This window comes from Crinia signifera, chromosome 2 (genome assembly GCF_055691185.1).
Source record: "Crinia signifera chromosome 2, ASM5569118v1, whole genome shotgun sequence".
NCBI classification, from domain to species: domain Eukaryota; kingdom Metazoa; phylum Chordata; class Amphibia; order Anura; family Myobatrachidae; genus Crinia; species Crinia signifera.
The window spans coordinates 389,708,150-389,780,238 of NC_139218.1; the positions used below are offsets into that span (position 1 = coordinate 389,708,150).

General features: G+C 45.7%; 2 protein-coding genes across 4 annotated transcripts; one reads left to right on the forward strand and one right to left on the reverse strand.

Annotated features, from left to right (window-relative positions):
• Window positions 1-9,129: 9,129 nt before the first annotated feature.
• LOC146058204 (kelch-like protein 35) lies at window positions 9,130-35,982 on the forward strand. Of its 3 annotated transcripts, XM_083170329.1 has the most exons (6): window positions 17,730-18,268; window positions 24,566-24,750; window positions 25,001-25,119; window positions 25,225-25,413; window positions 28,066-28,251; window positions 32,608-35,982. In XM_083170329.1, the coding sequence occupies exons 1-6, from the start codon at window positions 17,754-17,756 to the stop codon at window positions 32,794-32,796; spliced, it is 1,383 nt and encodes a 460-aa protein (XP_083026455.1). In that variant the 5' UTR covers window positions 17,730-17,753; the 3' UTR covers window positions 32,797-35,982. The 3 variants fall into 3 exon arrangements, with proteins under 3 accessions (XP_083026453.1, XP_083026452.1, XP_083026455.1); XM_083170327.1 differs by lacking the exons at window positions 17,730-18,268; window positions 25,001-25,119; window positions 25,225-25,413; window positions 28,066-28,251; window positions 32,608-35,982 and adding an exon at window positions 9,130-10,928 and having other exon boundaries at window positions 24,566-24,693; XM_083170326.1 differs by lacking the exons at window positions 24,566-24,750; window positions 25,001-25,119; window positions 25,225-25,413; window positions 28,066-28,251; window positions 32,608-35,982 and adding an exon at window positions 9,130-10,928 and having other exon boundaries at window positions 17,591-17,882.
• A 20,974-nt stretch (window positions 35,983-56,956) lies between these two features.
• Window positions 56,957-58,015, reverse strand: LOC146058574 (C-X-C chemokine receptor GPR25-like). The gene has a single exon (XM_083170854.1). It carries the CDS (start codon window positions 58,013-58,015, stop codon window positions 56,957-56,959), a length of 1,059 nt encoding a protein of 352 aa, XP_083026980.1.
• Between the last annotated feature and the right edge of the window lie 14,074 nt (window positions 58,016-72,089).

Sequence of the window (72,089 nt, forward strand, 5' to 3'; positions counted from 1 at the left end):
GCTATATAAGACACTGTAATGGAATCTGCTGTGCTATATAAGACACTGTAACGGAATCTGCTGCGCTATATAAGACACTGTAACGGAATCTGCTGCGCTATATAAGACGCTGTAACGGAATCTGCTGCGCTATATAAGAACCTGTAACGGAATCTGCTGCACTATATAAGCCGCTGTAACGGAATCTGCTGCGCTATATAAGACGCTGTAATGGAATCTGCTGCGCTATATAAGACACTGTAACGGAATCTGCTGCGCTATATAAGACGCTGTAACGGAATCTGCTGCGCTATATAAGACACTGTAACGGAATCTGCTGCGCTATATAAGACACTGTAACGGAATCTGCTGCGCTTTATAAGATACTGTAACGGAATCTGCTGCACTATGTAAGACATTGTAATGGAATCTGCTGCGCTATATAAGACACTGTAACGCAATATGCTGCGCTATATAAGACACTGTAACGGAATCTGCTGCACTATATAAGACACTGTAACGGAATCTGCTGCGCTATATAAGACACTGTAACGGAATCTGCTGCGCTATATAAGATGCTGTAACGGAATCTGCTGCGCTATATAAGACACTGAAATGGAATCTGCAGCGCTATATAAGACGCTGTAACGGAATCTGCTGCGCTATATAAGACGCTGTAACGGAATCTGCTGCGCTAGATAAGACACTGTAACGGAATCTGCTGCGCTATATAAGACACGGTAACGGAATCTGCTGCGCTATATAAGACACTGTAACGGAATCTGCTGCGCTATATAAGACACTGTAACAGAATCTGCTGCGCTATATAAGCCGCTGTAACGGAATCTGCTGCGCTATATAAGACGCTGTAATGGAATCTGCTGCGCTATATAAGACGCTGTAACGGAATCTGCTGTGCTATATAAGACACTGTAACGGAATCTGCTGCACTATATAAGACACTGTAACGGAATCTGCTGCGCTATATAAGAAACTGTAACGGAATCTGCTGCACTATATAAGACGCTGTAACGGAATCTGCTGCGCTATATAAGACGCTGTAACGGAATCTGCTGCGCTATATAAGACGCTGTAACAGAATCTGCTGCGCTATATAAGACGCTGTAACGGAATCTGCTGTGCTATATAAGACGCTGTAACGGAATCTGCTGCGCTATATAAGACACTGTAACGGAATCTGCTGCGCTATATAAGACGCTGTAAATAAATAATAATAGTTTGATATTCAGAAAAGGTCGACACCTTTTTTCTTTTTTTACGTTTTCATACTTTAATATCTACAGATGGAGCCACTGTTATCTCTGCGGCTGGCGCGAACAGTGTGCGGAGATGAACACGCCATGTCCCCGGTGCCCCTGGGCTGTGGGCACTGGGCTGATGGTTCGCGCCCTAATCGTTTTTACACTGGACAGCATTGCAAGGATCGTCACACTGATCCGTGCCATGCTGCCACTCCGTACGTATTTGGTGGCCGTTTATACGGCTGGCAAATACATATACAGGGGGAAATTTACTAAAGGAAATTTGTAAAAAATAGGTGTATTTGTATCCAGAAATATACTTATTTTTGACATTTACTATCCCAAAAATACGGCCATTCGCATTCGTATTGATAGCACATCAATACGACTACGAATTGCCATATTTTCGGCATAGTGAATGTCAAAAATAAGTGTATTTCTGGATACAAATACACCTATTTTTTTACAAATTTCCTTTAGTAAATTTCCCCCACAACCTTTTAAGAAATACAAATGGATATGACATCAGAAAATATGAATGAGAAAAATACGACCGCTTCATAAATTTGACGCAGTTTTCATTCGTATTTTCAGGTCGTATACAGCTGATCCCGTTCCTGCAGGGATCGGCCATATTCGTCCGGCTTAGTAAATTTCTGCCTTAAGTAGGTGTTATGATCCGCCTCCAGCGGATCGGTGTAATGTGCTATTCACATTTTCTGTGTGTAGTTTGTCTGTTTTCCCTGGATTCTGCTCCCTGGGTTTATTCCAGCCTGTGTGTCTGTGTTTACTCGCTGGTGGCCTCCAGTGGTCAGCCTGGGCCATTGCAGCTCACTCTCAGTGGTGTGTCATTAGGACTCAGGTGTGTCTTAATTAGGCTGCTAGCTTGCAGAGCTCACCTGCAGGCAATGTGTGATTATCACTTCCTTGTGCTCACTATATAAACCCTCTGGTCACTCACTCCCTTGCCAGTTATACTGTTCAGTTCCATACTGTCTTGTTAGCCTCATGTTTCAGTCTGGACTCCAGGCTTGCTGTGTTCCTGCCAGTCTGTCATAGCCTCTTGTATCCAGAGTGTTCCCGGTGGTTAAACCCTCGCCTGTCCAGCCTGTTTGGCGTGCCGTGTACCCAGAGTGTCATCCCTGCGAGCCAGTGTACCCGTTCTGGGTTTTCCTGCCAGTCTATGCTGTGGTGTCCCTACTTCCCTGCTGTGTACATCTTACAGATAAGTTGGGGATTACCCACCAGATCTTTGTTTGGCATTGTTTCAGTTGCTTATTATACCTCAGTGTATTGTTACACCAACACCCTGTATTGGCACTATAGGTACCGGTGCATTCATTTTTATACTGTGTCATCTCCTGAGCATTGTTGCTCCCCTGGGGTTTCTGGGAGTTCCCCGTTTCTTGTAGGAATTAGTTAGCTTGTCCCCTTGCTCTCTCCTGGCCTTGGCGGACGTGTTGTTTGTACATAAGACCTGCCTGTAACGGAGTCTGGGCGGACCTAATTCGCCCTTACGGCCGGACGCGTACAGGCGAAGCCTAGCCCTGCACACGTCCGTCGACTCCAGTGAGAGGCAACGGAGTTAGGTTTGGCGGGGACACTCCCAGAACCCTTACATTAGGATACACACCGGAACATCCATGATCGTGAAATAACTTCCTTGAAATGGGACGATGGTCGCACGATTGGATTGAAGTACACGATCTTCACATGATCGGTACCCAATTCAATGTAGATGACGAATCTTTAGTGCAGCAGGTAATATCACCACAATCGTCCTGGTGTGTACCCAGCATTTGTGCCAGACGAGCTCACTATTTACAGGGAAAGAGGGACAAGTCAGAATATTACAGCGCCAGGAGTTAAATCTCCGCCTACACCTACAGTTTGTGCCATAAATGCTTGAGAATGGTACAGTATACAGTATAACCTGTTCAGTCTGTTAAATAATATGCACTCTAAAGAACAGACCACAGAATGGGAGACAAAAGAGTCTTCTGGTGACAATTGGCAACACACACAGTGACCCTTATTTTGACCAATACAGAGAGCGTTCTAGCAATAAATATACAATAAAGTGACCCTTATAATGACCAATATACAATGCAGATAGCATCCTAACAACCATTATACAATACAGTGATCCATCTAGTGATAATTATACAATACAGAGAGCATTCTTCCAAACAATTTACAATAAAGTCACCCCTATAGTGACAAATATACAATACAGAGAGCATTCTTCCAAACAATTTACAATAAAGTCACCCCTATAGTGACAAATATACAATACAGAGAGCATTTTAACAACCAGTATACAGCACAATGACCCTTATAGAGATCCGTTATACAATACAGCAAGCATTCTAGCACGCAATATACAATACAGTGATACACAAAAAATTGGGGATTTCCAACCACGGGCGCGAGCTGGAATCTTATGGATCCTCCTAGATTCTCCTTAGCGGTGTCTCGACCATGTAAGGGAAATTCAGAAGGAAAGGTCGTGGTTACTACTACCCAGAATATAGTTTCACTGTAGTAAAAAGTGACTTGTTTCTTGTAAATCAAGGAAAAGAAGCGTACCCTACTTACAGTGAGCAGGGCAGCGTAAATACACGTAGCGGTTTCTTTTTTTCTTTTTTTCTTCTTCTTCTTCTATTCTTTTTTTTCTCTTGTCTTATTTCTTAAATTATTCTTCCTTTTTCCTGTTTTCTCTCTTTCTGCGGACCACTTCTCACGGTATATACCTCGGTATTGTGGGAAAAGTACACAATATGTGTGGTTAGTGATTTGTTCTCAGTGTGATGAAAGATTAGAGAGAGACACCCAGTGGTCGAATGAAGTGCAGAGGTGGTGATTGGATCGTACCTTACTCACCGAAGGTAAAGGTAAGGTACATATATATAGGTTTCTTTATCCTGGAGAGGTTCTAACAGACTTTTTTTAAAAAAAGATGGCGTACCCCTACTCACGTCAGTAGAGATTTCTTTACACCTGTAGCGTGTTCTTTAGAGAGGCTTCTGACCTTGGCCGGAAAACAGCAATTGTTCTCTCCCGGATGTATAGTGGTGTGTATATAAATATAATAAAAATATATTAGATCTTAGTGGGTCTCTGAATTCTATGTAAAAACACCCAGTGATCACATGAGGTGAAGTGGTGATAATCAGATCGTACCTTACTCACCAAAACAGAGGGTAAGGTACATATATAAAGGTTTCTTTCAAACGGGGAGATTCTATTTCCTCTATAAACCCAAGAGGTGATTGCGTACCCCAACTCACGTCAAGGGAGATTTCTTTATACCCGTAGCGTGTTCTTTATGGGGGGAGGGGGGCTTGACCTTGGCCCGAAGATGATAATTTTTCTCTCCGGATGATATAATACAAAAAACAATATAATGTGGAAAAATTATTAACAATATTCAGTGGGTCTCTATATTATAGATATATAGAAGTTGCTCCTATTAGAGGGTGTATAGTATAGCCGAAGGGTACTAGTATCGTACCATAACTCACACGTGATAGTGCAATTCAACACCTGTAAAGGTATCTTTATCTGGAAGTGAAGGTTTTCCACAGTGAAGGTGCTTCTATTTTAAATGGTGCAAGATAGGGGGATCCCAACAAAGGATTATTTTGGCGTACCCGGACTCACAGTTATACAGCGTTACCACCACATATAGCGGTTTCTTTGATCCCGGGTCTGGGGAAACTTGGTAATTGATAAAGGTGAATCCAAACCGGTGATTTCAAAAAAAGGGGGAGATGGTCTCTTCAGAAAGATTATTTATTTATAAAAACAATGGCAAGAGGTATCCTTCATCCCAACGATGAAAGGATGACAAAAAATAATCCCAAAAACTTTCCGTAAACAGTCCCAGAATTTACAAAAAGCATATAAAAATACAAAACATGATAAAAAATCCTAAAAAATTTTCTTTAAAAATACATACAAAGTCCAGAAAAACGAGGTATCCAGGGGGAATGATGGCTGCTCACCTTCCACAGAAATTTGTCAACGCGTCATGTCTTGAAAAAGGTGTGTAGACACCGAAACGCGTTGACAAATTTCTGTGGAAGGTGAGCAGCCATCATTCCCCCTGGATACCTCGTTTTTCTGGACTTTGTATGTATTTTTAAAGAAAATTTTTTAGGATTTTTTATCATGTTTTGTATTTTTATATGCTTTTTGTAAATTCTGGGACTGTTTACGGAAAGTTTTTGGGATTATTTTTTGTCATCCTTTCATCGTTGGGATGAAGGATACCTCTTGCCATTGTTTTTATAAATAAATAATCTTTCTGAAGAGACCATCTCCCCCTTTTTTTGAAATCACCGGTTTGGATTCACCTTTATCAATTACCAAGTTTCCCCAGACCCGGGATCAAAGAAACCGCTATATGTGGTGGTAACGCTGTATAACTGTGAGTCCGGGTACGCCAAAATAATCCTTTGTTGGGATCCCCCTATCTTGCACCATTTAAAATAGAAGCACCTTCACTGTGGAAAACCTTCACTTCCAGATAAAGATACCTTTACAGGTGTTGAATTGCACTATCACGTGTGAGTTATGGTACGATACTAGTACCCTTCGGCTATACTATACACCCTCTAATAGGAGCAACTTCTATATATCTATAATATAGAGACCCACTGAATATTGTTAATAATTTTTCCACATTATATTGTTTTTTGTATTATATCATCCGGAGAGAAAAATTATCATCTTCGGGCCAAGGTCAAGCCCCCCTCCCCCCATAAAGAACACGCTACGGGTATAAAGAAATCTCCCTTGACGTGAGTTGGGGTACGCAATCACCTCTTGGGTTTATAGAGGAAATAGAATCTCCCCGTTTGAAAGAAACCTTTATATATGTACCTTACCCTCTGTTTTGGTGAGTAAGGTACGATCTGATTATCACCACTTCACCTCATGTGATCACTGGGTGTTTTTACATAGAATTCAGAGACCCACTAAGATCTAATATATTTTTATTATATTTATATACACACCACTATACATCCGGGAGAGAACAATTGCTGTTTTCCGGCCAAGGTCAGAAGCCTCTCTAAAGAACACGCTACAGGTGTAAAGAAATCTCTACTGACGTGAGTAGGGGTACGCCATCTTTTTTTAAAAAAAGTCTGTTAGAACCTCTCCAGGATAAAGAAACCTATATATATGTACCTTACCTTTACCTTCGGTGAGTAAGGTACGATCCAATCACCACCTCTGCACTTCATTCGACCACTGGGTGTCTCTCTCTAATCTTTCATCACACTGAGAACAAATCACTAACCACACATATTGTGTACTTTTCCCACAATACCGAGGTATATACCGTGAGAAGTGGTCCGCAGAAAGAGAGAAAACAGGAAAAAGGAAGAATAATTTAAGAAATAAGACAAGAGAAAAAAAAAGAATAGAAGAAGAAGAAGAAAAAAAGAAAAAAAGAAACCGCTACGTGTATTTACGCTGCCCTGCTCACTGTAAGTAGGGTACGCTTCTTTTCCTTGATTTACAAGAAACAAGTCACTTTTTACTACAGTGAAACTATATTCTGGGTAGTAGTAACCACGACCTTTCCTTCTGAATTTCCCTTACATGGTCGAGACACCGCTAAGGAGAATCTAGGAGGATCCATAAGATTCCAGCTCGCGCCCGTGGTTGGAAATCCCCAATTTTTTGTGTATTGTATTGTTTTTTCAGTTATTGGGTGATAACTGGGGGTCTGTACAGTCCATAGGCAGCATAGCGCCATCACAGGTCATTTTCTATACTTTTCGAGATTTATACAATACAGTGAGCCTTTTAAAAACAATATAAAATGCATGTAACAGTGTAACAGAAATGACACAGTGATCCTGATACTGATCAATATACAATACAGAGAGCATTCTAGTGGCCATTTTACATGACAGAGGGGCTTCTACCGAGACTTCTACATCGGCTTTTTGACTGTCAACCTTCCCATTGTTGACCTAATGCTTGTGTCGACCTTCCAACCTTGTCATGCACATGTCATGCACATGTCAACCTATTTCAAGGGACAGCCTAAGCCCTGTCGACCTTCAGCTCCTACCTGCCATGTCACAGACTGTGTTTCAAAAATGTCAGGTAGGAGCTGATTGGCTGGTTGTTTATCACTCTCCATTTTATCACTTTAAAAGCTTAGTGCACCCGGCCCTGAGTGCTTGCTATGGGTTGCAGCACATCTCCTGGTACATACTGTAGGTGTGTGTGCGTGCGTGCGTGCGTGTGTGTGTGTGTGTGTGTGTGTGTGTGCGTGTGTGTGACGGAGGGGGGCTATTCTTACAGTTTGAACGCTATATTACTATACATACATGTTTTGCAGGACAGTCACAATTCCCAGTGTGCATTGCAATATGTATTAGCCATTAATACAGAATATGTGATAACGATTAGTACAGACATCCTGGAAGCGGACAAGACTCGCTGAAGCGGATTGTTTCCATCTCCTGGTGCAATGACCGTTACAGCTGTGTTCCCGAGATCCACTTTCCAAAATATAGTTTTGAAAACCCACCATCCCATAATAAGACAGATGTCCGCTTCTGTAGGATATGCACTCTAGATCTCACAATGGTACATCCCGCCGCCCAGCACACCCTAGATCTCACAATGGTACATCCCGCCGCCCAGCACACCCTAGATCTCACAATGGTACATCCCGCCGCCCAGCACACCTTAGATCTCACAATGGTACATCCTGCCGCCCAGCACGCCCTAGATCTCACAATGGTACATCCCGCCGCCCAGCGCGTCCTAGATCTCACAATGGTACATCCCGCCGCCCAGCACGCCCTAGATCTCACTGGTACATCCCGCCGCCCAGCGCGCCCTAGATCTCACAATGGTACATCCCGCCGCCCAGCACGCCCTAGATCTCACAATGGTACATCCCGCCGCCCAGCGCACCCTAGATCTCACAATGGTACATCCCGCCGCCCAGCGCGCCCTAGATCTCACAATGGTACATCCCGCCACCCGGCGTGCCGATACTATTGGCATACAGTATGTACTAACAATCAGTTCCACATAGAGAAGCACTCACGTGAGGCCTGTATGGTGGTCTCAGGATAGAAGTCTGCTTGGACAACCAGTGAAGACCCCTAAGCGGTGGCTGAGGGGTATGGATCGTAAGGCTGACAAGTTTTAGGTCGACAGTCATTGGTGGGAAAAATGAAAAAGGTCAACGTGTATTAGGTCGATGGTCAAAGGGTCGACAAAAGCAACATGCCGACATGAAAAAGGCTGCAGCAGTTACTAAGGGTAACCGTCTCTCCAATCCTTCCATATCTATGTGTGTAGCGCCCAGCCATAGGCCTTTGCAGCGGGGTCACATGTTACTCTATGGAGGTTTTACCAGATAACCTCTGCATTGTGTCCTTATGGGCGTCCCCATAAAAAACGCTGGGCATTCCCTGGGGGGTGCAGGCGGGACAATGCCTGCTCAGGGTGGGCCGCTGACGTCAAATGACATCAGCGCCCCCCTTTTTGGCGAACAGCGGCGGGAATCAAGGTCAGTTCAGACTGACTTTTATTACCAAAGTCAGGTCGGCCGCATGTGTTAAAGAGGGGATTCGGCAATGGAGGGGGCATTGGGAAGGTAGCAGACAGTTCTTACCTGATCGCTAGGCTGTGAGAACATGCAGCCTAGCAATCAGGTCTGAATCAGGCCCTTTGTCAGAAAGAAAATGATATCATTTTATTGCAATTCACCACGTAGCAATGGGTGATATATATATATATATATATATATATATATATGCTGCAGATGACATACGCAGCCTCCGGCCACAGTCACACCGCCGTGGTTGGGGAAGTACCATCATGTGTGCAGCAGGCTCCCCGGGGAGGGCTGCTGTCTGATGCAGCCTGTCCTTTGTATGGAGCAGACCAGACTCCTCCCTCCCGGCACACACACGTCTCACACACACATTTATCCCACAACACAGGACGAGCACAAGACGTTTCATTCATTTCTCTGGAAGCCTTACCCGACCCACATCCTCCTCACAGACCAGGGAATCAGCACAGATATAACACATGGACCAAACCTGACAGCGGAGATACAGGTGCACAGCACTCACCTGACAGCGGAGATACAGGTGCACAGCACTCACCTGACAGCGGGGTTCCAGGTGCACAGCACTCACCTGACAGCGGAGATACAGGTACGCAGCACTCACCTGACAGCGGAGATACAGGTGCACAGCACTCACCTGACAGCGGAGATACAGGTGCACAGCACTCACCTGACAGCGGAGATACAGGTGCACGGCACTCACCTGACAGCGGAGATACAGGTGTGCAGCACTCACCTGACAGCGGAGATACAGGTGCACAGCATTCACCTGACAGCGGAGATACAGGTGCACAGCATTCACCTGACAGCGGAGATACGGGTGCACGGCACTCACCTGACAGCGGAGATACGGGTGCACGGCACTCACCTGACAGCGGAGATACAGGTGCACAGCATTCACCTGACAGCGGAGATACAGGTGCACAGCACTCACCTGACAGCGGAGATACGGGTGCACGGCACTCACCTGACAGCGGAGATACGGGTGCACGGCACTCACCTGACAGCGGAGATACAGGTGCGCAGCACTCACCTGACAGCGGAGATACAGGTGCGCAGCATTCACCTGACAGCGGAGATACAGGTGCACAGCACTCACCTGACAGCGGAGATACGGGTGCACGGCACTCACCTGACAGCGGAGATACGGGTGCACGGCACTCACCTGACAGCGGAGATACAGGTGCACAGCACTCACCTGACAGCGGAGATACGGGTGCACGGCACTCACCTGACAGCGGAGATACAGGTGTGCAGCACTCACCTGACAGCGGAGATACAGGTGCGCAGCACTCACCTGACAGCGGAGATACAGGTGCACAGCACTCACCTGACAGCGGAGATACGGGTGCACGGCACTCACCTGACAGCGGAGATACGGGTGCACGGCACTCACCTGACAGCGGAGATACGGGTGCACGGCATTCACCTGACAGCGGAGATACAGGTGCACGGCACTCACCTGACAGCGGAGATACAGGTGCACGGCACTCACCTGACAGCGGAGATACAGGTGCACAGCACTCACCTGACAGCGGAGATACAGGTGCACGGCACTCACCTGACAGCAGAGATACTGGTGCACGGCACTCACCTGACAGCGGAGATACAGGTGCACAGCACTCACCTGACAGCGGAGATACAGGTGCACAGCACTCACCTGACAGCGGAGATACAGGTGCACAGCACTCACCTGACAGCAGAGATACTGGTGCACAGCACTCACCTGACAGCGGAGATACAGGTGCACAGCCCTCACCTGACAGCGGAGATACAGGTGCACAGCCCTCACCTGACAGCGGAGATACAGGTGCACAGCATTCACCTGACAGTGGAGATACTGGTGCACAGCACTCACCTGATAGCGGAGATACAGGTGCACAGCATTCACCTGACAGTGGAGATACAGGTGCACAGCACTCACCTGACAGCGGAGATACAGGTGCACAGCACTCACCTGACAGCGGAGATACAGGTGAACACTCACCTGGCGGCGGAGGTACAGGTACAAAGCTGTTACAACACTGGAATATGCAAGAATCAGCACCTGTCCTGTCCACTGGTACCAGGTAATAATGATACATCTTTATGTTGTCTGTCTGTCTATCTATCTATCTACCTAGTAGTGACAGTCACGTTGTGCTGCGAGAATGAGTTATAGGAATGTTGCTGGATGTTGCATTGTACTGTACATGTACTGATAGCTCCTATGGGACTGACTGGGAGAATTATCTACATACTGTATACAGAGGAAAGAAAGGTAATAAGAGCGATATGGAGCAGATCATTATTGCAATGGAGTGGAATTAGTGTGAGACAATGTGGAACCTGTTGTGAAATATTGTAATATATGTGTGTGGAGTCCCCACAGCCCTCTCCTGCTACTCTATCTCTCTCCACTTTATCAACCTCCAAAGTTTAGTACATCTCTCTGTAAAGAGATGGACTGGCAGGATGGATACTTGTACTATCTACCTCTATGGAGACTCTGAGGGAAGAGGACAAAAATAAACTCATGTAAAGGGGGAGATGTATCGAGCCATAGAGAGAGATAAAGCATACCTCCCAACTGTCCTGTTCACTTCGGGAACGTCCCGGTTTTCGGGGCCAGCAGTGTCCCGGGGGGGGGGGGGGGGGTCGGGGAATGAGCAGTTGGGAGTCCCCACTGACCAGTGTCTATTCCCTGCAGGCAGACGGGCAGCAGCGGCAAAACAGGGGCGTGGCCTCGCACGAGTGACTACATTTAAAGGCCACGCCCCCATCATTTCCCGCTGGACCACCAATGAAAGTTGGGAGGTATGAATAAAGTACTAACTCGTCAGCTTCTAACTGCCGTGCTACAGTTTGTGTTTGAAAGATGAGTTATTGTAGGAGCTGATTGGCTGGTACTTTATCTCTCTCCGATGTTACTCTATACAAGCTTTGATAAATCTCCCTCCCAAAACAATGTCCCCAGTTCATCAGGGTTCATCAGGCTACAAGCTGCGTTGTTTTATACTCTGCGTCTGCACTATGGTCAGACCACATCTGTCTAACATGCAAACCAAGCGTCTGACAGAAGCTGCGGCCGCCTGCATGTGTCTGGGGCAGAAGAGGAACATGCCCTAGACATGACCTAGACATGCGGAAGGCTATAACACGTGTGCTAGGATAATGCTGACTGTACTGAGCACTGACAGAACTGCTGCAGATTCAGGATAATGAGTCTACAGATAATAACTGTACACTGTTCTAAAATAGAAAATATGTGCTGTTGCCCATAGCAACCAATCAGAGCATTTCTCTATTGCATCCTGGAAAATGATAGACTGATTCTGATTCGTTACTACGGGCAACGTCACCTCTTAAATTTTTTAGAAGCTTTAGGGGGGTATTCAGTCTGGGATTCCGACAGTTAAAACGTTCCGACAGCCGGAATACAGGATGTTTTCTTCGGATCCAACACTAACTCTTCAGTCGGAAATCTATGTTCCGACTGTCAAGTGTCGGAAAGTCCGTAAATCGTCGGAAATGGCCATGGATTATCGAAAACCGTCCGTGAATTTGACAATCTACAGCCGTTTCCGACAAAATAGATCAGAGGTCGAAAGCCCCCTATTCTTAATAACAATGAGGGCAGGGCCAGCACTGTAAGCTACTGGCCATGCCCTCATCTGCTCTGCTTCACTGAATAGACATACAGCATCTATTCCCCATTGAGCAGAGAAGCAACAGCTCCCCCCACCACCACGGGACACTGCCAGCCCCGGGGCGGGGCGTGGAACAGTCCCCCCACACGAAAAAAACCAACTGTTCCACGAAAATCTGGATAGTTGGGAAGGGTACTTGTGTATTATCACAGCGCCCATCGCATCGCATACCACTAATTAAGGTATGCGATGGGACCCGATTTCAGCCTTTCTCCGGGCTGAGTGTACAATTTTAATATTGCGTTGCATCCCATTATAATGGCATGCGATGCGATGCGATTTGGGATACTTCCCATATTAAATGCCCACCCAGACCCGATTTTTAATTGTATCCCCACCCTGATGGGTAATGACTATGTTAAATGCCCCCCCATTGTTAACGCCACCCCACTATCAACGCCAACCCGAAGCATGGCGAGCGGCGGTGGTACGCGTCCTCCGACCTTTTCATACCCCCACTATCCACGTCAGCGTGGAGTTGATTTTATATAGTGTGGCGAGCCCCTGAGCCCGAAGCGCGGCCAGGGGACGCGCATTACTTCACAACTATTACACGGCCCCTCGCGGGGCTCGCTGCGATCGCCACGCTTCGGGCTCACTGTATAAGATCAACTCCACGCTGACATGGATAATGGGGTTATGTAAAGGTCGGAGGACGCGTACCGCCGCCCCTCGCGGGCTCGCTACGCTTCGGGTTGGCGTTGATAGTGGGGTGGCGTTAACAATGGGGGGCATTTAACATAGTCATTACCCATCAGGGTGGGTGTACAATCTAAAATCGGGTCGGGGGGGCATTTAACATAGGAATCAGGCATCTGGGTGCCTGTACAATTAAAAATCGGGTAGCATCGCATCGCATGAAATCATATCGCATGCGATGCAACGCAATTTTTTTGTTGTATAATGCCCTGCGATGGAAATCGGGGGCGCCATGATAATACACAAGTACCTTGGGAAGTATACAGTCATGCCTGTCATCCTGGTGTGAGGCACTATAAGTGTCAGCAAGGCAGCACCTCTCATTAAATAGCAGGTGCAGTCTTGCGCCCCTCTCTATACATGCACTCTAAAGAACTAAAACATTAATATGCTCAATACTCGTATTCCAGACCAGCAGCAGTCAGATAGGTACAGTAGGCGAATAAGCATCTATATTACAGACCGGCAGCAGCCAGAAAGGTACAGTAGGTGAATACAGAGCTATATTACAGACCAACAGCAGCCAGAAAGGTACAATAAGAGAATAATGATCTTTATTACAGTCCAGCAGCAGTCAGAAAGGTACAATAGGAGAATAATGATCTATATTACAGACCAGCAGCAGTCAGAAAGGTACAGTACAGTAGACGAATAATCATCTATATTACAGGCCAGCAGCAGTCGGAAAGGTACAGTAGGCGAATATTCATCTATATTACAGACCAGCAGCAGTCGGAAAGGTACAGTAGGAGAATAATCATCTATATTACAGACCAGCAGCAGTCAGAAAGGTACAGTAGGAGAATACAGAGCTATATTACAGACCAGCAGCAGTCAGAAAGGTACAGTAGGCGAATAATCATCTACTGTATATAACAGACCAGCAGCAGTCAGATAGGTACAGTAGGGGAATACAACGCTATATTACAGACCAGCAGCAGTCAAAAAGGTACAGTAGGAGAATACAGAGCTATATTACAGATCAGCAGCAGTCAGAAAGGTACAGTAGGAGAATAATCATCTATATTACAGACCAGCAGCAGTCAGAAAAATACAGTAGGAGAATAATCATTTATATTACAGACTAGCAGCAGTCAGAAAGGAACAATAGGAGAATAATGATCTTTATTACAGACCAGCAGCAGTCAGAAAGGTACAATAGGCGAATAATCATCTATATTACAGACCAGCAGCAGTCAGATAGGTACAGTAGGAGAATAATCATCTATATTACAGGCCAGCAGTAGCCAGATAGGTACAGTAGGTGAATACAGAGCTACTGTATATTACAGACCAGCAAAACTCAGATAGGTACAATAGGAGAATAATGATCTTTATTACAGACCAGCAGCAGTCAGAAAGGTACAATAGGAGAATAATGATCTTTATTACAGACCAGCAGCAGTCAGAAAGGTACAATAGGAGAATAATGATCTTTATTACAGACCAGAAGCAGTCAGAAAGGTACAATAGGAGAATAATGATCTATATTACAGGCCAGCAGTAGCCAGATAGGTACAGTAGGTGAATACAGAGCTACTGTATATTACAGACCAGCAAAACTCAGATAGGTACAATAGGAGAATAATGATCTTTATTACAGACCAGCAGCAGTCAGAAAGGTACAATAGGAGAATAATGATCTTTATTACAGACCAGCAGCAGTCAGAAAGGTACAGTAGGCGAATATACATCTATATTACAGACCAGCAGCAGTCAGAAAGGTACAGTAGGAGAATAATCATCTATATGCCAGACCAGCAGCAGTCAGATAGGTACAGTAGGAGAATGATCATCTATATTACAGACCAGCAGCAGTAAGATAGGTACAGTAGGAGAATAATCATCTATATTACAGACCAGCAGCAGTCAGATAGGTACAGTAGGATAATACAGAGCTATATTACAGACCAGCAGCAGTCAGAAAGGTACAGAAGGAGAATACAGAGCTATATTACAGACCAGCAGCAGTCAGAAAGATACAGTAGGCAAATAATCATCTATATAACAGACCAGCAGCAGTCAGATACTGTAGGTACAATAGGAGAATACAGAGCTATATTACAGACCAGCAGCAGTCATATGGGTACAGTAGGAGAATACAGAGCTATATTACAGACCAGCAGCAGTCAGATAGGTACAGTAGGAGAATACAGAGCTATATTACAGACCAGCAGCAGTCAGAAAGGTACAGTAGGAGAACACAGATCTATATAACAGACCAGCAGCAGTCAGATAGGTAGAGTAGGAGAATACAGAACTATAGTACAGACCAGCAGCAGTCAGATAGGTAGAGTAGGAGAATACAGAGCTATAGTACAGACCAGCAGCAGTCAGATAGGTACAGTAGGAGAATACAGATCTATATAACAGACCAGCAGCAGCCAGATAGGTAGAGTAGGAGAATACAGAGCTATATTACAGACCAGTAGCAGTCAGATAGGTAGAGTAGGAGAATACAGAGCTATAGTACAGACCAGCAGCAGTCAGATAGGTACAGTAGGAGAATACAGATCTATATTACAGACTAGTATGGCAGAGACGGGGGATGGAAAAAACACAGACAGAAACAGCCTTGAGATAAAGTAAGAAACCAGCTGGACGTTATGAGGTAAATTTACTATGGGGTGTCCTATTGAAGATGGGATGTTGCCATAGCAACCAATCAGATTCTATCTATTATCGTCTAGAAGGCGCTAAATAGGAAGTCATCTCTGATTGGTTGCTATAGGCAACATCCCACATAGACAACATCTCAATAGAATGCCCATCTTAGTAAATTCCCTCATAATGTGTTATGCTGACTGACTGTTAGTGTTTTCAGTGAAGACATACAATACGTATGTACTAACATAACGCTTCTACATACAGAAGGTGTGCATTTGCATATTTCTAGTCATTAAGATTTATTTGATAAAGCCAGAGACCGTGTCCCAATAACAAGGCTTGCATTTTGCCTGCAGCTGTATTTTCTTATAGGCTGGCCAATGAATTAGAAATGAGCAGCATTGCTTCCCCTCTGTGAACATGGCAGCCCCAGACGGTGCTGCTGTCCTAATTACCACTTACAGGACCCTTTGTCAGGATAATCTGTCAGAGCAGGGGATTGTGGGTACACGGAGCAGGGCCTGAAAGGACACCGCCGCTGTGTTACCTCCACGGGTCATTTCTAAATATCAATGTGTAATCATAGAGAAATCAGTGATAGAAACTGCCATTCTGGTGCTCCAGTACCTGAGACTGGCGCAGTGACTCTCACGCCATAAAACAGCAAAGGCCTAACCGGGATTTAATCGGCGTTCTCATGATGCTAGGAAATGTCAATGTATTGACATTAAAAAAAAAGGTCTCTCTCACTAAGGGGTAGATTTACTAAGATGGGATGTTGCCCGTAGTAACCAATCTGAGTCTATTTATTTATTTAGCTTTTTCTAGCAGGTAATAGACAGAATATGAGTTTCTATGGGCAACTCCCTAGAACTCCCTTCTTATAATTCCCCTAGGTATTATAGACATGAATGAGGTATGAGGCACAAAGCCTCCTGCCTCATTTTCATTGATGCAAGCTGCTTGAGCATTGATATCCTCAATATTAGTTTGGCAGAACGGACGGTGTAATGGTTCACATTACTGCCTCACAGCACTGAGGACATGGGTTCGATTCCCACCACTGCCCTAACTTTATGGAGTTTGTATATTCTCCTTGTGCTTGCGTGAGTTTCCTCCAGGTACTCCTGGTTTTCCTCCGGGCACTCCAAAAATATACTGGTAGGCTAATTGGCTTCCAAAAAAAATTAACCCTAGAATGTCTGTGTGTGCGTGTACATGTGGTAGGGAATATAGATTGTAAGCTCCACTGGGGCAGGGAATGATGTGAATGTTCAAATATTCTCTGTACAGCGCTTCGGAATATTTGTGCGCTTTATAAGAAACTGGTAATAAATAAATATTATTTCTGGTTACTTCTAGGTTATTATACCATAGAGCAGGGGTTTCCATCCATGAGGCTCAAGGCACACCAGCAGCCCAGGTTTTAGTACCTCACCTATTTTGATTTAACCATCTGTGCTCAAGGGTGGAGATAGGTAAAACCTCGACTGGTGGTGGGACTTGAGGGCAGAGGCTGGGAAACACTGCCAGGGTGTCGACATTTTCATGTATGGACAGTTGTGATGTCAACATTATGCTTGTATCGACCTTCAGTCAATGTCAACCAAGTCAATGTCAACTTTTTGTGTACGTCGACCTTTTGGTGCCATCCTATTGATTGTCTATCTAGACCTCGTTGACCTGTCATACGGATACAAAATCTTCTATAACCTTAATCTTGTTTTCTTATCTAGAGTGCAAAAATCCCCTGGAGAGCAAATGGTACATGATGAATTTTTTTGCCTGGAGAATTCCACTCAACAGCCAAGATCAGAAAAACACCAGACTGGGCTCTGTAGTGGGACATGCCACGCAAAGAATATCCTACAGAACTTAAACATCTACAGACAAAGTGGAATGTTTACAGATGTTGTCCTTCAAATAGAAGGCCAAAGCTTCCCTTGCCATCGCGGGGTCTTGTCTGCAACCAGCTCCTACTTCAGAGCTATGTTTGGGGGCAATCTCAAGGAGAGCTACCTCAGCATTGTGAACATTCAAAAAGTATCAGCCCAAACTATGAGCTTTCTGCTGGACTTCATGTATGGGGGAAGTCCTAAGATACAAGAAGACAATGTAGAGGACATCTTGCAGGCCTCAGATCTTCTCCACATCTGCCACTTGCGAGATGACTGTGTGAAGTTTCTCGATGCCCAGCTAGACTCTTCCAACTGCGTCGGCATCATGAAGTTTGCAGACATGCTCTCCATTCCGTCACTGTCGGAGAAAAGCAAGAAGCTGATGCTGGAAGGTTTCGTGGAGGTCTCCTGCCATGAGGAGTTCCTGGAGCTGAGCAAAGAGGAACTTATTGAGTGCTTGAGGAACGATGATCTGGTGGTGGACAAGGAAGAGGTTGTCTTTGAAGCAGTCATGAGGTGGGTGAAGGGGAACAAAAGCATGTAAAGGAAAGACCTGAGGGATGTCCTGGAGCATGTGAGGTTGCCCTTGCTGGACCCTGTTTATTTCCTAGAGAAGGTGGAAATGGACAACAGCATCCAAGACTGCCCTGAGTGCTTCCCTCTGCTGCACGAAGCTCGGATGTACCACATACTTGGGAAATCTCCCAACTCCCAAAGAGTGAGACCAAGAAGGTAATACTGTATGAGCATTTCCTCTACCTCCCCCATGGCAGCCATTACAAATGGGTTCCTCCCCACTGGGTAGTGCTTCAGAAAGGGAAAAAAAGACACCAGCCCCTATAAGAAGGCCCCTCCTCCTGGCCTCAGTGTCTTTTTTTCCCTTTCGGGTAGTGTGTGAGAGGTGGCTTACCCTGGAGGCTGTAGAGGAAAAATTGTGTCCCCCTGCGGCAGCTCCGGCGATCCAGCAGTGAGGGAGGGCAGGCCGAGCCCTTTGTGGAGGTATGTGATCTCCCTGGCCGCATGCGGACCCCTCCGGGGGCAGCTACAGGCGGCGGCGTCTGCAGGCGTGTTGCTAATGGCGGCGCGGGATAGCGTTGCCGCAGCACGCTTGGCCTGCATTAATCCACAGTGAAAGCAGGCAGACGTCAGCGGCGGTGCGCGGCGCCGGCTTGTGAAGCGATCTCCGTCCTATTAAGGGCGGAAGTAAGCCGGCGTCTGGGTCCCTGTGTGTATAGCAGCATGCTTAATGGCGTGGTAGCTGTGCTGAGGAGTAAAACTTATTTTCTACAGTTGGTGAGCCTGATTTTCTTCTTGTTTAAAGTATTACTCTTGTGCTAATTTCAGTTAAAGTGTGGCATGGTTCCAGCCCTGAGTTCCATGCCACACAGAGTTAAATTCCTTGTTTTTATTAAGTTGTTCTTTGTGCAGGGAGTTGGTTTGTAACAAGGAGGCATTCAGGTGTTACTATTATTGCATGCAGGTGTGGTCATTATTGGAGCAGGTATGTGCTGCAATCAATGCTTGTGTGTTGCTGGCTTTTTCTGACTGTGCAGGGGACTTAATTGTTATTTCAATTTAGTGTCAGGGCGCACCGCTGGCTTTAATATGGAAGAAAAAAATCGGCAGGCAGCTAAGAAATCAGGGTAAGCCACAAACTGTGTGATTTTTGGGTGATTTTTATTTTTTTGGTCTTTTGGTTTTGGTTTTTGTTATTGGTCCCTTTGGTTTTGGTTTTTGGTCGTTTTGGTTATGGAATTGTTTTCTTTTGTGGTGTTCAGGTGATGGTGCATTGATTTGGAAAATTTATGAAACATGGTGTTTGGGCTGTTGCAGGTCTGAGACCAGCAAGGAAAAGGAGAGTAAAGCCAAACACAGGAGAATGCACTCACCTAAATGTTTTTCATGCGATAAAACTTTACCTGAAAAGCATGTGGGCAGCCTCTGTGAGGAGTGTAAGGCCCCTCAGCCTCTACCCATGGCTCAAATGACGAACCTAGTGGATATGCTGAAAACAGCATTAGCAGGGACTTTTTGTTACAAAAGAAGACCTGAGTAAAATGTCTGGAAAAAGGAAGCATGTGGTCCTAAGTGACGAGTCGGTTGACTCTGTGGAGGACATATAACCTGTGCGCAGATGCTGGGTCAGGATCCGGATGAGGATCAAGACATACCTCAGGATAAGTCAGAGGACTTTGATCCTGATATGATCAATAATCTGTTAGAGCTTATCCATAAGGCCCTCAATATTGAGGATCAACAAGAGGACCTTAATTTACAAGAACTGTTGTTCGAGGATAAGAAAAGGAAGGGGAAATGTTTTCCCTTGTCTCAGACTTTGAAAGCTATCATTGCTGAGGAGTGGAAACACCCGGATAAGAGGGTGGCTGTTTCCGCCAGAGTAACAAAAATGTACCCATTCGACAAGGATCAGGTGTCGACATGGGAAGAGGCGCCAAAGGTTGACGCAGCTATCTCTAGACTGTCAAAGAAGACTACACTTCCCTTGGAAGAGGTCGATATCTTCAAAGACCCTATGGAGCGTAGGATTGAGCTGGGTCTGAAAAAGCAGTACATTACGGCAGGGGCATCCCTGAAGCCAGCGGCTGCTATGGCTGTTACCTCTCGTGTAATGCGAGGCCGGTGCCAGCAATTAGAGGCGGACATTTTGGACGGAATTAAGAGGTCCGAACTTATTAAAACAGTCCAAGATGTTCAATTGGCTGTAGAGTTTATGTGTGAGGCAACTATGGACTCCATATGCCTATCAGCTAGAGCAGGAGCCACTGCAGCGGCGACACATCGGACCCTTTGGTTGAAACCATGGGCGGCTGACGTGCAGTCGAAAAATAAATTGCTATCCCTACCATTCCAAGGGGAGTATCTGTTTGGAAAACAGCTTGATGAACTAATTACTAAAATCTCGGGGGGCAAATCAGTCTGGTTGCCCCAGGATAAAGCTGTCATAAAGAATGTTCCAGCAAAATTTAATAGATTTCAGCATCAGGAATACAGATATTCCAGGGCTTATAGGCCAGGAAGGGCCTATAGGAGAGGAACATGGATGTCTCGGGCGTCCTTTCATGCCCAAAGAGGGAGAGAAGGGAAGGCTCCTTTCCAAAAGGAGCAACAATGACGCCATCATACAGAGAGTTGGCGCCAGGCTCAAACAGTTTTACCAAGCTTGGCGAGAATCCACCACGGACAGGTGGGTTCTGGAAATAATTCAGTCCGGATATCGAATAGAATTTATGAGACTTCCAGGAAATCTCTTTGTGTAGTCTCCAGTACCCAGCGACATGGGGGAGACAGGCGCTATTTTCAAGTCTGGAAGAAATGCTAAGACAAGGAGTTGTTGAAGTAGTTCCGAAGAAGCAAGTGAAGCAGGGATGGTTTTCTCGCTTCTTCGTGGTAAAAAAGGGCGTCAGGAGGTTTTCGAACCATCCTAGACTTAAGGCGCTTGAACAAGTTTGTGTTAAGCCGAACGTTCAAGATGGAGTCAGTGAGATCGATAATCCCAGATTTAAAACGCGGGGATTACATGACGTCCATAGATCTAAAAGACGCCTATCTACATATACCCATCTACGCAAACCATCACAAGTTTCTCAGGTTCCGTCTGCAAGGGGTCACTTATCAATTCGCGACTCTTCCCTTCGGCCTGTCGACTTCCCCGCAAACTTTCTCAAAGGTGCTGATTGTGATCATAGCAAAGCTGAGACAGGAGGGAGTAAAACTCTGGCCCTATCTCGACGATATTTTAATTGTTGCAGATTCAGAAGATCTGGTAAGGGAACACACAGAGTTAGTGCTCAAATGTCTGGAACATCATGGATGGCTGATCAACGTAAAGAAGAGTCAACTGATGCCAGTTCAAAAGATTACATACTTGGGGGTATCAATAGATACTCAAAACATGAGAGTGTCTCTCACGGAGACCAGAAGAGAGAAATTGGTACACCAAGTAAGATTAATTATGAGGAGATCAGTCGTGTCATCCCAAGACTGCATGGAGATACTGGGATTGATGGCGGCTGCATTAGAGACAGTACCATGGGCAAGGTTCCACACAAGGAAATTCCAAAGTTGCTTCCTGTCACAATGGAACAAGAACAGCAAAGATCTTACTCAGAAGATAATATTAACAAGAGCCGCAAAGTCAGATTTGGCCTGGTGGTCAGACGTGGAACGACTAGAAGCAGGAAAATCATTTGCAGTAGTCAACCAGGTTACGGTAACAACAGATGCCAGCCAAGGAGGCTGGGGATCGACATGCGGTCAGTCCATTGCACAGGGACGGTGGTCTCCAAGGTGGCAAGCCGCACATTCCAATCTCAGGGAAATGAAGGCGGTGGTCATGGCGTGTCAGGAGTTCCAGGATCTGCTGATAGCCAGAGACCTAAAAATAAGGTCAGACAATTGGGCGGTAGTCTCGTACATAAACCGTCAAGGCGGGACGAGAAGTCGACGTCTCATGGAGATAACATCCCAGTTGTTGGAATGGGCAGAGTGTCATGTACACAGCATTTCGGCAGTCTTCCTGGCAGGGAAAGACAATCTGGTTGCGGACTCATTAAGCAGAACAGAGTGCCTACCGGGCGAGTGGGCGCTCAACGACAGCCTGTTCAACATGATCGTAGAGAAATGGGGGTGGCCACAGGTGGATCTTATGGCCACACGTCGCAAAAAAAAAAGTCCCAAGGTACTTCTCAAGGTTCAGAGATCCACAAGCGGAGCAGGTAGATGCCCTGACAGCAGAGTGGAACATGTCCAGAGCGTATGTCTTCCCGCCGATTCCAGTTATTCCGCGCCTACTGAGAAAGATACAGAGAGTGGAGACGGAAGTGATAGCGATACTTCCGTATTGGCCAAGGAGGGCGTGGTTTGCTACAGTGATGCAAATGGCAGTGGACGGACCATGGTTCCTGCCCGAATGGCCCGATCTCCTAGTCCAAGGCCAAGTACGTCAACCGCAGCCACCAGCATGGAAACTGACGGCCTGGCTTCTGAAACCGCTACATTAAAATCTAAAGGTTTCTGTGATTCAGTGATCAACACTTTGCTTAAAGCAAGAAAACAATCGACATCCAAAATATATTATCGAGTGTGGAAGAGATACTTGTCCTGGTGTAGTTCAAACCAACAAATACCGAGTAAAGTTGCTTCAGTACTTGGATTTCTTCAGGCAGGTTTACAACTGGACTTAGCAGTAAGTACTTTGAAGGTACAAATATCAGCATTGGGAGCAATGTTAGATTGGGATCTGGCAGAGAACAGATACATACGCAAGTTTGTCCAGGCTGCGAAAAGGATCAAACCAAGATTTAGGTCGCCAGTGGCACCGTGGGACTTAAATTTAGTTGTAGGAGTTTTGACGGAAGCACCGTTCGAGCCGCTACAAGAGGCTACACTTAAGTTACTTTCCTGGAAAGTCAGTTTTTTTTTAGTGGCAATAACCTCCGCAAGGAGGGTGTCAGAATTGCAGGCACTCTGGGCGGAGGAGCCCTTTTTGAATTTTTTTGAAGACCGGGTAGTGCTGCGAACTAACCCTGAATTTTTACCTAAAGTTGTATCAGACTTTCACATCAACCAGGATATAATCCTACCTTCTTTTTGTGCCAATCCGTCAAATGTGAAAGAAGAGCGATTACACAGATTAGATGTTGTGAGAGCGCTGAAGATTTACGTACAGAATACGAAAAGCATCCGGAAGTCGAAGAATTTATTCGTTTTAACGGAAGGAGTAAACAAGGGTCAAGCTGCATCAAAAGCCACATTGGCTAGATAGATCAAGGCCTGTATCTGCAGAGCATATCAGATTAGGCAAAGAGAGCCTCCAGTGGGTCTGAAGGCCCATTCCACAAGGGCGGTTGCATCTTCCTGGGCAGAGAAAGGATCTGCCTCAGTATTGGAGTTGTGCAAAGCAGCCGGGTGGTCATCCATTCATACTATCGTGTGGATGTGATGTCGTCATCAGATGCTAAGGTCGGGAGAAGCGTCCTTAGCGTGGTGATATAAGGAAGGAGGCTGAAGCAGTACCTTATTATTTAATTTGAAGTCTGGAGTGAAGTATCTCTGGTTTCGTGAGTATGCCCTCCCATATATCAACTGCTAGGGTATTACCCATTTGTAATGGCTGCCATGGGGGAGGTAGAGGAAATATCAGATTATTACCTGGTAATATGTTTTCCTCTACTCCACCATGGCAGCATATATTCCCGTCCCGATGTGTTATGACTTAACGTGTTATGCGGATTAATGATGTTTTTTGTTTAAAGCTGGAGAATGCAAAGACACTGAGGCCAGGAGGAGGGGCCTTCTTATAGGGGCTGGTGTCTTTTTTTCCCTTTCTGAAGCACTACCCAGTGGGGAGGAACCCATTTGTAATGGCTGCCATGGTGGAGTAGAGGAAAACATATTACCAGGTAATAATCTGATATTTTTCCTAATATAAATGTATGGTGTGAATGAAGTTGACCTAAAGCACATTTATGATATGAAATGAATAAGGAACATACAGTACAGATGTCCAGAGGTCAAAACACAGTAAAGTGTGCAATCTAATCTCATGTTGGGGCTGGTCTTCAGAGTCCCTATCCCGTCCATGTCTACGCGTAGACTGAGTGAGTGTGAGTTTTCTTCTTCAGTATGTGACGCGTTTATCTGCAGTGAAGGATACAATCAAATCACTTTATTTTCTAACGGACTTATAATATGTACTTAGTCCATTGGACTTTACATGAATATTATTTAGGAATGTTTTTTAGAGTGTAAATGTGTTTTGTTTTTTTAAATCATCATCTCTGTTTCTGGCAGGTTTACGGACTTATCGGAAGTGATAGTTATCATCGGGGAACATGATAAAAAAGGTAACTCAAAACTACCCTACACAGAATGTTACCATCCGAAGAGTGGGAGATGGGTGACGCTTACCGGTATGCCGGGGTGCATCAAATCCGAGTTCGCTGCTTGCACACTCAAGAATAATATTTACATCTCGGGTAAGTGCATCCTTTAGTTAGTTCATCCCTTAGATTATTAAGGCAACATCCTATAAAATAAAAGGATAATTCTGTTCCTCACCTCAATGGGGGGGAAGTGTTTTGTGCGCCGGTTACTGCTAGAGGGTGGCCAATGGAAAATTTCAAGTGTTCGGGGCAAGCATGGTTACCATGAAAAGGAAATAGGTTGGTGGAGGGAATTAAATATCGCTGTACCAGAGGTTACGATGCCCATCGTTGTCCTCCCCAGGTGGCCACATAAATAAAAGTGATGTGTGGATGTTTAACACCCAGCTGGATACCTGGGTCAGAATCGCATCATTGAACAGAGGTCGTTGGCGGCACAAAATGGCCGCCCTGAATGGAGAGGTAAACAATTTGTAGACATGCAATTTATTTTACATTTACAGATGTAAAATATAGATAATACAATAAATCACAACAATATTGATGTAAAGAAATTATGTTCCTTAGATCTACTGTGTTGGTGGATTTGATGGTCTGAAGAGGCTGGATACGGTGGAACGGTACAACATATTCACCAACGTCTGGTCTCCCGTCGCCCCCATGTTGGAAGCTGTCAGTTCTGCTGCTGCTGTGACCTGTATGAACAAACTCTACGTCATTGGCGGTGCTACAGAGGATTGTGGGAACTCGGACAAGGTATTCTTCGTGTGCCAAAATCAAGCAGTCTCTAACGCAGGGCCGAACTCGTCCTCAAGATCTACCAACAGTTTATATTTTCCAGACCACCTGTGGATCTGTAGAATGTGTTCGTTAGGAATGTTTAAAGCACATGTTTAAAAATGTGACAGTTAGTAATGATTGCACCTGTGCCCCAGCTAGGTGCTCTGGAAAATGTGACAGTTAGTAATGACTGCACCTGTGCACCAGCTAGGTGGTCTAGAAAATGAGATAGTTATTAATAACTGCGCCTGTGCACCAGCTATGTGCTCTGAAAAATGTTACAGTTAGTAATGACTGCACCTGTGCACCAGCTAGGTGGTCTGGAAAATGTGACAGTTACTAATGACTGCACCTGTGCCCCAGCTCAGTGGTCTGAGATATATCATACTTGCCTACCTGACCCTCTCCTTCAGGGAGAAAATGCTCTGTTCCTGGGCTCCCCTGGTAATGTATGATTGTCATCACCTGTGGTGAGCTAGGTAATTGATAAGAAAGATGTCACCACCGGTAGTGGTGCACACAGGGGTTTCATCTTAAAGCTGAGAATCCCCTCTTTCCATGGGTACAAGAATTTAAAAAATCGGCCCCTGGGAACCGGAGATATCTGACTTCAAAGTAGTGGTCCCCATCCAAGCCTGTTAATTGCTCTTCCCAGTCAGATATTACAGGTTCTGTCTGACTTATGTGGGGTACACACCGAGACGACCCGCTCACGATGCATATTGTGAGCGGGTCATCAGTGTTTCTTCAGACCCGCTCACGATGATGCGGGGGGCACGACCCGCTCACGATGTGCACCGTGAGCGGGTCCGATCCAATGGCGACCTGCACCCGGCAGTATGGTCGTTATTCAGATCCTACCTGCAGCAGGTAGGATCTGAATAACGACCGTCCGACCCGCGGGACCGCGCATCGGATCGATATCGGTCCACACCAGGACAGAAAAGGGCCCAATCACCACGCAATCTACATCCAATTGGTCGGAATTGGATATAGATTGAGGGGATCGGCCCTAGTCGTCCTGGTGTGTACCAGGCATTAGAGTTTTTTGAGGGTATATTCCAAAAGTTGGGACTCTCCCCCTTTGATGGACACTAGTAGCTTGTCTCTACTGTTCCCAGAACCAGAGATATCAGCCTTCCAGCAGCTGGTTACTGCTCCAGCTCCACATACCTGGTATGCAGTTTTATATACTTGTTGGCAGATTGCTCTGCCTCCTGAACTCTGATCCCCTAGTCCCAGTAGCATTTGGTAGGTGGGATTCTCTAGTTTTTAATTCCAAAATTGATAAGAAATCTTTTTCCGGGAACTGGATATATCTGCAGTCAAGCAAGCTGTCCTCCCACCAGAAAATTATGAATAATAAGCCCACTGCACGATACACCCCTCCTCTGCATATTAAACATCCTGTATAACCGTGGAAGTAATGTATCAGGGCCCCTTCATTCAGCCCAATGCCCCTTCTCCCACCCCATCTCCCACCATCTGTGCAGTAAAGGGGTAATTAGTGGAAATTACTGGTCCAGGCCCTACATGCTGAGCGGTTGATATAATACCCCCTACCACCCGTGGGATATTAAAGCTTCCCCCACCCCTACTGCTGGAGGATCGGTAGGGGACCCAATACATTGCTATGCCCAGGGGTCTACACCGCTGTTATATTTATATGTGTGTGTGTGAGTGTGTGTGTGTGTGTATATATATATATATATATATATATATATATATATATATATATATATATATATATATATATATATATATATATATATATATATATATATATAGGGTTGTGGGGGATGGCGGCACTCGCAGAATGAAAACACAGGAGACCACTTTCTCACTAACGTTTCGGGGCTGTGTTGCCCCTTTATCAAAGTGCAAAATAAACCAGACTGGTTTATTTTGCACTTTGATAAAGGGGCAACACAGCCCCGAAACGTTAGTGAGAAAGTGGTCTCCTGTGTTTTCATTCTGCGAGTGCCGCCGTCCCCCACAACCCTATACTGGTGACAGTACACTCTGCCACGTATTGGAGGGCACCACATCATTGCTGCACATTTCTACCATCCACCACAAGCTTGGATACTGGGTCACCTAAGTGTCCATCTCTGTGCTTTGCTCCGCCCCTCTGGAAACCCCCTTCTGAAAATCCTGCATTTGCCCCTGACCATAGGTGATGGCAATCATACATTACCAGTAACAGAGCATTTTCTCCATCATGGAGAGGGTCAGGTAGGCAACCCTGGGATATACGACAGTAAGGCTGGGTACACACCTAAAGATTTATCTGACCAATGGACTGTTGGTAGATCTCAAGGACTGGGTTGGCCAGCCCTGCTCTAATGGCACACAGGTAAAGGCTGCAGAAGATGCTCATTATACTGGCTGGACATATATTATATGCCTTGGTGGTTTAGGTGATCTTCAGCCAATCTATATACTGGTTTCCATTCAGGGTATTTATGATTACCATCACTTGTGATGAAGCATTTTTCTTATCAATGAACCTGTTTTAAACAGGTGACGGCAATCATACATTAAGAGAGGAGTCCAGAAACAGAGCATTGTGTCCCTCCTGGAGAGGGTCATAGCAGCAATTATAAAAACATTCTCATTGTGTTCTAGGTTCAGTGCTACAATCCAGAAAATGACACCTGGACATTTAAGACTTCAGCCCCCTTCTCCAAGAGGTGCATCAACGCTGTTGAGTTGGACGGAATGATCTACGTTGTTGGAGGTCTTCTGAGTGCAATCTACAGATACAATCCAGAGACGGATGCATGGAGTGAAGCGGCCCCTTTACCTGAGCTGGTCAGTATCACATCGCATGCACAATACAAGATGTGCACAGATGACCACATAGCCGTAGACCAGGGGTGGGGAACCTCAGGCTCGGGGGCCGTATGCGCCCCCGTAGTCGGTCTGAGTGGCCCTCCCACCCGCCTGGCAGCTTTGCTGGGAGTCAAGTACATTCTCGCCAGAGGTCGGCGGTAGTTCTCACGAGATTCCTCTTAATAAACAGCAGCCGGAGACTGTCAGTCCTTGTCAGCGGCAAGGAGCCGGAGCATCGGCTGAAGCAGGACAATTTGTAAGATCATTTTTTACATATGACCCCGAAGGATTTTTTCCCCATACAAACAAAAGGTTCCCCACCCCTGCCGTAGACTATGGTAGAGGAACCTGGCAGATATCATTGTGAGCCCCTGTAATGTTAGTGGCCGCAATCTATCAGCGTACAGTAGGTGGTGCATTCTCTCCACTCTCCTGGTGCTACTAGAGTACAGTAGGCAGTGCAAGCTCTACTTCTACACTCTCCCGGTGTTATTAGAGTACAGTAGGTGGTGCATTCTCTCCTCTCTCCTAGTGCTACTAGGGTACAGTAGGTGGTGCATTCTCTCCACTCTCCTGGTGCTACTAGAGTACAGTAGGCATTGCATTCTCTCCACTCTCCCAGTGCTACTAGAGTACAGTAGGTGGTGCATTCTCTCCACTCTCCTGGTGCTACTAGAGTACAGTAGGCAGTGCAAGCTCTACTTCTACACTCTCCCGGTGTTATTAGAGTACAGTAGGTGGTGCATTCTCTCCACTCTCCTGGTGCTACTAGGGTACAGTAGGCGGTGCATTCTCCCCACTCCCAGTGCTACTAGAGTACATTAGGCATTGCATTCTCTCCACTCTCCCAGTGCTACTAGAGTACAGTAGGCAGTGCATTCTCCCCACTCTCCCAGTGCTACTAGAGTACAGTAGGAGGTGCATCCTCCCCACTCTCCCAGTGCTACTAGAGTACAGTAGGTGGTGCATTCTCTCCACTCTCCCAGTGCTACTAGAGTACAGTAGGTGGTGCATTCTCCCCACTCTCCTGGTGCTACTAGAGTACAGTAGGCGGTGCATCCTCCCCACTCTCCCATTGCTACTAGAGTACAGTAGGCGGTGCATCCTCCCCACTCTTCCAGTGCTACTAGAGTACAGTAGGCAGTGCATTCTCCCCACTCTGCCAGTGCTACTAGAGTACAGTAGGTGGTGCATCCTCTCCACTCTCCTGATGCTACTAAAGTACAGTAGGCAGTGCATTCTCCCTACTATCCCAGTGCTACTAGAGTATAGTAGGCGGTGCATCCTCCCCACTCTCCCAGTGCTACTAGAGTACAGTAGGCGGTGCATTCTCCCCACTCTCCCAGTGCTACTATAGTACAGTAGGCGGTGCATTCTCCCTACTATCCCAGTGCTACTAGAGTACAGTAGACGGTGCATCCTCTCCACTCTCCCAGTGCTACTAGAGTACAGTAGGTGGTGCATTCTCCCCTCTCCCAGTCCTACTAGAGCATAGTAGGTGTTGCATTCTCTCCCAGTGCCACTAGAGTACAGTAGACAGTGCATCCTCTCCACTCTCCTGCTGCTACTACAGTACAGTAGGCCGTGCATTCTCCCTACTATCCCAGTGCTACTAGAGTACAGTAGGCGGTGCATTCTCCCCACTCTCCCAGTGCTACTATAGTTCAGTAGGCGGTGCATTCTCCCTACTATCCCAGTGCTAATAGAGTACAGTAGACGGTGCATCCTCTCCACTCTCCCAGTGCTACTAGAGCATAGTAGGTGTTGCATTCTCTCCCAGTGCTACTAGAGTACAGTAGACGGTGCATCCTCTCCACTCTCTTGCTGCTACTACAGTACAGTAGGCAGTGCATTCTCCCTACTATCCTAGTGCTACTAGAGTAGAGTAGGAGGTGCATCTTCCCCACTCTCCCAGTGCTACGAGAGTACAGTAGGCGGTGCATCCTCCCCACTCTCCCAGTGCTACTAGAGTACAGTAGGCGGTGCATTCTCCCCACTCTCCCAGTGCTAATATAGTTCAGTAGGCGGTGCATTCTCCCTACTATCCCAGTGCTACTAGAGTACAGTAGACGGTGCATCCTCTCCACTCTCCCAGTGCTACTAGAGCATAGTAGGTGTTGCATTCTCTCCCAGTGCTACTAGAGTACAGTAGACGGTGCATCCTCTCCACTCTCCTGCTGCTACTACAGTACAGTAGGCAGTGCATTCTCCCTACTATCCCAGTGCTACTAGAGTACTCCCATTCTCCCTACTATCCCAGTGCTACTAGAGTACAGTAGACGGTGCATCCTCTCCACTCTCCCAGTGCTACTAGAGTACAGTAGGTGGTGCATTCTCCCCTCTCCCAGTCCTACTAGAGCATAGTAGGTGTTGCATTCTCTCCCAGTGCCACTAGAGTACAGTAGACAGTGCATCCTCTCCACTCTCCTGCTGCTACTACAGTACAGTAGGCCGTGCATTCTCCCTACTATCCCAGTGCTACTAGAGTACAGTAGGCGGTGCATTCTCCCCACTCTCCCAGTGCTACTATAGTTCAGTAGGCGGTGCATTCTCCCTACTATCCCAGTGCTAATAGAGTACAGTAGACGGTGCATCCTCTCCACTCTCCCAGTGCTACTAGAGCATAGTAGGTGTTGCATTCTCTCCCAGTGCTACTAGAGTACAGTAGACGGTGCATCCTCTCCACTCTCCTGCTGCTACTACAGTACAGTAGGCAGTGCATTCTCCCTACTATCCTAGTGCTACTAGAGTAGAGTAGGAGGTGCATCTTCCCCACTCTCCCAGTGCTACTAGAGTACAGTAGGTGGTGCATCCTCTCCACTCTCCTGCTGCTACTACAGTACAGTAGGCCGTGCATTCTCCCTACTATCCCAGTGCTACTAGAGTACAGTAGGCGGTGCATTCTCCCCACTCTCCCAGTGCTACTATAGTTCAGTAGGCGGTGCATTCTCCCTACTATCCCAGTGCTAATAGAGTACAGTAGACGGTGCATCCTCTCCACTCTCCCAGTGCTACTAGAGCATAGTAGGTGTTGCATTCTCTCCCAGTGCTACTAGAGTACAGTAGACGGTGCATCCTCTCCACTCTCTTGCTGCTACTACAGTACAGTAGGCAGTGCATTCTCCCTACTATCCTAGTGCTACTAGAGTAGAGTAGGAGGTGCATCTTCCCCACTCTCCCAGTGCTACGAGAGTACAGTAGGCGGTGCATCCTCCCCACTCTCCCAGTGCTACTAGAGTACAGTAGGCGGTGCATTCTCCCCACTCTCCCAGTGCTAATATAGTTCAGTAGGCGGTGCATTCTCCCTACTATCCCAGTGCTACTAGAGTACAGTAGACGGTGCATCCTCTCCACTCTCCCAGTGCTACTAGAGCATAGTAGGTGTTGCATTCTCTCCCAGTGCTACTAGAGTACAGTAGACGGTGCATCCTCTCCACTCTCCTGCTGCTACTACAGTACAGTAGGCAGTGCATTCTCCCTACTATCCCAGTGCTACTAGAGTAGAGTAGGAGGTGCATCTTCCCCACTCTCCCAGTGCTACGAGAGTACAGTAGGCGGTGCATCCTCCCCACTCTCCCAGTGCTACTAGAGTACAGTAGGTGTTGCATTCTCTTCACTCTCCCAGTGCTACTAGAGTACTGTAGACGGTGCATCCTCTCCACTCTCCTGCTGTTACTACAGTACAGTAGGCAGTGCATTCTCCCTACTATCCCAGTGCTACTAGAGTACAGTAGGCGGTGCATCTTCCCCACTCTCCCGGTGCTACTAGAGTACAGTAGGCGGTGCATCCTCCCCACTTTCCCAGTGATACTAGAGTACCGTAGGCGGTGCATTCTCCCCACTCTCCCAGTGCTACTAGAGTACAGTAGGCGGTGCATTCTCCCTAGTATCCCAGTGCTACTAGAGTACAGTAGACAGTGTATCCTCTCCACTCTCCCAGTGCTACTAGAGTACAGTAGGTGGTGCATTCTCCCCACTCTCCTGGTGCCACTAGAGTACAGTAGGTGGTGCATTCTCCCTACTATTCCAGTGCTACTAGAGTACAGTAGGTGGTGCATCCTCCCCACTCTCCCAGTGCTACTAGAGTACAGTAGGTGGTGCATCCTCTCCACTCTCCCAGTGCTACTAGAGTATAGTAGGTGGTGTTGCTGGGTTGAAAAGCTTTAACCCCGTAATTTGTGGGTGGTGTGAACTGGGGCTAGGCTGCACCCGGCAAAATGACCCAGCAGTCAAAAATGCCGGGTGGCCGGTGTGAAAGGGGTATTAGTGAAGTATTCCTGATTGCTGGGTTGTCTGCAGCCTGCTCTAACAATATCCATGTTTATACGTACACAGGAAAGTTGCGGTGTAACTATTTGTGGCGGGAAGATCTACATCCTGGGCGGTAGGGATGAAAATGGCGAGGAGACGGAAAGAGCCTCCGTGTTTGACCCCAAAAGTGGGCGAGTTGATGCGGAGCCCCCCCTACAACGCTGTGCCAGCTATCACGGCTGTGTCACCATCTTGCGAAGAGCAGCATCATAGTCCAATGTAGCCTCAAAATCTCTGGTGTCCTGCAGCCTAGAGAATAACGCCGGCAAAGACTGACTGCAGGAATTACCGATACTGTGAATATTACGTCTAGTGAAAGCCAGATGTTTATAAAACAAAAACCTGAGTGGATATATTTTGGTATGTATGTAAGAGTAAAGTATACTGATGGGGCCGGGCGTGTGCGTGTCCCGTGTGCGCGCACACCTTTCTGGCAGACGGCGCATGGCGTGTCAGGAGCCGCTCTAATAAGATCCATCCATCTTTAGACTGTCGTTTTTGATGTGAACCTTTTTATGTCGTGCGCTGATATTATATAGAGTTTTTATTGTTGTTTGATAGTATTGTAAAAAAAATAATAATTGTGCTGTGAATTAGTGCAATGTACAAGAACATTCCTTATTAGCAGAAGAAAAGACGGACCGACTGCTAGTTGCTCAGATCCTCATACTGATGTGCTGAATCAGAAATGAGCTGTTCAGTGCAACTCTGGACAAAGACGGGGTGATTGAGGGGTAGATTTATCAATTGTGCCCTAACGTTCCTTATGGGCGCAGGTTCGCTTCACCACTTTATCGTGGTGAAGCTCCCCTGCAATTCGCCCAAATTTATCATTAGAGTGAACTTCGTTATGGGAGTGCGTTATCCCCTGCTGCCGGGGATACGCTGCCTCCCATAACGTTTCCTGCGCTGCCGTCCGCCTGTTATCTGCGCATGCACAGGATACTTTTTCTCACAAAACGTACCCGGCGCATGCGCAATTTTCCATGTAAGGTGCCGCTTGATGGTCTCCGGCGGCTTCAAATTAAAACTGCTCATGCGCCGGGTAATGTTCCCAGGCGATGCTGGGATGCTGTGTATACCCGGCGCATGCGCAGTTTTAATTTGAAGCCGCCGGAGACCAACAAGCGGCACCTAACTTCTTACAGGAGACCCACAGCGCCAGAAAATTCTGTCGATGTAAACAGAGCACAAAGAAGAAGCGCGCGGCCAGCTTCATAAATAAGGTATGAGTCTGGAGCTCAATGCACAGACGTTAGCCCTCCACCCCCATACCGCCACACGATAATCACCCGCTTTGTGGGTTTCATACATCAGGGGAAGCGCTATCCCCTGCTTTAGCGCAGGCGGATAGCGCAGATGCCCCGCTTCACCACATCATAAATCTACCCCTCAGGTACAAATCCAGCCTCGGCCCTGATGGTGAATATGCAGCTTGACACTCACCGGGGTGTTTAATCAATGGTGGCCGCAGGGGACAGCCCAGCATTTTATGGGAGTGCCCTCAAAAACGGTGGGCACGCCCATGGAAGCGCTGGATGAACCCATGCATTCTCGGGCGGGTGGCTGATGTCACATGACCTCAATTGGGAAGATAGCGGGCATCATAGACTTTTTCAGACCAAAGGCTGGAGAAATCATATGATGGTGAGAGACCGTTTGCGAGCGGGTGTGTTAGCGTACCCATCCCCTTCCATGTAATGCCGGGATTCGTTCGGTCAAGGGGGGTGTACGTGCAGCTTGGCGGTGTTTACTCACTCGGCACGAATATAAGCAGCCTAGGGAACAGGACTGAATCAGGCCCTGAGCTCCTCTCATCAAGATTCAGGGACCAATTCAGCCCTAATCACAGGGCTGCAAGTTCGGAGCCCTGGCTGTCCTCAGAGCACCGCCCATGCGCCGGCCCTCTGTGCGATCACAGGATTCGGAGGTGAATGGATATCTTTCTGTGTGCAGCCGCTCACAGTGTGTGGGGTGGCAGGGGGCGGCGTTTTGGTCTGAATCACTGCTGTGTGATCAGTAAAGGCCCCCATTCACTATGCAATTTTTGGGCCGATTTCATCCGATGTCAGCATTTTGGGCCGATAACCGGGTGAAATCATCCCAAAATCGCAGGTATGTGACATCTGAGCTAATCTGATGCGCGGTCCCGTGCGCATCGGACTGGATCAGGGAGGTCGGACGGTCTGCACATAAGATCACGTCTGACCTCCCTCCATATAGGCCTGACCGGGAGAGCAATGTTGCGGGGGAGCAGTGGGGCGGGCGTGCAGTCATAATCATCTGCAGGACACCAGGGCGTGCAGCGGGCCGCGAGTCCTGACCTGGCTGGGCGGTGAGCGCAGATATAATCAGCAGGATGGGCAGTGCAGTGGCGGTCATTAGATTTTTAAAACAACCTGTCAAATGACTGACCGTTCTCTGATTGGCTGAGAATGGCCAGTCATTTGACAGTCAGATGATGATGATGACCGCCCTCCCCCTGCTCCTCACCGCCCGCTGCAGCTCCCCGTTACATGTGATAAATCACAAGCAAGTGCCAAATTGTATGTGAGCCTCCCGGGGAGCCCCCGGGCGGCTCACAGGAGGACTGGGTCCGACTTGTCCTAAGGACAAGTCGGCCTAATGTAGGGGGGCCTTTAGTCACCACCCAGACAGAGTGAAATCCCGCCATGGGGTGATTTTTCCTGTCAGTGCATGTGTGCGTAACTCTGACCCACAACAGAAGGGTGCAACAGAATCAGGCTGATTGAGGCCGGAGCCGACGTCAAACACCCTCCCGTAAAACACCTGGGCACGCCTTAGTTTTTCTGGACACTCCCAGAAAACGTCCAGGTACCACCCCCAAACACCGGCTTCCCGTCAGTCAAGTTGCGAGGGAATTGTGAAGAAAGACATTGCTTATTTTTATTCCAGTTTAGCCACGTGCATGCACTCTACACGTGCGCAGTTGTTCGATAATTGATCCACTTTTCGCATAACAGCAATCAGGCCTGGATAACCACTTCATTTCTATGTCCTCCTGGTAAAGTTTTAAGAACCTGTAGAGTAACGCGTTATAGGGTTTTTAATACCTTCAACAATTTGTATTACTTACTGTACTGTGATAGATAAATGTATTTTTTGCATGTTTTTGCACCATTTTGCTTTAATAACTGTTATTTATACTTCAATCTTCCCAAATCTTTACCTTGATAGAACAGTGTAGGGCAGATACTGTATTATTTCTGTCGTTCTGTTACATTAAAACCCTATAAGTATTTATGTGATTTACAAATGCCCCCAAAAGAGTTGTTTTGGGGGGTGAATGTGCCAATTTTTCTACCCATGTGCACTACCAAAGCTGGCCTCTGGGGTGCAGCATTGTCTTCTGTACTTGTGTTTCATGTTTCATACTTGTGACTTAATAAAACCATTTATATCACATCGATGATTTTGTTTAACTTATATAAACGATATGATGTGTGCATGACAGTTAGGGACCGATTCAGGTTGGCGCGATATGCTGCGGACATCTCTTTCGAACACCCCCGCCCCCGATTCCCCTCGGTAACGAAAACACATGCCTCCAGTGCAGGAAAAATCTGCTGCAGGGATTTCTCCTGCCTTTGCGAATAGAAGTCAGTGAAAACTGACTTTTATTTGCGTGTGCGAATGAAGATGGCAGGCATCGGTCTGCCCACGCACCCATGGAAACACCCAGCGTTTTTATGGGGATTCCCATAAAACGCTGGGCTTTCCCATGCGCTAGCCCCATTCCTTCCCCCGGCATGCCCTGATGCTTGCGATCAGCTTGGCAACTATGCTAATCCCCAAAGCCATTTGCAAAGGGGCGCTGTGCATGCGCAGTCCCCAAAACATCGGGACCAGAATAACCCCTAATTAGCATAAAGTGCTAATATTTCCCGCTGCTTATCCATAACTGTTGGCCAGTTAGTAGCGGAGAAACGCGCCGAGGACTGAGGCTTTTCTGTACCCCATGGGGTTTAAACTCCTTCAGACATACTGATAAAACCCGCTGTGCTGGGCTGAGGTCGCACTGACGGCCTACATTGTCTGCTGCACGCTTGTATCGAATACCTGCATCAGCCACCTGTGACAGACAGCTTCATCGTGTCCGTCTTCCCATCGCCGACGGCTTGGAACAAGTCTGCGCAGATTGTTAACACCACTGACGGCTTGTGGCGGACGGCTCACTCATTGCCCATTCTGACTTCGGTGGTTCGTCAACAGGCAGCGACCGCTGCAGGTACAGATTCTTGCAGAAAGACACAATTCTTCACAAACATCAGGTTTACTGTACTTCCACCTATTTCATTCTACCACTGAAGTTCGCCTGAAGAAGAGGTAAACTTTTTGCGGTACTTCTTTACTTTCACGGCGCCAGCATGGCGCCGCGCTACTTCCGGGTTACGCTCGCCACAAACTAAGTAAAATAAACGAAGTTAACGCCATGCCAACATGGATAGTTCATACCTCCACTATCCATGTTGGCATGCGTGGGCAGCGTGGGCGAGCGAAGCGAGCCCCGCAAGGGGACTGCTGGCGCCGTGAAAGTAAAGAAGAACCCTTTTTGCACAGCTGGGGCTCTCAGCACCGAATTAACATCATACGAATTCTGCCCAGGACTCCAGGTTATAACCAGAATTTCTATACCATGGGGCATGTACGAATTTGCATGTTTATATTTGAATTTATTTTAATATATGTGTATTATTTTTATGTAATTGACATTGCTTATACAAGCTAATTAATACATTTTATACTAATTATCCATCCAATTGTGTGGAGGTCTCTGAGGTATACTGTATGCATAGAGATAAAATCTCTGTATTGTTATCTAACTTGTCCTTTTGGTGTTGGCCAGCAATGCTGTTACTTTTATAGGTTTGTACCAAATTTCTTTTATACTAGTTTTATTATTATGAGTGGAAATTTGGGGTATCCTTTCTGACTGTCGGCAACAGGAAAGGGAACCCTTAGGGGCGTGGTGGGCTGAACTGCTTTGCTCAGTAGTATCTGCAATAGTATCAGGTGTGTCAGACCTGAAGAGAATAAAAAAGAAACAGAATATGCAGCGCTGAATAAAAAATCTCTGACTGTTTGATTGACTTTACAGATTTTTTAGGGTAGTGGATCCTGATGGAATAAGGAATTTCCCTTTGTGGTCCAAAGTCCCTTATTTGTATATCCAATGGCAGCGTGGGAAATACCACTTGGTGTCGGCTGGTGTGGATGGTTTTTCCGGTCCGTCCAGGCTGGTTCGGGCAGATTGAGGGTTGTGAAGTTTGCTGGAGCTATTGGTCCGCTTCTGCTGGAAGGTAGGTAACCAACTAACACGTTTCGCTGTAAAGCTTTTTCAAAGGTAGCATTGGATCGCTACCTTTGAAAAAGCTTTACAGCGAAACGCGTTAGATGGACACCTACCATCCAGCAGAAGTGGACTAATTGCTCCAGCAAACTTCACAAAGCTGATCGCAGGACAAGTTTGTTCTCAAAATAGGGAAAACCATGCAGCTCTGCAGGTGGTGCAGATGTAACAGGTGTAGAAAGAGTTAGATTTGGGGGTCGGGAGTGTTCAAACTGAAATCTAAATTGCAGTGTAAGAATAAAGCAGCCAGTATTTACCCTGCACAGAAACAACTCAGCCAAATCAAACTCTTTCTGCACCTGTTACATCTACCCCACCTGCAGTGCAGCATGGTTTTGCCCATTTTGAGAACAAATTTGTTCTGCAATTAGGTCTGCATTAGGGTATGTGGTCCCTGGGTCCACAATGTCTAGGTCAACAGTCACTAAGTCGACCACTATTGGTCGACAGTGACTAGGTTGACACCTAAGAATGGACAACATGCCCTAGGTCGACAATGACAGAAGGTGAACACAAGCTCAAGATATACAAGGAGATGGTCAACAGGAATATAGTCGACATGAGTTTTTCACGTTTCCAATTGGTCATAGAGTGAGAATATATTAGCGTGCCAAGTGCAGGGAGGCACACTTACACAGTGTCCATGTCGACATAGTCACAACACTGGGAAAAACTCATGTCGACCTTATTCATGTCAACAATGTCAATGTAGACCTTAAGCTTGTGTCGAATAAATTGGGTTGAACTATTGACTACGACCTCTAAATTGGAACCAGTAAAATTGAGTATTCCATTCTGGAAGTGGGATCTGGTCTTAGGCAAACGCAGGGGTTTCTGGCTGCCTGGAAACCCCCCTCCTCTCGGCAAGTGCATTAAATGATGACAACAATAGCACTGGTATATAATATGATCAATAGAGCCGCCACCACATCATGCAGTGTATCAACTTCTTATACCGGATTTACTGTATGTGTGGATCTGAGCCCTCAAACATTGCAATGGACCAGAGAGCAGCTGTCAGGTTAGAAGAGACAGGAGCCTAACCATGAAGTGGGAGATTGTGAGCTTAGAAAGTGCAGTACTGGATCTATTATGTTAGAGTATTTATTTATTATGATATGTTTAACCTTTTCCTGTCCACTTACCTTATTTAAGTGTTTGAAGCAGCATGTAATATAGACCATATGTACTGTTACATATCAATACTGTAGTCCATGCAGTATCCAGTGTATAAAAGGATCCATTTTCAGGGCTGTTACCGCTCCCCCAGATCCTGTACAAATACTCCAATGAGCTGCAGAGTGGGAGATTTTTGATTATATTTGGAAACCCCCATCTGCGTTTGCCACTGTTCGTATAGTATAATGCTGTACTCTGTTACCTTTCAATAGAGCTCTACCAGGGCCATCTCATCTCTATGCATACTTGCCTACTTTTTAAGTCTCCTTGGAGGACCCCGGAGAGGAGACTGTCAGCAACCCTTCTGGAGTCGGGGATTGATGTAGACGTCATCAAGCCCTGTCCCAGCACGGCAAATCCCAGGTCTTCATGGAGGGGGCGGGGCTAAATTATACGATTTCCATATTTAGCCAACCCCCACTGAAAACCCGAGAATCGCAGTGATTTAATGATGCAAGGGGGTGCGACGGTATCTGGGAGGGTTGCCCTCCTTTCCAGGGGGGCCTGGGTGGGGGAACTGAATTTCCGGAGCCTTCCAGCCATTCCGGGAGGGTAGGCAACCGTGTCTCTATGGGAGCCGTAATTTTAAGTTATACATCTCTTAGGAGCAGTAACATGAATGTTAGAGGAGTGATAAGCAGGGAAGCAGATGTACAGCACAGATATTATTCAGGCCTAACGAAACGCTGCCAGGGCCCAGATATTATCCAGGCCTAACAAAGCGCTGCCAGAGCCCAGCACAGATATTATCCAGGCCTATCAAAGCGCTGCCAGAGCCCAGCGAGTCATCACACTAATTAGCTTAGGATGGGAAATTGAGATAAATGTAATGTTGTTTGAAGCAGAACACTTTGCCTTTACCAGGAACTGATGGCATATTAATGTGCACAGTACTGTATCATTCCCACACAGAAGTATTTATACATATCTCCCAACTGCCCCGCTTTCCGTGGGAATATCCCATTTTTTGAAGGGGAGGACAGTTGGAAGTCCCCCTGCACTTCGCACAGCATCTATTCCCGCAGGCGGGGGGGGAGGGGGGCATGGCCAGAAGCTCACAGAGCCGCTGGCCATGCCACCACAGCAGCACAATGGGGGCATGGCCTCACGGGAATGACATGATTTGTAGGCTACGGACAAAATTTTCACATGTGCGTCTTCACCACGCACAAACGTCCTGCCTGAGGAATTGCTAAATTGGGAGGTATGTTATATAGGGGGAAATTTACTAAACTAAAATCATAAAAAAAAAAACAACCTATTTTCACAGTAACATACAATTTTTTGGGGGCATATTCGTATTTTTGGCATTTACTATGCCAAAACTAAGATTTTTCGTATTCGTATTGATGGATCATTCCTATTGTATTTACAAATACGAATGAATACACCATCGATAGAATACGAATAGGAATCACCATTCAAAAGAATGGTGATTCCTAATTTACTAAGCGGCCGTATTTTCAATACTAATTCAATGCTAATTAGCGTAAAACGGCCGCGAAATGCCGGCCAAATACGCCAGGAAAATACACTTTATTTTCCTGTCGTATTTGGCAGAAGCCTGCATCAGTCAGATCCGTGCAGGCTTCAGTGTAAAAAAATAGAAAAAATAAATAAAAAAAAAAAAAACGGCTTGGGGTCCCCCCCCCACGGCCGTAACCAGCACCAGGCTGAAAGAGCCGGGGCTGTTAATAAAAAAAAACAGGAAACCATTCAAATAGGGGTTCCCCGATTTTTTAAAACCAGCTCCAGGGCCGGGGCTGGTTCCCAAAATAGGGGGGACAAAATGACTAGGGGTCCCCCCTATTTTAAGAACCAGGCCCAACCAGCCAACAGGGTAATGCCACAGCCGGGGGACACTTATTGTATAAGGTCCTGCGGCCAAAGCATTAACCCTACTGACCAGTCAGCCTGGCATGGGGGAGTGGGGACCCCCCCAATAAAGGTGTCCCCCCCTCCAGGACTTACCTGACCAGGCTGAAGCCTGGTGCTGTCCCCGGTGACCCTGTGCGGTGGTCACCGGGCTGATTAAAGTGTAAATTTTTTTTATAAACTATTGTCTAATACTGTGGAACTATGAGTCCCGGCAAGCCACCCCTGCATGCTGGGACTTGGAGAACCACAAGTCCCAGCATGCGGGGCATTAAAGGGTTGCTGGCACTTGTAGTTCCACAGTATTAAAAATAGTCAAATAAACACACTGACACATTAAAAATTAAACTTTATTTCATCCAAAGCCCACATATACTGATACTTACCTATGCTGATCCCGTAGGTAGGTGTCCGGTGACCTTGGGGGTCCGGTGTCCCGGTCCGGGTGTCCGGTATCCGACAAAATCCATAGGGGAACCTGTATAAGGAAATAGATCACGTCCTCTTCAATCCTGCAGTAGTCCAGGGGTCTTGGCAAAAAAATAATCCTGCACGGATCAGTCAGATTTCCCCCCCCCCCACCACAGTATCTCAGTGGCCCAGGATACACCTAGAGCATCATCATCATCAAAGCAGGTGAAAGAAAGTAATGAGGAGGCGTCTATGTCCTTCAATTGTTTGTAAACGAGCATGCAGCCTCTGTGTTTCATTATCGGTTATTATTTTATTATAGGGGCTGATTCTGGTTTGGATGCTGTTGTTCCATCTTTGTACACAGTCACACACACTTCAGTGACACACATAACGCTGACCATTTTCATGGGCGAGAACAGCCCCCCCCCACTCACCACTCAGTCACCCTGCTGTAGAAGATGTAAGTAATGGTATCCTCAATTGAGGATCCGCTGTATTAAATTGAAAGATTCCCAGCATAATGCGACATCTGTTGGTGGAAAAAGGTACTGCACCTGGAAAACGTTGCAATTCGACAGCTTGTAAAATACATTACAGTTTCCTTACAGTGTTGCAGTGTTTTCCATCAATAGCAGTGAGATGCACCAGGGGCGAGATTTAGTGTGTTTACCGTTTTTTTAGAAAATGCGATTTTTTTTCTCATCGCCCTATATCGCCGTTTTTTTATATCGCATTTTTTAACAGAAATCGCGTATTTAATGGCTGGCGTAATGCCGCATAAAAAGTGCGATACAGTATATGGCGATATACGGCGATATGGTTCGAATTGAGCTGATGTAATACGCCATAAAAGTGCGATTTCGGTTGCGGTTAGGTCATGTGCGTATTTGCGGCCAACCGGAATGCGATTTACACCAATACACCTGATCAGCCCATACAACATGCTAACCTATTGGCCCACCTTAGTCCCTTGCAATGCGCATCACACCCCCTATATAAAGGGGCGCAGGCGCCATTTTACCCTTTGAAAGGGAGTAAGGCGTTTGAGATGGAGAGGAGAGTAGCAGTCATAAGGTGCAGAGGAGGCAGAGGGACAGCCAGCTTGGGCCCAAATACCCCAACCACTGGGAGAGGTAGGGGAGTGAGAGGCAGCACTGCCAGAGGCAGGACAGGGAGAGCCAGCATGCTCCCAGCAAGAGCTGCGCCAGGGAGAAGCCACATGGTGGAAGCTGAGCAGATAGCTATGGAGGATGAGGAGGAAGCAGGCACAAGCCATGTATCCTCACAGGAGGAACAGAGTGCCAGGCACACAGAGGAGGAGCTGCAAGAGGGTGATTTCTCGGAGGTGGACTGGCCTCTGCAGGAGGAAGATGAAGCAGACTTGGAGGTGCTGGAGGGAAAACCAGGACAGGAGGAGGAGGAGGAGGGTGACCCTGAAAATGTGGAGGAGGATGATGCAGCTCGTACAGCTAGTGGGAGGAAAGTCAGGTTCTCATATGAGTAGAATATGGCCCTGGTGCGTGCACTCTTGCCCCTGTATGACCGCCTGCTTGGTCCTCACCATCACCGCACAAGTGTGGCAAGGAAGAAGGGGATGTGGGACAGTATCACCTCCGCGGTAAATGCAGTCAGCACACACAAGAGGAGTGTGCGCAACGTCAAAAAGCGTTACAATGACATCAAGCGCCTCCTCAAAGCCAAGCTTGCCCTGGAGAAGAAAGAGGCCTGTCGCACAGGAGGTGGCCCTAGGCAGGAAGTCCGCTTTAAGGCCTATTGAGAGGCTGCTACGCCGAATCATCCCACCGGAGGTGCTTCCCGGCATCCACATTGCCGACACAGACAGGCCCCCACTCCACCGCCAACTGGTAAGTGTCCACACATGTCAACTACACATTTTGCTGTTATGTGCGCATGCAATTATGGTGGAATGCTTTATGTGTCCTATAGATGTGTCTGTGGAACTACATATCCCAGCAAAATCACGTTACTAGCTTGGGTTGCTAATTAATGGACTATGCATTTTGCTGGGTTATGTAGTTCCACAGAACCAATTAATGTGTGCTGTCCTAATCACTGTAGGCCTGCAGTGTAGATGACTGTTAATCCATATCAATCCTCTGGGTAGTTGGAAATGCACTTTACAGTCACTTTTACATGTGTAATCTGCTGGTCTTTCCTGTTATTTGCAAGTGGATTAAAAATATCGTTCACAGTCATAATACTGAAATAACCACTTCAGTTCAAAGTCTTCACATTCCTTATGTAATCATATCAGAAGAGATTTTTTTTAAGTTTTTATCTGCATATTTGCAAAAGTGCCAGTTAGGTGCAAATGTTCATAATGGAAAATGTCTTCTTCTTTTAAACAGCTCCATCTCTGGAGTCCCAGCCTGCTGTTGAGCGACATCAGCCACATCCGATTGTTCACAATGTCCAGTCTGCAGGTGAGATATCATACAGTTACACAAACACATTGCACATTTCACACATGGCTGTCCCCACCACAGTAGCCTGTGCCAATGCATAATGCATGAGCAACACCTAACCATTCCAACTAAGGTAACATGACCCACCATACACCAATCTGCATAGCATACTTACCACTGTTATCTCATTTGTAGGACCTCAATTTAAAGCAGCTGCTTGAATGGGGAGGGTCGGTCCCCAAAAATATCAAAAAAGCAAAAACAACACAAAAAGCAGCGCTGTCAATCAACGATGAGTGAATCAGATTTCAAAAAGGATATAACAATTTAATAAAAAAACACAATAATTTAAAATTTCATATATAGCAGCATTTTTTTCCATAGCATATGAATCATATATAGGTGCAAGTTGAATATATGCACATAAACATTTGAGTTTAAAAACAGTAAAAAGATGGCCAGATCTCACGTGTTTGTGAATAACCCCGTCCGGGGTGGAGGATTAAAGTAGATGGACAAAACCATGTGCACTGCAGGTGGGGCAGATGCAACTTGTGCAGAGGGAGTTACATTTGGGTGGGGGTTTTACTTCAAAGTGAGATCTATATTGCAGTGTAAAAATAAAGCAGCCAGTATTTACCCTGCACAGAAACAAAATAACTCACCCAAATCTAATTCTCTCTGCACATGTTACATCTGCCCCCCTGCAGTGCACATGATTTTGTCCATCTAAGAAGGAATTTGTCAGAAAGAGTGAACGAGAATAAACCCCATAGTCACATTTGAAGGGGATAAGCATTGGGAATTGCATACTGTATGTAGCCGCCACTTGTTTTGGTAAATTTCAACCACCTCAGATCAATGATCCATGTCACCTCCATCCATTAACCCTATGTTAATTAGCAATTTCAATCATTTGTGCAAAGAAAAAACTACAGTACTTACATTACATTGTTATAGGTGTTATCATGTTGCCAGGCATAAAGTATGCTGTGGTGGGGCAGCTTGCAGGTGTTGGCCATTATTGTTGGTCTGTTTCTGGGCGATGAACATGGACAGTGAAAAATGTAATGTTAACAATGTATGCGTGTTACAGGTTCCCCTTTACTATTCATTGTACACACAAAAATTACCTGTGAAATGCTGAAGTATCATCTGTGTACGAACCACATCCCCCCTCCGTGTACTTCGCACTACAACATCAGTAGTTTGAGCTTCCTGCACGACTGCTGCAGGGGCCACATCAACATAATTTGGTTGACCCAAAGCTATGTTATGCAGCATGCAGCAAGCCTGGACAACCAAAACCACTTTGGGCAGGGTGGTAGAGCAGTGTACCTGCTGACCTGTCCAAACACCGAAATCGGCTTTTCAGCACCCCAAAGGTGCGTTCCTCTACATTGCGGGTAGCAATATGTGCAGCATTGTAGCGGTGCTGTGCAGGGCTTTGTGGGTTCCGCAGAGGTGTCATGAGCCACGAATGACACCCATATCCTGAGTCACCTACCATGTAAAGGGATTTGTGTGGTCACATATCATGTGGGTAATTGATACATAATAGTAGCAGCCTATACTACATTGTTTGGCCTGGTATAAACAATTACAACAGAAATGGCTCTTTAATATAAGGTTGATCAGAGAGGGAGTCCAGGTACACCCTAGCACGGTACCGACGAGAAGCACGGAATGGTCGGGGTACCTGGATCTGGTGGGCAGCAGCATCCCTCCTGCGTAGCTGCTCCAAATGCCCCAGCTCACACACTAGCACCTCCAGTCCACTGTGCAAAATCTCCATCTCCAACACCCTCACAGGTGTCCATAATCATGTTGGGGTATATGTAGGGGACTTAGTAATTGCTATGTGTGTCACCTGTGACAGATTTAACCTTTTCTATGCTCAAACGCTGGCGATTTTGAGCAAATCGACACCCTCTACTTGGTCTATTTTTTTTTGGGGGGGGGGGTTAAAAATCGCATTTTGCTGCCGATTTCCAAATGCGGCAGCCATTAAATTAGCGATTTCTATCTTTTTCAATAGAAAAAACATCTGGATGCGATGTTGGAAATCGCCACTTCAGAAAGTGCGAATTAGCGCCAAAAAGTGCGATTTCTGCCGCAAATCGCCACCCATTAAGTAGTCGATTTGGAAAAAAAATGCGATAACGGCCGTTTTTGCAAAAAAAAAATCGCAAAAAACACAACATCGACCTCTAATAAATGTCACCCCATGTTTTTCTGTTGGAATTGTGCAGAGCCATGGTGTAGGTGGAACCACCCCTTCCGCCCCCCACACACACACACTTTAACCCCACAATTAAGAGGATTGAGCAATATATCTGAGAGGCCCTATAGTACAGCATATAAGAGGTTAACTAATAATAATGCACCTACGACACACAGGAGACACGACCTCTATGGTCCTGGCATAGGACGGATCTCTCAATAATGCACCTAGGACACACAGGAGACACGACCTCTATGGTCCTGGCATAGGACGGATCTCTCCTCCTTTCTGTGCGCCGGTTAATGGCTATTGTTTAACAAAGCCACTTTCAGCCTGTGTTATATTCCTGGAGCAGATGTGGCCCTTCCTCCCGGCCCCAGGTCGTACAGCGAGTAATTCCCAAGGGATGTACAGGATTATGTCCTAATGCTTCCCCTGTGCCTGTAAAATAATCTCGGCTGTCATGAAAGAAAATCAATCATAAAGAAAAATAAAATAAATCACGTCCTTATAATGGCAGAGATGCAACCGGAGCCTTGTTTTGGTCCGAATCTGGGAAATGTCCAATCAATTCTTTCACAAAAGTCTCACAATGTGCAACATCGGCCAATGTAAAAGCATCCGAGTTCATGAAAGCTTTGGGCTCCACTGTCATTTTAGACCCTTGTTCCCTGAAATTGCATCTTATTAACAATGGGGTACAATAACAAGCACAAGCAGCTTCTGAAAATAATATGCAGCATGCCTATATACCATACTTGCCCACTCCGGGAGAGGGCAGCCAGCTCAGTATGGCTGGAGGGCCAGTCCAAATCTGGGAGTAAAAGTGGGCGGTCCGGGGGCGGAGCCACGACAGTGATAATCTGTTTAGGGGCATGGCTAGATCGATAGCGTCATTTTAGCCACGACCCCGCTGTGCAATGCCGATATTTCCGGCATTGCACTGCGGGGGGCGGGGCTAAAATGCTGCGATCGCGTCATTTTACCCGCGGGGACCCCCCCCCCCCCAGGTATTATGCGGGTATTATGCGGGAGGGTTGCCCCCCTTTCCGGGGGGCCGTGAGGGGGACCCGATTTCCGGGACCCTCCCGGACATTCTGGGAGGGTAGGCAACCCTGCTATATGCTGAGTTCAATTGTGGCTGTACAGTATATGCACTGAATCCCCAGTCACTGCCACAATGAAGTTACTTTTCTGTGTCACTGGTGGGAAGGTCTCTCATACACCCCGACACTCCCCCATCCCCTCCTCCTAGACACTCCCCCATCCCCTCCTCCTCGACACTCCCTCATCCCCTCCTCCTGGACAATCCAGCATCCCTCCTCCTGGACACTCCCCCATCCCCTCCTCCAGGACACCCCCCCATCCCCTCCTCCTGGACACTCCCCGATCCCCCCATCCCCTCCTCCTGGACACTCCCTCATCCCCCCATCCCCTCCTCCTGGACACCCCCATCCCCTCCTCCTGGACACTCCCCCATCCCCTCCTCCTGGACACCCGCATCCCCTCCTCCTGAACACTCCCCCATCCCCTCCTCCTTGACACTCCCCCATCCCCTCCTTCTGGAAACTCCCCCATCCCTCCTCCTAGACACTCCCCCATCCCCTCCTCCTGGACACCCCCCATCCCCTCCTCCTGGACACTCCCCCATCCCCTCCTCCTGGACACCCCCCATCCCCTCCTCCTGGACACTCCCCCATCCCCTCCTCCTGGACACTCCCGCTCCCCTCTTCTTCTCCCCACCACCCTAATAATATAATAATAATAATGAATTATCATGTGCAGGTTGTCATCTTACAGCGTGACTTCAGTTACTTCAAATAGGACCTCTCGGGGCACCGGGCCGTGGGTGACTTGTTAGCTCCCCCTCGCGCCAGGTTCTGTTGTGCTTCAACTGTGACTTTGTATGTTTATGTAAGTAATTCTAAGGTCGCGCCCCAGTGACTGTAGTACACTGCCCTCTGCTGGCAGCTTTATAATGAGTCACACTGACTAATCAGAATTCTGCCACACCACCATGGGCATTGACCAAGAGGACCCTGAGCACATGTTTTTCAGGCCTGGTCAGAGTAGAAGGGTGCATCCCTTATCATCTCTCCTCTGCTGCCTCTCTCTGTTACCCACTGCCTTCTGCTGTCACCCTCTGCCTTTTGCTGTCATCCACTGCCTCTCCCTGTCACCCTCTCCATGTCACCCTCTGCCTGCCACTGCCACCTACTACCTCTCCCCATCATCCTTTATCTCCTTGTAACCTCTCCATGTCACCATCTGCCTTCCTCTGTCACTTACTACCACTCTCCATCACCCACTATCTCCTTGTCAAACTCTACCTGTCACCCTCTGCCTTCCCCTGTCACCCACTGCCTCTCCCCAGCACCCATTAACTCTTAAGGTGCCCATACACCGTGCTATTGCTATGTGCGATGCACACTCCCATGGGCATCCCATTGCACAGTTCAAAAATTATGTGCTGCACATACTTTTTGAACTGGGTCCCCATCGCATTGCACGCAAATCGCATGTGATGCGATATAGCCGAAAACGTATGCGATAATCACAGAGTGTATGGGCACCTTTAGTCACCCTCTCCCTATCTGCCTTCCACTGCCACCTTCTACCTCTCCCCATCGCCCTTTATCTCCTTGTTACCTCTCCCTGTCACCCACTACCTCTTCCCATCACCTACTATATCCTTGTGAACCTCTACCTGTGACCCTCTACCTTCTGGTGCCACCCACTACCTCTCCCCATCACCCACTAAATCTTAGTCACCCTCTGCCTTCCCCTGTCATCCACTGCCTCTTGCCATCACCCACTAATTCCTAGTCACCCTCTGCCTTCCCTGTCACCCACTGCCTCTCGCCATCACCCACTAAATCCTAGTCACCCTTTTCCCTTCACCCTCTTCCTGTCTATTTCTTTACAGCTTCATAGATGACCTTTTCATATAGCACAATGGAGATGAGTTCCCTTAATCTCTGCAATCAGGATGAATTTCCTTGCATTGAGGCAGGGGGGGGGGGGGGGGTGAGGCTGCATGCAAAAGCAGCCAGTATTTACCCTGCATGCAAAACCAATAACTGTTTTTGCCCCCTTGCAGGTGGGAACGTGGCGGTGAGTATGGGAACTGTGTGTTCGTGTGTGTGTATTAAAGTTTTACTTTTCTACTGTATGTGTGTGTCTTTTTTTGTACATTGTTTTCACAGTAGAACTACAAGAACCAGCGGGCCCATTAATGCCCTGCATGCTGGGACTTGTGGTTCACCAAGTCCCAGCATGCAGGGGAGGTCTTCTGGGACTTGTAGTTTTACTGTGAAAACCAATGTATTTGAGGGCTGTGGGTGGTGGGGACTGCCCCGGGCTTCAGCCCTGGACGGGTGAAGCCTAGGAAGGACCCCTTTACTGGGGGTCCCCAGTCTCCCAGGTACCCCATCCAAGGTTTACCAGCCAGGGTGATCGTGCATAAAAAGTGTCTCCCGGCTGTGGCATGACACCGTGGGCTGTTGGAGCCCGGTGCTGGTTCCAAAATATGTGGGACCCTCAGTCTTTTTATCCCCTATATTTTTGGAACCAGTCCTGGTCCCGTTACTATTATTTTTTTGTTAACAGTTTCATATGGGGCAGCACGGTTGGTGTAATGGTTAGCATTACTGCCTCACAGCGCTGAGGTCATGGGTTCGATCCCCACCATGGCTCTAACTGTGCGGAGTTTGTATATTCTCCCCGTGCTTGCGTGGGTTTACTCCGGGTACTCCGGTTTCCTCCCACAATCCAAAAATATACAGATAGGTTAATTGGCTTCCATCAAAATTAACCCTAGAATGTCTGTGTGTGCATGTACATGTGGTAGGGAATATAGATTGTAAGCTCCACTGGGGCAGGGACTGATGTGAATGTTCAAATATTCTCTCTGTAAAGCGCTGCGTAATATGTATGCGCTATATAAGAAACTGTTAATAAATAAAATAATATATATATATATATATATATATATATATATATATAGAGCGCACACATATTCCGCAGCACTGTACAGAGATTATTTGAACAGTCACATCAGTCCCTGCCCCAGTGGAGCTTACACTCTATATTCCCTACCACATGTACACGCACACACAGACATTCTAGGGTTAATTTTGTTTGAAGCCAATTAACCGTATATTTTTTTTTATATATTTTTTTTTACAAAAAAAACCCCCCGCACATTTCCGTTACTAAAAATCGCCAGAAATCGAGTACGAATTCTTACTTTGTCTATAAAAAATCGCACCCTATTGGAAATTTCGGACGAAAATTACACGTGACGTCCGATTTGGTGCGATATTTTAGACACCTAAAAAATCTCACTCTATTACATCTCGCCCCTTGGTGTTGTGTTCTTTCCTTGCTAGCTACACAACCGCACACAGAGTACAGAATACACCTCAGCACCAAATCTGCGCAGTCACATCCTGTCCTCACTATTCCTGCTCTGTAATCACTACCTTCCGTATCTGCCAGCGATTGTACAGATGTCACCTGAGGCCCTGAGAAGAGGAACGGCATTACTGGGGGGATATTTTTAGAATATGACAGATTGACTTCTGCTTTCTGCCTAGTATGCTGCAGACAGACAGGGCTGGCGCCACCACTAGGAAAATCTAGGCATTTGCCTAGGGCGCCGGCCACTGGAGGGCGGCATTTCGACCCCCCCCCCCCCCGTGCCGCGGGTGTACCTGTCCTGCGGCTGTGTATATAAAGCTTGCGGCGGCGGCAGCGGGGGGTCCCTGCAGTCAATAAGAATTTAATAACGAGCGCTATCCGCCTGGCTACGCGGAAGCGCTTCTGTTGTTGAAACACTGGCCGCACGCTGATTGGCTGAGATTCAGCCAATCAGCGTGCACCGTGCAGCCAGTGTTTTCACAACAGAAGCGCTTCCGCGTAGCCAGGCGGATAGCGCTCGTTATTAAATTCTTATTGACTGCAGGGACCCCCCGCTGCCGCCCCCGCCGCAAGCTTTATATACACAGTGGCAGGACAGGTACACCCCCCCGGGGCGCCCCCACCCCGACTCGCCTGGGGCGCTCCGGTGCCTTGCACCGGCCCTGCAGACAGATAAGGTTACAGTATGTCAGTCTTGTCCCTCTCTCCGCACGTTTCACTGCACACATTGTTCTCCACTAAAGGTGAGGACAAGACCCGGAGTGTTTTACATACTAGTGATGCAATATCCAATATCTTCTTGGCCCAATTTCTGTCTGATACAGAGGGAACCACAGTCTGCCTGTTAGGGATTGATGGTTAAACTGAAACATTGCAATGCAGGACCGTCCATGCTTTCACTAAGTGATGGTTATCCTTGCTCTTTGACACTTGACATGAAACCAGTGGTGTAGCTAGGTGTCACGGTGACCGGAGCAAGGGCATGTTTCACAAACCACCACCCCCCTCCTCCAGATTTGTAGTAGACGGGGCTCTTGCACTGCAAAAAAGGGGCGCGGCCTACCAATATACCACACACTGTAATGCCCATTGCACATAAAGCCACATGCTGTAATGCCAATTACACATAAGGCCACACATGATGCCCATTACATACTATATAACAAACCGTAATGACCATTACACATATGACACATAAGTGCCACTTACCTACATGCTCATTGCTAGGAACTTCATGCTCGATGCCAGGGACTTCATGCTCGATGCCAAGGGGGACTGAAATTGCTCATGGCCAAGGGGGACTGAAATTGCTCGCTGCCCGCTCCCCCGACCGCTGCTATTTTTAATTCTCCCGCTGGACCGCTAGCCAATAGGCGCTCGCAGGCCAACAGCCACCAATGCTGCTTCTGATTGGCTGCTGGACCGCAAGCGCCTGTTGGCTAGCGGTCCAACGGGAGACTTGAATTGAAAATAGCGGCAGACAGCCGAGCACAGCACGGGGCAGACAGGGCAAAGCAGTGCACAGCTCCAGTGCCCTGTGATCCTTCGGGGCCCAGAGCTCGTGCTCCGCCCTTGCTACGCCCCTGCATGAAACCATCAATCGTTTGCCACCAGTGATGATCGATGGCCCCTTGCAGGTCTGTTTCTGAAACAGGACTAGCAGCATAATGCTTGGTTAATTTGTCCATGGAATGTAAAAAAAAAAAAACAATGAAGGTACTGTAAGTCAGACAGGCCTGAATTCCTCTGTGCTGCTGTGTGTTATAAGTAGACAAGGATTGTCTATTGCCAGCTTTTGTAAAAATAAAATTAAAAAAACACATACAGTAAGACGTGGTAATAGTATCTGGGCCCAACAGCGCCCCCTGGGCAATAGGCAGGAGCCTAGGGTGCCTTGCGGATGCCTGGGTTATGCCCTGTGTAGTTGGGATGCGCATCTTGCCTTACCCTTGAGACCATGCCTGCATTTCCCATTTGCCGCTGAATGATTGTCAGGCAGGGACATTGAGGGGATGAGGCAGAGGCGGGGGGCAACCTGCTTTCCCAGAAATGGGGGCGTGCACAAGGTCCGGCCTACACATGCGCATAACGATCCTTGCCTTCACTCCCTCTATACCGCTGCCTGATTGGCAGGCCGATCGTATGGAATCCTGCTGGCTTGCCGCATTGTGTTTTTGTTCCTGTCTGAATGAGGCCCGCAGTGACTGTCTGCAGCTGAGGTTCCTGTCTGAGCCACATCCTCTGGCTGTCAGTTGGTGAAATGCCGACCTGGCAGCACAGGGCACGGTGATGTGTGTAGCGCAGCCGGCAGCCTATGGGAACTGAACACGAGGTCAGCGTCTTTCACGTGAACCTCAGACCTGTCACACTATGACTTTAGCTGCCATCTGAGATTATGATATGAGTAATAAGGGAACGTACATAGGGGTGTCAGGAGGTCACATCATGCCAGACACATGGGAAATTCTGTAGTCAATGCCTGCTTACCGACACCCCCCCCCCCCCCCCCCCCCCCCCCCCCCGCACGCGGAGGTGTCATCTAAGGGGGTATCCAATCTCTGACAATATCAGCAATTCAGTTTTCACTCCCGGCCTGGACGGAGCTGTTAGCTGTTTCCGCTGAACCACGGTCGGAACGACTCCTGAAAGTCGGAATATTGAAAACCGACTGTCGAGATCATGTCGGAACTCGTAAGCCAGCGAAAACGTTCCGACAGTCGGAATCCCAAATTGAATAACCCCCTAAGTGGTGTTTGCCTACCAATCTCTGGTATTAGTGTGATTTATTCTATGAAAATTTGACGATTTTATATGCTGTTTTCAAGTAATTTTATACCTTTTATTTCATTTTATGTAGAAACTAAGGTTGCTTTTATACCATATACTGTGTGTGTGTGTGTGTCCTGGCAACGTAGTTCCCCCCCCCGCCGTCCGCCACCTCCCCCGCCGCCATCGATGGTCCCGGATCCCCCCTAACCCTGCCCGTCAGGGCCGGCTCTACCACTAGGCAGCTTTAGGCAGCTGCCTAGGGCGCCGGGATCTGGGGGGCGCCACCAAGTCTGCAAATCAAAAAATCAAGGCTGTCTATGAGGATCCTTGTACTTAATGCTGGCGGTGGCTGTGGAACGTCTAAGACCTCACCGCCATACTTTCCCTTGAGTCATACTTCCTACATTGCTGCCCCCTCCTTCTTGTACTCTGTTGTGGGTGGCAAAGGGGAGGGTGCAGAGAACCTCCAGGAAACGCAAGGGACTTGGCCTCCTTCCCAGGGGTTTGGATGACCACTTTTTTTTGGGGGGGGGAGGTCTGAGGGAGGGGGGGAGTAGGTTGACGTTTCGCCTAGGGTGCTGGGAAGCCTTGCACCGGCCCTGCTGACCGTCTCCCTGAAGCGGAGACGGGCACGATCCTGCTGCCCAGCCGCCGAGAGACTGGGACACACATGTGCGTGAGACGCACGCGTGTTCCAATATGATGGAGTCCTTCTCGAGCCGGAGGGGACGGTCTGGCAAGAACCGAGCAAAGAAGAGAGGGGCTCCATCTCTATATATACAGTATATAGATAGATAGAAAGTATGAAAGGATAATATTTAACCAGCTCTCTCAAACTATGACAATTATTTATTTTATTTTTAAATATAACTCAAGAAATGTTGTAATTGCACGCCGCATAATGTTCCATATACAGACGTCGCTGCTGGTTTTGTTCTGACATGAGATGTCTGTGGTGGGGTCAGTGTCAGGGTGAGAACGAGGTGGTTTGACCCATCACTGGTTGGCAGCGCGAGAAGTGAGTAAATCGGGGAAGTTACACCACTCTTGTGAACCACAGACAGACTCAAAAAGAATCACCAAGGTGACACAGAGGTCATGTTCTCACCAGCCTGATATAATGGGAGGTATTTATGCTCCTAACTGGTTTTCTATGTGCCAGTTTGCTGCCAGACACTCAGGAGTGGCAGAGCCAGGGTGAAGAGAATAATAATGGACGTTCCTGGTGGTACTATTTCCTAAATTCCTTTGTAATGCCCACTCTGCACCACACAGCCGCCCGGTAACTTGGCGTTCAGCTTCTTCTTTTTGGATCTAGTTTAGTGACACTATATATTGTATGTGTAATCACCCCGGCTGGACGGGCCCCGGATTGCGGCTCCTGTAACTGCGCCACTGTCGTAACTTGGAAAAAAACAGATGTCGGTTGGGTAAAAGGTAAAGTAACTTTATTTTATTTAATGCTTCTTAGATACAGTTTATGAGCAATCAAAATAATATAACCGTTGGACTCAATCAGAAAATGTCATCCCTAACAGGCGCCCGACCAGTGGCAGCTTCTGCGGCACCTTACGGAAATTGATGTCAAATTCTGGTTTCAATATTATATTTTACTATTCCGAAAAAAAACATTTTTTAAATAATGTTATTAATCTTGAAATGGGATCAGAAAAAGTTTATGAAAATTTTTACAAACTTTCATAAACGTTGGGTCGACATGCGTTAAGTCCAAAGGCAATAGGTTCACACAATGAAAAGGTAATAGTCATGATTGACACATTAAAAGGTCAACATACATTTTTCATAATTTTTCTTCTTAATGTTTTTGAACTTTTTTTTTTATACTTTTCCATCCACGTGGCCTTCGATTGGGAACGGTAAAATTAGCCATGCGAGGGTGCACTAATTGGGGCTCCACATACTCAAATGAAAAAAAAGGTACTTGTTTCCTAGCACGGCCACACCGATTAAGATCGGGGTGGTCGTGCTGAAAAAAATCGGGTCGATCGCATCGCATGCGATTTGGTCGCATGCGATGCGATCGACGCGACCGACCGATTTTTGACCCGATTTTTTCATTAAATCCAATATAAATTGGGTCCCTGGGACCCAATTTTACATTGGATTGAATGAAAAAAATTCCAAACCCCCCCAAATTGAAGCGCGTACACAGCGCCCCACGATAGACGGCAACCCGAAGCGTGGCGAGCGCAGCGAGCCCGCGAGGGGCGGCGGTACGCGTCCTCCGACCTTTTCATGCCCTACTATCCACTAGGGCGTGGAGTGAGAATAGAATAGTGTGGCGAGCGCAGCGAGCCACCGAGCCCGAAGCGTGGCGAGCGCACGCGGATACCTTCACAGGTAATCGCGTCCCTTCGCGGGCTTCACAGGTGTCCGCGTCGCCACGGACACCTGTGAAGCCCGCGAAGGGACGCGTTTACCTGTGAAGGTATCCGCGTCCCCTCGCGGGGCTCGCTGCGCTCGCCACGCTTCGGGCTCGGTGGCTCGCTGCGCTCGCCACACTATTCTATTCTCACTCCACGCCCTAGTGGATAGTAGGGCATGAAAAGGTCGGAGGACGCGTACCGCCGCCCCTCGCGGGCTCGCTGCGCTCGCCACGCTTCGGGTTGCCGTCTATCGTGGGGCGACGACGGGGACATTTATAATGTGAAATGGGTCATATTGACCCATTTCACATTTTTTTACATTTTTACACCATTTCAATGTTAAAAAATTTTTTAACATTGAATCCTATGTAAAAATCGGGTGCATCGCGTCGCATCGCGTCGGGACCAATGTTAATGGTCCCGACCGACGCGATGCCCCCGATATTTTACCGTTCCCGACAAGATTTCAATGTTAAAAAAAATTTTAACATTGAAGTCAATGCAAATATCGGGGGCATCGCGTCGGTCGCGTCGGGACCAATGTTAATGGTCCCGACCGACGCGATGCCCCCGATTTTTGTTTCCTAGCCGGCAAAATGGACCTGATTTCAAAAGAAATCGGGTCCATCGGGGTAATCGTGTCCCTTAATTAAGGGACACGATTACTTACGATTGTGGCCGTGCTAGGAAACAAGTACCAAAAAAAAAATTACATAAAAAGGCGGGAAAAAGCCATGAGTCGAAGTTCTACTCATGTCAACTTTTTTTTCCCATGTCAACTTTGTGCATGTCGACTCTATGGGGTTTCTTTGCTAAGATTGGAGTTTTAGTGAAGATATGATGTTTCCCATAGCAACCAATCATCTTATTTATTTAGCACCTTCTAGAAGATAATAGACTGATTGGTTGCCCATAGCAATATCTCATCTTTAATAGAAATCCCATCTTAGTAAATAACCCCTATGACCCGCACTCAAAGTGAATAATCCCGGAGAGCGCATAATGATAGAGTTTTTTTCAACAATGGAGAAAACTTTTGAGAAACAAAACCATATTTACAATTCATGGGGCAATAGGCCATTCCAGGCCATTTTCCCCAGTGATTATCTTACTGATATATATCTGTATCCCTGCCCTTGGAAAACATCTCTAAACATAGTACATATACAGTAGAACATTTCCATCCCAGTAGCTAATACATTTTATACAGTCATTAAGTCATTAACCTCCAAAAACCTCCAAGAGTCATTAACCTCCAAAAAGTTTCTACGTTCTTTGCATCTTTCAGACTATTTGGTGGGCATGTTCACCGGTTGTCCGTGTAAGTGCTGGTACTTTCCATGGTGGCACTGTTTGTCACACCCCAGCCTGACATAGAGACTAATGAACGACAGGCAAGGCACAGCTCTTGCAAAGCAGACTGTGCCCGGTGCCTGAAGCCAGCATCCAGCAAGGCATAGATAAGGGGGTTGGCGCAGCTGTTGGCAAAGGCGAGGGCAGCTGCAGCACTCCGGGCCTGATTTATGGACACCCAGTCTGGGCAGGGTATATCTATCCCCAACTGAGGCATCACCGATAGCGTATTGAGAGCATTAAAAGGAAGCCAAGATAAGCAGTAAGCCCCAACCACGCAGGACACTATGCGCAACCAGCTGTGCCCTCGCCGTGGCTTTCCAGCAGTCATCGATGTACCTACGTGGCTGCCAAAATAGTTCCACAGGGACTTGGCCATTCTGGAGTAGCAGTAGAGAACGACGGCAAACGGCAACACAAATGTTATCAAAATGACGGCCATCTTGAATCCGAGACTGAAAGATGACTCGTCGGAGTCCACACAGGCGGAGGTGTCGCTGTTAAGATGCCGACTCACAAGAGACGGGCAGCCAATGAGGACGGACAAAGCCCAAATTGTACAGCAGGCTCCAAGAGAGCAGGACCGCATGCGGAGCGGGTGCACCCTCGCCACCTTTATCACGGCCAAGTAGCGGTCCACACTCATGATTGCCATGAGTAAAGAACTGGCACAACGGGTGACTGCGATGACGAAGCTACTTGCTTTGCAAAGGTAAACCCCGAATGGCCAGTATCCTTGTGCCAGTGAAGATGCCCACAGTGGCAGGGTCATTACAAAGAGCAGGTCAGAGATGGCAAGGTTGAGAATAAAGGTGTCTGCCCGGCGTGAGCTGCGTCTGCCCACTACTGCGATGACCATTATGTTGCCAGTCAGTCCAACGAGGAAAAAGATGGAGTAGAGAGTAGGGAGAATCCAGTGGGAATGGGGCAGCTCCTCCAACTGGCAGTTCTCCTCTGTCTCGTTCTCATAATCCAGGTCATTGTAAAAGTCAGCCCAGGACTCTGTGGCCATGTCTGCAGAGAGAGTAACGTAACCCTAGTAGGGTAGAAGATGGGCTTATCGCTTATCTATGTCTCCGATACAAACATGTGCAGAGTGTGGTTTCCTGTGGTCTCACACCCAATACCCACTCAGCGAGAGCAAGCAGCCAATCCCACAGAAGTCAACATCGGCAAATACCCGCCACACCCCAGGGATCGCAATGACCTTGTTTATCACCCTGTACCTATATACACATCTCCGCATATTTATAATAGCATGGCGGATTATCTATTATGTCCTCTTGCTGTTATAGGGGTACATCTACTAAAGCTTCAAAAAATTTAAATATGTGATGTTGCCCATAGCAACCAAATCAGAAGGTGGACTAAGCCTTGAAAAGTGATAAAATGGAGAGTGATAAACCACCAGCCAATCAGCTCCTACCTGTCATTTTTCAAACACAGCCTGTGACATGGTAGGTACGAGTTGATTGGCTGGCTGTTTATCACTCTCCATTTTATCACTTTCAAAGCTTAGTGCATCTGGTCCTCTTTCTGTTATCATTTTTTTGGTTACAATAGAGAAATTATAGACCGAATCTGATTGGTTGCTATTGGGCAATATGACCTGTTCTCATTTTTAGTAGCTTTTAGCAAATTTACCTCATAAAATCTTGTTCGGTGACAAAGATCTTCGAGGCATCAACAATGGATCAGGGTGTAAGTATATCTGTGCTGAACCAGGGATATACTTAAAACCTGGACGGGTATGATTCTTTGGGATCATAAATACCATTACACAAGTGCGTGTGTTTGATTGTGTGTGTGTTTGTGTGTGTGTGTGTGTGTTTATATAAGATCATCATGAGAATGTTGACATGTTCATTATGGCAGCACTGACCATGTCTATAAGCAGCAGTATAACGTATCCCTCACCCCTACCATTAATGCCATCGCTAGCACTAACCCAAACACCCGAACCCTAATGCTAACTTCCCAACCTAACACTGACCCTAAACCCGAACCCTTAAACCTCTAGGGAAATATTCAGCAGTCTCGTAGATTTGTTTCTTAACGCTTTCCTGACAGGATTGCTCAGTTTTTAAGGATACGTTTTACGGTGTTATGATTGTAGGTTGTACTATGCTATGATTGTAGATTATGCTATATTATGATTGTAGGTTGTACTATGCTATGAATGTAGGTTGTACTGTGCTATGATTGTAGATTATGCTATATTATGATTGTAGGTTGTACTATGCTATGAATGTAGGTTGTACTGTGCTATGAATGTAGGTTGTACTGTGCTATGAATGTAGGTTGTACTGTGCTATAAATGTAGGTTGTACTGTGCTATGAATGTAGGTTGCACTGTGCTATGAATGTAGATTGTACTGTGCTATGATTGTAGGTTGTACTGTGCTTTGATTGTAGGTTGTACTGTGCTATGATTGTATGTTGTACTGTGCTATGATTGTATTTTGTGCTTTGCTATGATTGTAGGTTGTACTGTGCTATGATTGTAGATTGTATTGTGTTATGCTTGTAGGTTGTATTGTGTTATGAATGTAGGTTGTACTGTGTTATGCTTGTTGTTTGTACTGTGCTATGATTGTAGGTTGTACTGTGTTATGCTTGTTGTTTGTACTGTGCTATGATTGTAGGTTGCACTGTTCTATGAATGTTGGTTGTACTGTGCTATGAATGTAGGTTGTAATGTGTTATGCTTGTTGGTTGTACTGTGTTATGATTGTAGGTTGTACTGGGCTATGATTGTAGATTGTACTGTGTTATGCTCGTTGGTTGTACTGTGCTATGAATGTAGGTTGTACTGTGCTATGAATGTAGGTTGTACTGTGCTATGAATGTAGGTTGTACTGTGTAAACGAATGTAGGTTGTACTGTGGTATGATTGTAGGTTGTACTGTGTTATGCACGTTGGTTGTACTGTGCTATGAATGTAGGTTGTACTGTGCTATAAATGTTAGGTGTACTGTGTTATGCTTGTTGGTTGTACTGTGCTATGATTGTAGATTGTACTGTGTTATGCTCGTTGGTTGTACTATGCTATGAATGTAGGTTGTACTGTGCTATGAATGTAGGTTGTACTGTGCTATGAATGTAGGTTGTACTGTGTAAACGAATGTAGGTTGTACTGTGGTATGATTGTAGGTTGTACTGTGTTATGCACGTTGGTTGTACTGTGCTATGAATGTAGGTTGTACTGTGCTATAAATGTTAGGTGTACTGTGTTATGCTTGTTGGTTGTACTGTGCTATGATTGTAGATTGTACTGTGTTATGCTCGTTGGTTGTACTATGCTATGAATGTAGGTTGTACTGTGCTATGAATGTAGGTTGTACTGTGCTATGAATGTAGGTTGTACTGTGTAAACGAATGTAGGTTGTACTGTGGTATGATTGTAGGTTGTACTGTGTTATGCACGTTGGTTGTACTGTGCTATGAATGTAGGTTGTACTGTGCTATAAATGTTAGGTGTACTGTGTTATGCTTGTTGGTTGTACTGTGCTATGATTGTAGATTGTACTGTGTTATGCTCGTTGGTTGTACTATGCTATGAATGTAGGTTGTACTGTGCTATGAATGTAGGTTGTACTGTGCTATGAATGTAGGTTGTACTGTGTTATGCTCGTTGGTTGTACTGTGCTATGATTGTAGATTGTACTGTGTTATGCTCGTTGGTTGTACTATGCTATGAATGTAGGTTGTACTGTGCTATGAATGTAGGTTGTACTGTGCTATGAATGTAGGTTGTACTGTGCTATGAATGTAGGTTGTACTGTGCTATGAATGTTGGTTGTACTGTGCTATGATTGTAGATTGTTATATGTTATACTTATTGGTTGTACTGTGTTATGATGGTAGATTGTAATATGCTATGCATGTTAGGTGTACAGTGCTATGATGGTAGGTTGTACTGTGCTATGAATGTGCATTATACTCTGCTATGAATGTTGGGTGTACTGTGCTATGATGGTAGGTTTTGCTGTGTGCTATGATGGCAGCTTGTACTGTGCTATTATGGTAGGTTGTGCTGTGCTATGATTGTAGATTGTAATATGTTATACTTATTGGTTGTACTGTGTTATGATGGTAGGTTGTACTGTGCTATGATGGTAGGTTGTACTGTGTTATGATTGTAGGTTGTACTGTGCTATGATGGTAGGTTGTATGGTATTATGATGGTAGGTTGTAATGTGTTATGATGGTAGGTTGTACTGTATTATGATGGTAGGTTGTACTATGCTATTCTTGTTAGTTGTACTGTGCTATGATGGTAGGTTGTACTGTGCTATGATTGTACATTGTAATATGTTATACTTATTGGTTGTACTGTGTTATGATGGTAGATTGTACTGTGCTACGATGGTAGGTTGTACTGTGCTATGATGGTAGGTTGTACTGTGCTATGATGGTAGGTTGTATTGTGTTATGATGGTAGGTTGTACAGTGTTATGATTGTAGGTTGTACTGTGCTATGATGGTAGGTTGTGCTGTGCTATGATTGTAGATTGTAATATGTTATACTTATTGGTTGTACTGTGTTATGATGGTAGGTTGTACTGTGCTATGATGGTAGGTTGTACTGTGTTATGATTGTAGGTTGTACTGTGCTATGATGGTAGGTTGTATGGTATTATGATGGTAGGTTGTACTGTATTATGATGGTAGGTTGTACTGTGCTATGATGGTATGTTGTACTGTGCTATGAATGTAGGTTGTACTGTGCTATAAATGTTAGGTGTACTGTGTTATGCTTGTTGGTTGTACTGTGCTATGATTGTAGATTGTACTGTGTTATGCTCGTTGGTTGTACTATGCTATGAATGTAGGTTGTACTGTGCTATGAATGTAGGTTGTACTGTGCTATGAATGTAGGTTGTACTGTGTAAACGAATGTAGGTTGTACTGTGGTATGATTGTAGGTTGTACTGTGTTATGCACGTTGGTTGTACTGTGCTATGAATGTAGGTTGTACTGTGCTATAAATGTTAGGTGTACTGTGTTATGCTTGTTGGTTGTACTGTGCTATGATTGTAGATTGTACTGTGTTATGCTCGTTGGTTGTACTATGCTATGAATGTAGGTTGTACTGTGCTATGAATGTAGGTTGTACTGTGCTATGAATGTAGGTTGTACTGTGTAAACGAATGTAGGTTGTACTGTGGTATGATTGTAGGTTGTACTGTGTTATGCACGTTGGTTGTACTGTGCTATGAATGTAGGTTGTACTGTGCTATAAATGTTAGGTGTACTGTGTTATGCTTGTTGGTTGTACTGTGCTATGATTGTAGATTGTACTGTGTTATGCTCGTTGGTTGTACTATGCTATGAATGTAGGTTGTACTGTGCTATGAATGTAGGTTGTACTGTGCTATGAATGTAGGTTGTACTGTGTTATGCTCGTTGGTTGTACTGTGCTATGATTGTAGATTGTACTGTGTTATGCTCGTTGGTTGTACTATGCTATGAATGTAGGTTGTACTGTGCTATGAATGTAGGTTGTACTGTGCTATGAATGTAGGTTGTACTGTGCTATGAATGTTGGTTGTACTGTGCTATGATTGTAGATTGTTATATGTTATACTTATTGGTTGTACTGTGTTATGATGGTAGATTGTAATATGCTATGCGTGTTAGGTGTACAGTGCTATGATGGTAGGTTGTACTGTGCTATGAATGTGCATTATACTCTGCTATGAATGTTGGGTGTACTGTGCTATGATGGTAGGTTTTGCTGTGTGCTATGATGGCAGCTTGTACTGTGCTATTATGGTAGGTTGTGCTGTGCTATGATTGTAGATTGTAATATGTTATACTTATTGGTTGTACTGTGTTATGATGGTAGGTTGTACTGTGCTATGATGGTAGGTTGTACTGTGTTATAATTGTAGGTTGTACTGTGCTATGATGGTAGGTTGTATGGTATTATGATGGTAGGTTGTAATGTGTTATGATGGTAGGTTGTACTGTATTATGATGGTAGGTTGTACTATGCTATTCTTGTTAGTTGTACTGTGCTATGATGGTAGGTTGTACTGTGCTATGATTGTAGATTGTAATATGTTATACTTATTGGTTGTACTGTGTTATGATGGTAGATTGTACTGTGCTATGATGGTAGGTTGTACTGTGCTATGATGGTAGGTTGTACTGTGCTATGATGGTAGGTTGTATTGTGTTATGATGGTAGGTTGTACAGTGTTATGATTGTAGGTTGTACTGTGCTATGATGGTAGGTTGTGCTGTGCTATGATTGTAGATTGTTATATGTTATACTTATTGGTTGTACTGTGTTATGATGGTAGATTGTAATATGCTATGCGTGTTAGGTGTACAGTGCTATGATGGTAGGTTGTACTGTGCTATGAATGTGCATTATACTCTGCTATGAATGTAGGTTGTACTGTGCTATGAATGTAGATTGTAATATTTTATGCATGTTGGGTGTATTTTGCTATGATGGTAGGTTTTGCTGTGTGCTATGATGGCAGCTTGTACTGTGCTATTATGGTAGGTTGTGCTGTGCTATGATTGTAGATTGTAATATGTTATACTTATTGGTTGTACTGTGTTATGATGGTAGGTTGTACTGTGCTATGATGGTAGGTTGTACTGTGTTATGATTGTAGGTTGTACTGTGCTATGATGGTAGGTTGTATGGTATTATGATGGTAGGTTGTAATGTGTTATGATGGTAGGTTGTACTGTATTATGATGGTAGGTTGTACTATGCTATTCTTGTTAGTTGTACTGTGCTATGATGGTAGGTTGTACTGTGCTATGATTGTACATTGTAATATGTTATACTTATTGGTTGTACTGTGTTATGATGGTAGATTGTACTGTGCTACGATGGTAGGTTGTACTGTGCTATGATGGTAGGTTGTACTGTGCTATGATGGTAGGTTGTATTGTGTTATGATGGTAGGTTGTACAGTGTTATGATTGTAGGTTGTACTGTGCTATGATGGTAGGTTGTGCTGTGCTATGATTGTAGATTGTAATATGTTATACTTATTGGTTGTACTGTGTTATGATGGTAGGTTGTACTGTGCTATGATGGTAGGTTGTACTGTGCTATGATGGTAGGTTGTATTGTGTTATGATGGTAGGTTGTACAGTGTTATGATTGTAGGTTGTACTGTGCTATGATGGTAGGTTGTGCTGTGCTATGATTGTAGATTGTTATATGTTATACTTATTGGTTGTACTGTGTTATGATGGTAGATTGTAATATGCTATGCGTGTTAGGTGTACAGTGCTATGATGGTAGGTTGTACTGTGCTATGAATGTGCATTATACTCTGCTATGAATGTAGGTTGTACTGTGCTATGAATGTAGATTGTAATATTTTATGCATGTTGGGTGTATTTTGCTATGATGGTAGGTTTTGCTGTGTGCTATGATGGCAGCTTGTACTGTGCTATTATGGTAGGTTGTGCTGTGCTATGATTGTAGATTGTAATATGTTATACTTATTGGTTGTACTGTGTTATGATGGTAGGTTGTACTGTGCTATGATGGTAGGTTGTACTGTGTTATGATTGTAGGTTGTACTGTGCTATGATGGTAGGTTGTATGGTATTATGATGGTAGGTTGTAATGTGTTATGATGGTAGGTTGTACTGTATTATGATGGTAGGTTGTACTATGCTATTCTTGTTAGTTGTACTGTGCTATGATGGTAGGTTGTACTGTGCTATGATTGTACATTGTAATATGTTATACTTATTGGTTGTACTGTGTTATGATGGTAGATTGTACTGTGCTACGATGGTAGGTTGTACTGTGCTATGATGGTAGGTTGTACTGTGCTATGATGGTAGGTTGTATTGTGTTATGATGGTAGGTTGTACAGTGTTATGATTGTAGGTTGTACTGTGCTATGATGGTAGGTTGTGCTGTGCTATGATTGTAGATTGTAATATGTTATACTTATTGGTTGTACTGTGTTATGATGGTAGGTTGTACTGTGCTATGATGGTAGGTTGTACTGTGTTATGATTGTAGGTTGTACTGTGCTATGATGGTAGGTTGTATGGTATTATGATGGTAGGTTGTACTGTATTATGATGGTAGGTTGTACTGTGCTATGATGGTATGTTGTACTGTGCTATGATGGTAGGCTGTACTGTATTATGATGGTAGGTTGTACTGTGTTATGATGGTAGGCTGTACTGTATTATGATGGTAGTTTGTTATGATGGTAGGTTGTACTGTATTATGATGGTAGGTTGCACTGTCCTATGATGGTAGGTTGTACTGTGTTATGATGGTAGGCTGTACTGTATTCTGATGGTAGGTTGTACTGTTTTATGATGGTAGGTTGTACTGTGTTATGCACTTTGGACTCAAAAACCCAAAGGCTCAATATAGTATCAAGGGTACTATAATGGAAACTACTGAGGAGGAAAGAGATCTAGGAGTCACTATTTCAAGTGACTTAAAGGCAGGAAAGCAATGTAGAAAAGCAATGAGGAAGGTTGTACTGTTTTATGATGGTAGGTTGTACTGTATTATGATGGTAGGTTGTACTGTGCTATGATGGTAGGTTGTACTGTGTTATGATGGTAGGTTGTACTGTATTATGATGGTAGGTTGTACTGTGCTATGATGGTAGGTTGTACTGTGTTATGATGGTAGGTTGTACTGTATTATGATGGTAGGTTGTACTGTGCTATGCTGGTAGGTTGTACTGTGTTATGATGTTAGGTTGTACTGTGTGTGTACCTGCCCGTACGCACCGATGCGGTGTATTTCCGCAAAAATCACCACTATTATCTGAACACCGAAATCTGTAACATGACCCACTTATGCAATTAGGCAACATCATTAAAAAGGGATTGTTTTTAATGGTTATCTATTATTTCTCTAATTGATAATTAAACACTTTACTACCACTTTAGATTAACCCTTACATCATGCTAAGTTCACAACATTCTTTCTTGCCCCTTTACGCCCATGTGTTATGTATGCAGATTACATCATCAATTATTCTTCACATGCAAACACACACATACACATCAACACACTGCAAGCAATGACAAGAGTGTAATTAATGAGTAATGAGTAAAGGAGTGGATTGTATTGTGTTCAGCTGAAATTGGTTGAGGTGCGGCCGTACTGATTGGGCGTTCCGAATGCCTAGCGCATGACCGAGTGGTGTCCGCAAAGCAATACTTGCTTATGAAGACCGCATGTTTCCTGCCTTTTTGTCCGAATGTACGCGTACCAGAATTAGTGCACTCCCTCGTGTACGCCCATGTTTACGCCCAGTTTAGCCCACTTTGAAACTACGCCCCTGTGTAGTTCCGAATGACGCCCATATTTCCAGAGTGAATGCAGTGCACATTTCTGTACGGTATTGGTGAGAACAAGTACGGAGACCTTGCGTGGCACATGCGCATAGCGTTGCCCACGCATGCGCAGACGGCTAAAAAATGCCATCCGAAAGAGTGCGGGAAAGTACGCACAGACCAGAATAAGGCCCATAGAGACATCGGGCCGCACGAATACTAGCAGGAGACGTCACAGGGGTTCCCTGATGACCGCCCCGGTAACAAGGTTACCAGATTCAAGCCTCTGCACACCACCCGTGGTCCTGAGTGACAGCGCCCGGAGCCGAGGCTCAAGGCGGGTTTGGCGCATATGTGAATTTTTTGTTTGCTATTTAAACCTGCTATGATTCATTCTGTGTTACCCCTGAGGAAAACTGGACACAGATCCGGTTGAAACATCTGTCGGGTCAGCCCTGTTGTATACATTTAAGATGTTGTAAAAACTTCAATACAAAACTTTTCTTTCTTCATCAAATACGAGTGCTGGTCTGGTCCTTTCCTGCTAATAGATGTTGGGTAAGTGCTGTGTATATATATATATATATATATATATATATATATATATATATATATATATATACTGTATACTGTACATACTGTAGTACTAATTGCCAACCAAATGACATCATCTAGTTATACTGCTGGTTTGTATTTAGGTTATGAAGTTTGCAGCTGGCAGGGGAAGCCCCTATAATGACCTCTCAGTGGTTACCCGGGAAACACACCTTGAAATGTGGGGTACGCATTAGATCTGGTCTGGGGTTTGTAGTAGGGGGGCACTTTGGGTGGGTCACATAGTTCTTTTGTTTCATTGTTCTGTTATTTGCAAACATTCAGGATGTGGGTAATGAAACACCTTTGTTTTTTAAAGAAGTTCTAAGGTTTCTGTACCTCTCTGACTTAGCCTTTACGTTAGCCAGTTTAAGGTGATTGGAGTGTTGACGATGTGTCAAGGCTTGGAGAGAGATAAAGAGATCTATGTACTAAGCATTAGACGGAGATCACCTGGAGAGAGATCAGACATTTTTATAAAAATAGCCTGTACTGTAACATGACAGTTGGGTGGTAGTTTATCTCGGGTGCCGGACGTGGGTCCCGACAGTTGGGATCCCGACAGTCATTAACCCGACGTCGGCATCCCGACTGTTAAAACACTGACGGCCGGGTTACCGACGACCGTTGGCTATTTTCCCTCGTGGGGGTCCACGACCCCCATAGAGGGAGAATAGAATAGGTGGCTCGCATAGCGAGCCTCCGCGCCCGCAAGGGGATTAGTTGCACTGGCCAGGCTGTCTGAGTCCGGGCAGTCGGGATCCCGACGTCGGGATAATGACTGTCGGGATCCCGACTGTCGGAGAAACATACCACACCCACTTATCTCCATTCACTTTATCTCTCCCAAAGACTTGGAAAATAGACCCATTAGTGGAGAACCAATCAACAACTGTCAGTTATTTATCACAGTCTTTGAAAATCTACTGCAGAAGCTGATTGGATAGTTTGGGACTGTTGTAATCTTTCTGCGATGCTGGGTACATCCCTCTCTTGTAAGAAAACGTTGGAAAAATTATTAAATTATTAAATATGATGAGACTCAACCAACAGGATTGGCACAATGGGGGGACTAGTTTCCGTCACTTTCTCTTAAAAAATGACTAAAAACTTTTGAATTATCGGTACTTGTTTCCTATCTGGGCGCCCAGGTTTTCAACGTACGGCACCGTAATGAAATCGTATCGCATCGCATCGGATTCGGTACGCGATGATGTACGATGGCATACGATGCTATCCGATCCGATTTCATTTTAAATCGGATCGCATCGCATGCGGTGACGCGATCAACCCCGATTTTTACATTGGAATCAATGTTAAATGGTCCCTGAGACCCGATTTTACATTGATTTCAATGTAATAACCCCGCAAACCCACGATTTGTATAGGAAACCCCCCCCTCATGGTTTAAAATGCGCCTCCATTGTTAACGCCACCCCAGTATTGACGTCAACCCGAAGCGTGGCGAGCGCAGCGAGCCCCGCGAGGGGTGGCGGTACGCGTCCTCCGACTTTTTCATACCCCCACTATCCACGTCGGCGTGGAGTTGAGAATAGAATAGTGTGGCGAGCGCAGCGAGCCACCGAGCCCGAAGCGTGGCGAGCGGACGCGGATACCTGTGAAGCCCGCGAGGGGACACGGACACCTGTGAAGCCCGCGAGGGGACACGGATACCTGTGAAGTATCCGCGTCCCCTCGCGGGGCTCGCTGCGCTCGCCACGCTTCGGGCTCGGTGGCTCGCTGCGCTCGCCACACTATTCTATTCTCAACTCCACGCCGACGTGGATAGTGGGGGTATGAAAAAGTTGGAGGACGCGTACAGCCGCCCCTCGCGGGGCTCGCTGCGCTCGCCACGCTTCGGGTTGACGTCAATACTGGGGTGGCGTTAACAATGGAGGCGCATTTTAAACCATCAGGGGGGGGGGGGTTCCTATATATCGTATGGGCCAACCATAAAAGCGGGAACGAAATCGGATCGCATCGCATCGTTCAATATCGTGTATGTGCATTTGTGGTATCCGATGCGATGCGATCCGATTTTTATACGGAGAATAGCATGGTGCGCAATTAACGTAGCGGGCGCCCAGATAGGAAACAAGTACCGAATTATCAGTTAAACTTGTACCTGCAAATTTTCCTCCACTGGGGCAGGGACTGATGTGAATGTTCCAAATATTCTCTGTTAATAAATAAATAATAGCTATATAAACTTATTTATCGCCACATCGCTGTGATCTGATGGGAATGTTGCCAACTCATTTATGTCCTAGGTGCGGATCTCAGAGGGTAGAACGGCTCTGATGCTTATGGGGTTGCACAATGATAAGACAATTTTGGGTTCAGATTTGGACCTATGTTACCCAACATTTGGTTAATTATTTGCCCTTGACCCCTGAAAGGGCAATATTTGCTATCACCCTGGAAGGATTTTGAAGTGCACAGGGAGTTAGCAAGTTACTTAGAACTATGAAGCTCTCCCCCTGTCGCTCTTTTTTGCACAGTTACTGTATACTGTATATTTGAGAGGGGAGTGGCTTGAGGCTTCATTGCAAAAAGAGAAATTGACTGAAAAGTTTTTCGAGATGTGGGAGAGCTACCTAGACACCTTGTTGGACTCTCTAAAAGAGCAAATACGGAAATGCTTCAATAATACACTTTGGTATGAAGCGAGAGTTTGTGTAACAGATCCCCCAACACTAATTGCTTACACATGTCCACGAATGCAAGAGTTGGTTGACAGTGTGGCCATCTCCTGGGGAAGAATAGTGGAATGGATCTGGGTACATATTTGTGTTTAATTTTTTTTTTAATTATTATTATGTTGTACCAGATGATTGTAGTGCATGACACTTTTACATGTGCAATGCTTTTATTTCTCTTTATTACACATAACATTGTAACTATTTTTGTATAATATAAATATATACACAGACTATATTTTGTGAATTTAAACTATGCTTCAATAAAATAAAGTTTTGAATTTTTTTTAATTATAAATGGTCTCTCCGTCGAATCGCTGATTGTTATTTTTTTTATCAGTCTTTTGTCTCTGATGTGTTCTGTTCAGTTTTGTGTCTCCTTTCTCATATATTGCAACCTTTCAATAACAAAAGTAAAAAAAAAAAAAAAAAATACAAAAAATTGTTGTCTATTTTCAGAAATACAAGGCAAACACATCACAGGCTAGTAACTAGGATTAATGGAAAAGGAGACGGTTTTGTGGTTTTTGTCATATTTTTAGATTGTTATTTATTTTTTTATTATTTGTGATTTATCGATCAAGAAATTATATAATTCCCTGCAAAGCATTTTGTCATAGAGGTATAAGTCACCCTCAGCACTACAAGCTTCACAATTAAATTCCAGCCAAGTGTCATTGTCATTGTTCTGTTGGGTACCACTTGTACGGCGCCTTACACATAAAAATATACTGATTCAAATACATAAATCCCATCTGCAATAAATAGAAATTCTAATTTTTAAATACCCACTGTAGCGATAAATCCTAAAGTACCCATACACGCTGCGATTAAATGCAATTTCCATGCGATGCGATCCGAAGCTAGTTAGAAAAGTAGGGGCAGCACATACTTTTTGAACTGTGGAAAGGGATGCCTGCGGGAGCGCGCATCACTTAGCACATGGGTCTTCAAACTGCGGCCCTCCAGATGTTGTGAAACTACAAATCCCAGCATGCCTTGCCACAGTTTTAACACTCCCTTATAGCAAAACTGTGGCAAGGCATGCTCGGATTTTTAGTTTCACAACATCTGGAGGGCCGCAGTTTGAAGACCCATGACTTAGCACATCAAAAATGCACACAGTGTATTGGCACCTTAAGTCTCGATCTCCTTTCAATGTTGCGATATCTTCAGTACACTATTGGTTTGTGTTTTTAGATATTCGTTTTACCACCAAGATTATAAAATATTTTCGTTTAGCACCAGGAAACGGCCTGGGTTGGATATGATTCAGTCATTCAGAATGAATTCAATATGAGTTGCTAAATCAAAGGTGGTTTTAGAGAACAAATCTTTAAGATAATTGAACAACAACTGTCAGCATATAGGCATCATACAGATGTTTTATAATCATCTGTTTTAAGTCATTACAGTTTTTTTCAAAATATATTTATTTAAAAAAAAATAAGTCTAAATCTTTGGCCTGCGGTGTCCGTGCTGAATAGGCAAATAGAAAACTTCTTTCAAAGTTAGGTATTCTACTCTATTCTCTTCAAAAAATGTAATTACCTATCAGATTGTTTGACAATTTAATGAACTAGAAATTAATAAAGGCACGTTGCTGGAATATAAATACAGGAAAAAGTATATTCAGAAAAGTATATTCTGTGCAACTACAGAGCACCTAAAATAACTTAATTCTTTTTACTCACAATAGCTAACTCTTGTCAACTGTGTTCAAACAATTCCTGTTCCAACTTCTTAGTAAGTCTTTAGTAAGTCTAAGCTAAATGTAATATATTTTATTCAAAAATATATTTTTTTGAGATCTGTCACAAAAACATCTAAACAATGAAAAAGATAAAAAACTTAATGAAATCATGTTTAAAAGATGCACAAAAAAATTATCCTGAAATATGTCCACCATATAAACATTTGAACAAAAAAAGAAATCCATCTACTGTATTAATATTGATAATTCTTTTAACAAATACAATTTGTACTTATGAAGTTGTAAAGCACATTTTTTTGTGTAATGACAATGTTATTTCCTGAAAGAAAAAAAAAACATTTTCTTTATAATACTCATTTAAAATAATATAGGTAACAATAATAATATAAAAATAAGAATAGTAGTAATAATAATACAATAAGAATAGTAGTAATAATAATAATAATAAGGTACTTGTTTCCTAGCACGGCCACACCCATGTTGATCGGGTCGGTCGCATCGATCGCATCGCATGCGACCAAATCGCATGCGATGCGACCGACGCGATGGTCCCGATTTTTACATTGATTGAAATGTGAATAGGGTCCCTGGGACCCTATTTTACATTGGATTCATTGTAAAAGTCTCCCCAGACCCCAATTTTAACCCCCTCAACGGCACCCCACGATTGACGCCAACCCGAAGCGTAGCGAGCCCGCTAGGGGCGGCGGTATGCGTCCTCCGACCTTTTCATACCCCTACTATCCATGTCGGCGTGGAGTTGAGAATATAAAGTG

Coding starts and splice junctions, on each gene's coding strand:
- LOC146058204 (XM_083170326.1), top strand. CDS start 9,143: ATGCAGCCTGTCCTTTGTATGGAGCAGACCAGACTCCTCCCTCCCGGC. Junction 10,929..17,590: donor GTCCTGTCCACTGGTACCAG/GTAATAATGATA, acceptor TTTCTTATCTAG/AGTGCAAAAATCCCCTGGAG.
- LOC146058574 (XM_083170854.1), bottom strand. CDS start 58,015: ATGGCCACAGAGTCCTGGGCTGACTTTTACAATGACCTGGATTATGAG.